We start from the raw sequence: 72,089 nt of genomic DNA, 5'->3' as shown, positions 1-72,089 counted from the left end.
AGGTGGAGTGTACTCCCTAGGTGAACTTATGAGTAGAGCTATGCCTCCCCGGCAACGGCGGCAGAAAATAGTCTTGATAACCCACAAGTATAGGGGATCGCAACAGTCTTCGAGGGAAGTAAAACCCAAATTTATTGATTCGACACAAGGGGAGGTAAAGAATACTTATAAGCCTTAACAACTGAGTTGTCAATTCAGCTGCACCTCGAAAAGCACTAGTAACAGGGGTGATGTGAAAGTAGCAGTAATATGGGAGCAGTAGTAACAGTAACACAGCATCAGTAGCAGTAATATGAGAGCAATGGCACCAGAAAATAGTTGATACTACTTCCAATGACATGTAGAACGAGTATATGATGATGAGAGATGGACCGGGGTTCCCAGCTATCTACACTAGTGGTAACTCTCCAATAACAAGTGTTGGGTGAATAAATTACAGTTGGGCAATTGATAGGATTGAAATAACATTAAGACAGAATATCAAGATTATTAATCATGTAGGCATGTTTCCCAAATATAGTCATACATGCTCGCAATGAGAAACGTGTACAACATATTTTGTCCTACCAGCCGGTGGCAGCCGGGCCTCTAGGGAATCTACTGGAAATTAAGGTACTCCTTTTAATAGAGCACCGGAGCAAAGCATTAACACTCCGTGAAAACATGTGATCCTCATATCTAAGCCTTCCCCTCCAGTTGTCCCAATTTTTGTCACTTTGGGGCCTTTGGTTCCGGACATAGACATGTGCATACAACTTGTAGATACAATCTAAGCAATAAGTATAGAGCTTAAATCTAAGATCATGCCACTCGGGCCCTAGTGACAAGCATTAAACACAACAAGATTGCAGCAACAATAACTTCACAAACTTATATTGATAGACTAATCATAATGTAACAATCCATCGGATCCCAACAAACACAACACCGATTACATCAGATGAATCTCAATCATGTAAGGCAGCTCATGAGATCATTGTATTGAAGTACATGGGGGAGAGAATACCAACTAGCTACAGCTAGAACCCGTAGTCCATGGGGGAACTACTCACGGAGCATGATGGAGGCGGTGGCGTCGATGGAGATGGCTTCCGGGGGCACTTCCCCGTCCCGGCAGGGTGCCGGAACAGAGACTTCTCTCCCCCGAATTGGAGTTTCGCGATGGTGGCGGCGCCCCTGGAGTCTTTCTGGAGTTTCGTCAATCGGTATCGAAGATTTAGGTCACCAGGGCTTAAATAGGCGAAGAGTCGGAGTCGGAGGGGCCACGGGGCCTCCTCACACTAGGGGGGCGCGCCCCCCTCCTGGGCCGCGCCGCCACCACGTGTGGGGCCCCCAGGGCACCCCTCTGGTCCCCCTCTGACTTTCTGGAAGGTTCCGGGAAAAATAAGGTTCTGGGCGTTGATTTCGTCGAATTCCGAGAATATTGCCCGAACAGCCTTTCTGGAACCAAAAACAACAGAAAACAGCAACTGGCCCTTCGGCATCTCGTTAATAGGTTTCGGCATCTCGTTAATAGGTTAGTTCCGGAATGCATAAAAACATTATAAAGTGCAAGCAAAACATGTAAGTATTGTCATAAAACAAGCATGGAACATCAGAAATTATAGGTACGTTGGAGACGTATCAATCCCGCTTGATCTTGATGATAACTCTTCAAGCTCTACACTAGCCGGAATGCCTTACTTGATCATCATTGTTTCGTGAAGACTCACAAATGCTCCCCCATACACCATGATGGGAAAGCTCCATTGATGCACATCTTCACATGTCCAATATCACCAAATGGACGACAAGCTTCAAGCATGTGATCCACTTGAGATGCTCATCTTGAACTTGCCCGACTCAACCTTGTATCTTTAAATCGATGATCTTGATGCCAATACACAAGGTGTATCTTTATCTTCATGGCATCCATGCTTGAATCCAACACATGGAATACAAGAAGTACCTATGGAATATTCCTTCATATAAACTCAATAAAAACATAAGTCCATAGGGGTTGTCATTAATTACCAAAACCACACATAGGGGCAATATACCCTTACACTAAAAAAACTCTTTTTTCCTTAATAATTTTTGAGAATCTAAAAATTCTCTAAACATCCGAAGGGTGTTGAAATTGGATGTAAATTTTTGCGTAGATAAATTTTCATATATATTTTTTTCATCGGAGGTCGTATGGAACCAGAAAAGCCGTTTTACCGAGACATGAACTCGTTTTGCACAATATATCAAAATTCATGTTTGTGAGTTTTCCTTAAAACTAGATGACATAACACATGGCCATCTCGAAAGATTTTATTTATTTGAATTTTCTAACATTTTCTATGATTTTTTTTTCAAAACTGAAAAGACGATATCGATGCACTGCGGGTGGGGGGTGTGCAAATCCTGGGATTAGTACTAGGGTGCCCAAAATAGGGCACGCTACTACTAAGTTGATAGTAGCAGTGTGATCAAAATGTGACACTCGACTAGTATTTTTCCTGATTCGTGTCCATCAGCCCAATATATTGAAATCTGGCGGGCAAAGGCACACGCGACTGGTATGGAGATAGCAGTCGCGTGCCCCGTGGGTGAGCGCTATAGGTACTTTCTAGACCCGAGTATAGTCGGGCCCCAGATACTAGTCGTGTGTGCTGCCCTCCGCAACATTGGGATTACGCGCGTACCAGTCGCGTGCGCGTTTTTGGCACGTGACTTCTAATATCGGTCGTGTGCGCTGCCAATGAGCGCCCCCTATAGTGTTTTCCCTACTACTGAATTATTCTTCTGAAATTATGGTAGATTTGAAACTGGGAAATCTTGTGATACGTCAAAATTGGTCTCATGCAGAACATATGATTTCCAGGTATTTGCACCGCAGAACCTTCATCACCCAATAGTATGGGAAATTCATGCATATTGAAGGGGTTGAATTCAAGATAGAACACTAAATGACCTAGCCCAGTATAAGCAATTTAAGCAAGACTCACATAGATACCAATAATACAACATGTAGGCACAAAAACCAGTAAACATTCAACTTAGAGAACATGCATTTGATGTGGCATTGCAATTAAAGATATGAGAGAGAATAGTAGTATCATAGGTGGATACCGTATCATAGCATATAGTATTAGAAAAAATAATATCAAATAAATCATGTACTCCCTCATAGGTAGTATCGAGACATATTTTAGTTTTAGGTACATCCATACTAGTGCAAGTAATTTGAATCAGAGAGAATACGTACATTTGCACTGAGATTCCACAAATCAATTAATATAAGGAGACTATGGTACTACTACATGATACCATGCATTGTGGAGATCGTAACATATAACTCATATAATAGTATCATAAACATGATACTTCTACATGATACTATGCGTTGTGACTAGTCTTATACTTAAGTGGTCCCAACTTTATCCTAGGGATTACTAGGTGAGCTGGATGCACATACGGGAAAATGTCCTCTCTAAGGCACCGACGAGGGCATTGGTACTATATTGTGCCTTGTTCGATGGAATATGAAGCCACGGTATCCGCCACACCCATGTAGATGATGTCTTCTGTCGGATGGAAGCCAAGAAACAAGAAGAGTGAGTTTGAATTGTTGCATGCCTCGATGGTTGATACAACAAATTTGTTAGCTCATTAAAGGAAATCTAACTGTTGCTAAAGGTAATATGGTTTCAGTTTTGTATGATGTTCACACTAAACTTTCTACTGCCTATGAAAATACGTTGCAGAACGAAGATGCTTGTGCTTTGTGGCACACGAGACTTGCACTACAACAAAACCTGTTTGTACATGCACTTTTCTAGATGCACTTTATGATTTTCCTCTATTAAATTGTCCAATAAACATGTAGAGACATTTCTTTGAGACGCCATCTAATGTATCTTAACGGTAGAGACACTAGTTGACATATTTTTTCATAAGTATCAAATGTGTGCTTAAAGGAATTCTATGAGACACTCAATAAATTGCCGCAAGAAATCATATAGGGGCATTTTAAAGGCACTTTCTAAAGTGGCCTTACATTATAGCTACAGACACGGTTTGAGACACTATTTACATTTTGTAGAGGCACTTTACATAATTTTGAGGTATCCAATATAGTACTAATAAGATTTTGTTTAATAATATTAGTAAGTTGTTGTATGTGACGCTACGTGGTTAGATGAGTGCAACCTTTGCATGAAGATTTTGGGTTCGAGGATTGCTTCCCACGTTTTATAATTTATTATTTTTCTCTATGCTATAGAATAATGATATTAATAAATGTATTCACTAATGTCTTATACAATGTATGGATAATATGTAGTGCCTATATGTAAGGTCTTACAATATGTAAAGACATTTTGGTAGTGTCCTTTAGTCCTAGACACTCGTCAGAAACCCACCGGCGGGCAGCGACGGGCAACACCGTAGAGCCGGGAACAACCTAGGGCTGCGGCTGGCCGAGGTCCCTCCGAGCGACGGCCCACAAAGCCTTCTGGTCACACGTCCGATGCTGATGCAAGGGCGTGCCACCTGACCTATACCTGGTCAGGAAGGTGATGGAGATGCCTCGCTTAGTTTCCTGCATGGCATACACGTAAACATTAAATACGAGCCTCGATCGGCTCTCAGGTTATCCTGTGAATCGGCTCAAGGAGCCGATCCACCCATGATTCGTACGGGGTGCACGAATATATGGCGGTCCTGCTTGATCAAGATAAAGCTAATTAGATCTACGACGATTTAGGGTTTTCACCGCATAATCGGATCATCCTACTCACGGTTGGGCCTCGCGGCCACGCACGGTGATCGTAAGCCGATCCTAAACAAGGCCTAAAAACCAACACGAGGTTGATCCCCGGAACATCCTGTTTAGGGCTAGCGAACGACACCCTACGTGCCGCTGGATCCTCCACCCCTTTGTAAGGCCTAACTATTGCAGATATTAAACTAATCCTTGTAGAACAAGGAGCAATCGTAACGGATCAGATCTACTAAATAATGATCAAGCGGGGTGCCGCCCCCACACCTAAGATAGGTGTGAGGGCGGCTAGACATGCAAGGGTTGCACTACGATAGCATGTTACGCGAAGAACTATGCTAACCCTAACACATCTATGATAACTACGTTGCTCGCCATCAACAAGGCTTCAGTACGAGCAACGCATGAACAACGTGGAGCTTGTGCTGCCTAGATCGCAAGATGCGATCTAGGCAGCATGTTGCTTACCGGTAGAAACCCTCGAGACGAAGGAGTTGGCGATGCGCCGAGATTGATTTGTTGGTTGAACGTTGGTTGTTGTTTTTCCATAAACCCTAGATACATATTTATAGTCCAGGGGACTTTCTAACTTAGACGTGCACCTAACCGTGCACGGGTAAAATTCTAACTACCCGACACGTATCCTAATATGTTACAGATACAAAGGCAAACTAGCCCAAACTCAGCATAACAGGCCGATTCACGTAATTCTTCCATGTATATTCTTCAATTTCATCTTGATCGCGGCCCACCTCTGGCTCGGTCAAATTCTGGTGATAACACATGCCCCCCTGGTTTTGGAATTGGTAATTCCAAAATCACTCTGCTTTTCCTTCGTCGGGTCATGTCGTGGCAGAACCGTTGCAGTATCCGTCATCATGATGCCTTGCCTTCTCAACTTCTCCGCGTGACCTGGCAGTTTTTTTTTCTTTTTAGGCACCACTTCCTCGGAAACTGCTGTGGCATTGAATTTTCACTATATCCCCTTTTATTTAACCGCTCCGCACAGTTTATTTCCGCATCTTCTTCGCATTAGCACTCCAAAAGCCCTCCTGTGCCACCATGTCTTCTTCCTCCTCTGCCTCATCGGATCTTTCCACCCAGTCCTCTTCCTCCCGCGAGCCGACGCCGGAACCGAATCCGGCGGAGGTCCACGCAGCCAACATCCGCCGCGCCATTGAGGCCGGGGAGGAGTCTAGCCATGACTTCTCCATCTGGTCAGAGGACGACAAGTCCCTGACCGACGGGGAGAGCGACCTCCGCTTCCTCGCCAGCGGGGAAACGGAGGAGGAGAGCGACGACGACCGCTTCTCCTGCGACTTCACCTCTCCCGAGGAGGTGGAGGAGGAAGAAGAGGAGGAGGAGGACGACACCTCCTCCGACGAGCCGCCGGCCAAGCGGTTCTGCCCCTGGCCGGGGAACCTCAGCGACTTCGACAGCGATGACGACGACGCTGACGACGAGGACGAGGACAATGAGGGCCCGGTCGGCGGCCATTGGAGCGACGACGAGCCCGCCGGGAGCAGCGCCGACAGCGGCGACGACGGTGACGACGAGGGCAGCGACGGCCCGTAGATAGGACCTCTAGTATAGGACCAGTAGTAGTAGATGGGGCAATGAATCCCCTAGTACTTCCTTTTGAGAGCAATCAGCTCTTTATGTAAGAAATCTATCAATGAAGAACTTTCCCCAATTTGATCTTGCCGATTTCCTTTGAGCTTAATTTAGCCGATTTCCTCTTCTACTGACCTTGCCGATTTGTCCCCTTTGCCAATGCGTAATGAGCCGATAGTAATGCATCGGTCCTTTAAAATTTACCCTTCCATCCTTCAACTGATGATTTTGAAATCTGGTGGATAATGTAGAATCTTCAGGGAAGCCTTTGAATTCTTCCAACCAAACCTAATGGTCTTCTTTAATACTCATCATTTGTGAAGAAGGTGGCGACGAAAGACCAGCCGATGGTACCCCAATCGGCTCTTAAACAGAGTATCCACCAGGCCTGCTGCCCCCCGAGCCTTACTCGAGGCGAGAATGTCAGAGAGGACGCACCAAAGCTGATCACCTTTCCTCCTTAGAAAGCCCGGATCGGCTCGAAGCAGCTGAAGAAATTCCCATTGTTTTACTCCCGCGAAGAAGCAGAAGGCACCACAATTGGCCTGGATTTGGTGGAGATTCGGTAAACCTCGCATAATTCCACTAGAGTCGATGGCTGCGCATCGGCTGCTTCTCAATTCTAAAGTCGATGCCCTTGCATCGGCTGTCTAAAAATTTTTTTACTGGCCGATTTTCTCCTATCGGCCCCAATATTTCACTGCACACATGTATCGGCCCCAATATTTCACTGCACACATGTATCGGCCCCAATATTTCACTGCACACATGTCCTCCTGCACCTGTTCCCATGTTCATCGTGTTTAGGTGCCCCCCGAGCCGAATCTGTCAGGGAATGGCAGATATCGGCTCTGTAATTCAAGTCGGCTCCTGATAGGATCAAGGACGAACACAAGCAGAACATGTGGTGAGGATAATTTTGGCCGATCGCTGGAATCGGCCTCCATATCTATTGAAGTGTTGACTGAAGGTTCTGTAATGCTCCTTCATAATTTTTGGGGCCGATCACAAGGATCAGCCTCGCCCCGTTTGCTCATTGCTTTGCCTCAGCTACATGGTCAGGCCAGTGGATAAAACCAGCTTAACCCTTCCCTTCGTCACGTCGATGCGCTCGCAGTCGTCCAAATTGATACCTGAGAGGGGTTCTTGGCCTGCTGCTTCCCATGCGTTCATGCCAGCCGTTGAAATTTCGGCTGAATCATCGGCCTGGACGACTTCTACCTCATCTCCATCCCACTGTATTATGCATTGGTGCATCGTGGAGGGAATGCAGCAGTTGGCGTGGATCCAATCTCTTCCTAGCAGAACAGCATAAGTGCTCGTGCTATCGACGATGAAGAACGTTGTAGGGATAGTTTTCCTTCCTACGGTCAGATCCACATTCAGAACACCTTGTGCGTCAGACGCTTGGCCGTTGAAATCGCTCAATGTCACGTTGGTCTTGATTAGATCTGAGCTAGAGCGTCCCAGCCGACGTAGCATAGAGTACGGCATGATGTTGACTGCCGCTCCGGTGTCCACCAGCATCTTATTTACAGGCCTCCCATCGATATAACCTCGCAAGTACAAGGCCTTCAGATGTCTGTAGCTTCTTTCTCGTGGCTTCTCAAAGATAACCGGCCTCGGGCCGCAGTCAAGTTGTGCAACAGGTGCCTCGTCTAATCCTGGAGCACTGAACTCCGAAGGGAGGACGAACACCATGTTTGTGCCAGCCGATGTTTCATCATCGGCTTTCCTTTGCTTGGGGCGCCACTCCATTTTCTGTGGACGACCCTCTTCATCCAGGGTTCGCTGAACTTTCGCAGCCAGATCAGGTCGTGCCTTCCTTAGTGTATGCAAGTATAACCTTTCGGCTTCCTCCAGGCCGCGCAATCGCTGAACCCTGCGCTTTTGTGAACGGCTGAGTCCATCAGGGCACCACCTTGGACGGTGGTACTTGTCTTCTTCCTCTTCTTGTCCCTCGTCTTCTGAATCCTCGAGATCTGCCCAGCGAGGGGACTCAGCGCGTTTGCTTTGGGGCGGGAGAGGCCCTAAGCGCCTGAACACAGACACGTTGGCTTCCTCCTTCTTTTTCTGGTTGCATTCTGGGCAATTGCCGATTGTGGGCAATCGGCTCATTCCTGAATCCCAGCAGTGTCTGAAGAAGGGGCAGTCCCAGTGCCTGTCGTTGTCATCTTGCTCCCTTGATTTTTCCGTGGCACGGCGCTCGTGCTCCTCCTCATCGCGATCGTGCCGATGATGTCTTCTGGCTTCTCTAGCCAGACGATCTCTCTCATCATCATTGCTGGATCGTCGGCGTTGGTCATACTGACTCACATACTTGTTGAGGAGGTGATCAGAGAGGGGTCTTTGATATCTCATGTTCTTCACTTCTCCCTCTGTGACGTAGCGCTTGCCATCATGACGGAGCCGATCGCGTGGAGCGGCCTCCTCTGTGTCTTTGCTACGAGAGCAGCTGCCCTCGTCTACATCTTTGCCAGAGTGGTGCCCAGGTCCTACCATGTTGATGCTGAACGAGGATCCTGGCTGGCAACCTCCGGGGTAAGTGCAGTCTACCATGTTAACGGCGGGAAAGGGCTGGGTGTCGACCTTCATGGCGTACTGGTTGAAAATTAGACGCCCTTTTTCTATCGCCGCTTGGATGTGCTGACGCCATACCCTGCAGTCGTTGGTGGCATGGGAGAGCGAGTTATGCCATTTGCAGTATGGCTTTCCGTTCAGCTCTTGCACCGTGGGGAATTTGAGACCTTCGGGAATCGTCAACTGCTTCTCCTTGAGCAGGAGGTCGAAGATTTGCTCAGTCTTGGTCACGTCAAAATCAAATCCCCTGGGCGGGCCTGGTGGCTTTACCCATTTGCAGGACACGGGGGTTCCTCCCCGAGTCCATTCAGCCACTGCTACCTCTTGATCTCCCGCAGGACCTTCGTCTTCCTCTGCATCGACCAGGACTACTGCACGCTTGAACTTGTCTTGGTACAGGTCCGGGTGGCGCTGTTCATATGCCGACAGTTTCTGAACCATGTGCGCCAGTGAGGGGTAGTCTGCTTGGGAGGCCATGTCCTTGAGCGGTGTTGCGAGGCCCGCTACTGCCAACTCGACTGCTTCCTTTTCAGTTATACGAACCGAATAACATCGGTTCCTAAGATTCCTGAAGCGCTGGATGTATTCTGTCACAGTTTCTCCACGCTTCTGACGTAATTGTGCTAGATCGGCAATGCCGGACTCGGAAGCCTCTGAATGGTACTGCATATGGAACTGCTCTTCCAACTGCTTCCAAGTCCGGATGGAGTCTGGTGGCAACGAGGTGTACCACCCGAAAGCCGATCCCGTGAGGGATTGTGAGAAGAGCCTCACACGTAGTTGATCCGACACTGAAGCCGGTCCTAGTTGCGCCAAATATCGGCCCACGTGCTCGATGGAGCTGGAACCATCTGATCCACTGAATTTGGAGAAATCAGGGAGCCGATATTTAGGTGGTAGCGGGATCATCTCGTAGTCGTCGGGGTACGGCTTGGAATAGCCGATGGCCCTTCTTTTCGGCACCATGCCGAACTGGTCTCTCGGTATGGTACCGATCGATCCGCCGTGCCGGCTGCAGGAGTTGAATTCTGAAGATTCGCCGGGGTGGCGTACTTAGCCAGCCATGTTTGCTTTTCCAGCTCGAGCCAACCGCAGGAGCTGAGCTCTGGAGGTTCGTCGGGGTGGCGTACTTAGTTAGCCACGTACGCTTCTCATGCTCTGTCGCCGACGTCCCTCCCGTTTTCCCGAAGTCCCCGATGTTGTGGCCTGGTTTGTGAGTGCCCAGTTGCCACAATCTGGCACATACGTGCACGTGTACCCGTGAGGGATCTCCTTAGGCGCCTCGGGCAAGAACTGGTAGTCACTAGGGTCACCACCGATCTTGTAGACGACGAATGCCGGTGTAGCCGGCACTTCTGGTGCTGCCAACGCATATGGCAGCGGTGGACGGGACTGGAGTGGCAACTCTCCTTGATGCGTCCCAAGAGCTGGTCCTGACGGCGAGTACTGGTGCCTCATGATCTCCTGGATCACGCGAAGAGCGACACGCTCCAACGTGTTGACCAGGTTCTCAGAGTGGCGGTGTAGCGAGTGAGCCACCAAGTAGTTGATCTCCTGCCGCAGGGACCTGGTGCGTTCTTCCGACGGGGCAGAGAGGTCTATCCCATCTAGTGCACCATTAGGCGAGAACCCCTTCCACCTGATGCCATGTGAACGGGTTCTGTGGAAAGAGCCGATGAGGTCGGCTTCGAGGATGACTTTGATCTCGTCATACTTCTTCTTGAGCTCGTCCGTCAGATCCTCGTACGTGACTGGCGTGCCGTCCGCCATCTCAGATGTAGATGGCGATGTGGTTGATGTAGAAGCTTGTCCCACCGGGCGTGCCAGAATGTGTTGTCGTCAGAAACCCACCGGCGGGCAGCGACGGGCAACACCGTAGAGCCGGGAACAACCTAGGGCTGCGGCTGGCCGAGGTCCCTCCGAGCGACGGCCCGCAAAGCCTTCTGGTCACACGTCCGATGCTGATGCAAGGGCGTGCCACCTGACCTATACCTGGTCAGGAAGGTGATGGAGATGCCTCGCTTAGTTTCCTGCATGGCATACACGTAAACATTAAATACGAGCCTCGATCGGCTCTCAGGTTATCCTGTGAATCGGCTCAAGGAGCCGATCCACCCATGATTCGTACGGGGTGCACGAATATATGGCGGTCCTGCTTGATCAAGATAAAGCTAATTAGATCTACGACGATTTAGGGTTTTCACCGCATAATCGGATCATCCTACTCACGGTTGGGCCTCGCGGCCACGCACGGTGATCGTAAGCCGATCCTAAACAAGGCCTAAAAACCAACACGAGGTTGATCCCCGGAACATCCTGTTTAGGGCTAGCGAACGACACCCTACGTGCCGCTGGATCCTCTACCCCTTTGTAAGGCCTAACTATTACAGATATTAAACTAATCCTTGTAGAACAAGGAGCAATCGTAACGGATCAGATCTACTAAATAATGGTCAAGCGGGGTGCCGCCCCCACACCTAAGATAGGTGTGAGGGCGGCTAGACATGCAAGGGTTGCACTACGATAGCATGTTACGCGAAGAACTATGCTAAACCTAACACATCTATGATAACTACGTTGCTCGCCATCAACAAGGCTTCAGTACGAGCAACGCATGAACAACGTGGAGCTTGTGCTGCCTAGATCGCAAGATGCGATCTAGGCAGCATGTTGCTTACCGGTAGAAACCCTCGAGACGAAGGAGTTGGCGATGCGCCGAGATTGATTTGTTGGTTGAACGTTGGTTGTTGTTTTTCCATAAACCCTAGATACATATTTATAGTCCAGGGGACTTTCTAACTTAGACGTGCACCTAACCGTGCACGGGTAAAATTCTAACTACCCGACACGTATCCTAATATGTTACAGATACAAAGGCAAACTAGCCCAAACTCAGCATAACAGGCCGATTCACGTAATTCTTCCATGTATATTCTTCAATTTCATCTTGATCGCGGCCCACCTCTGGCTCAGTCAAATTCTGGTGATAACAAGTGGCACTTGTGTGACACTTAACAAACATCTCTATTGTGATGTAGAGGTAGAGATAATGTCTCTACGAGGTCAAAATCATGTCTTTACGGCCTATTTCTGTCACAGTGTTGGCCACTTAATTGAGAAGGGGATGACAGTGCTAGTGACTAATTTTTTTGTTGAAAGGTGTGAAAGGTGTTCACATTAAGAAATGTTCAGATTTTCTAGCCGGGAAGTAACACAGAGTTGCATTCAAGAGTGAGCCTCCTGCCTCCTCACAAGAAGCCTGAGGCGTTGTACTTGGTACATTCTGATGTTTGCAAACTGTCGGTGAGGTCAATGGGTGGAGCAAAGTAATTTGTCACATTTATTCATGACTTTTCCATGAAGGTTTAGGTCTATGTATTGAAGACCGAAGATCAAGTACTAAGCAGGCAATTCCAATTCTCAGTTAAGAGAGAAACCGAGAAAAAGACTTTGCACTCATAATGGAGGAGAGTATACTGGACCAATTCATGCCTATTGCAAGGTGCAAGGAATTAGGCACCCATTTACTCCTCGGAAGACACCACAGCTGAATGGTCTGACTAGGAGGATTGAGTTAGATGATTGCTATCAACTGCGAAGCTTATTAAACATTATTGGGGTGAGACTTTGTCGACTGTAGTTTATCTTATCTATCTTCACCAAGTTATCCATTGCAAGGTGATGTTCCAAACAGGGTCGTTTACGGTAAGACGTATCATATGAGCACCTGAAGATTTTCGGATATAAGATCTTTGTTCATATTCCTCAAGATGAAAGGTCAAAACTTGATTCAAAGACATGACATTGCATATTTCTTGGCTATGGGGGCGATCAGTTCAGTTACAAGTTGTATGATCCAATAGCAAGAAAGATTGTGAGAAGTTGTGATGTTGTGTTTGTTGAAGACCAAACTATTGAGAATATTTTTTTTTGACCAACAACTATTGAGAATATTGTGAAGACAACGGATAAGATTCCGGAGTCAATTCCGTTGGGTGTTCCTCCTCAAAGACAACAACAAGACAGAAATCATTCTTCCCCAGGTTGTGCAGATTCAGCTCACTAAGAAGCTGAAGACGGTGATCTAGAAGATGTGCAAGATGATGCACATAGTGGTGTAGTGATGAAGATGCTCCCCAGCATCAAGATTATGAAAAAGTTGAAGAAAATGATCACCAACACCAGCTAGTCCACAAAAGATCCGCCCATACGGTCCAACAGAGGTCGTGTTACTTTCACTAGGTATGCATCAGATTAATATGTGGTGTTATTGTCTGATGGTTCAGAACCTGAGTGTTTTTCAGAGGCAGTGAAAAATGAGACAATAAAAAGATGAATAAGGCTACGAAAGTAGGTATGGATTCCTTGGATACGAATCATACTTATGAGCTAGTGAAATTTCCTAAGGGCAAGAAAGCTATGAAGGACAAGTGGGTCTATAGAACCAAGCAAGAATAGCAGACATCACATCCAAGGTACAAGGCCATGCTAGTTGTGATAGGATTCAACCAGAAAAAGGGTATTTACTTTGATGAAATATTTTCTCCGACCATGAAGATGATATCTATCAGAATGATCAATTTCTTGGTCAACTTGGAGTTTGAGCAAATGAATGTGAACACAAATTTTCAACATGGGGAGTTGGAGGAATACATGGAGCAGCCTGAGGGGCTTCTTGTTAAAGGCAAAGAAGACTATGTGTGCAAGCTGAACAAAAGTCTCTACGACTTGAACCAAGCAGCAAGACAATGGTACATGAAGTTTGAATATGTTATGGGGGACCAAGGCTGCAAGAGATACCTCAGACCATTGTGTTTTTATGCGGATGTTCCCAGGTGATAATTTTATCATGTTGTTGCTCTATGTTAATGATATCTTAATTGTTCGCAAGAATGTCTCAAGAATTGCTTGATTAAAGAAAGATTTGAGAAAAATAATTCTATGAAAGATTTGGGTCCAGCAAAGTGTATTCTCGACACGAGAATTGAGAGAGACAGAATACTTGTCTCAAGAGAAATATATTGAGAAAGTACTTCGCAAGTTCAAGATGAACAAGGCAAGGGAAGTAATTCGTTAATTAGTAGCTCACTTTAAGTTGAGAAAGTACTTAGCAAGTTCAAGATGCTCCACTGATAAGATGGAAAAGGAAATGCAAAATGTTTCGTACGCTTCCGTGTTTGTGAGTTTGATGTATGCTATGGTGTGCACAAGGCCAGACATTACTCAAGCAGTTAGTTCCGTGAGCAGATTTGTGTCCAATCCAAGAAGACCACATTAGGAAGCAATGAAGTGGATTTGGAGATATCTTTGGGGCACTACAAATATGAAGATTTGTTTTTATTCTAAGGAGACAGGGTTGATTGCTTATTCAGATTCAGAGTTGGTTGTAGATGTTGATGGCAGAAAGTCTACTTCGAGTTATTTGGTTACCCATTCAGGTGGGAGGAGTCTAGCAGGTTGCAAAAGTGTGTGACATTGAACACAACTGAACCCAGTTCATCACAGTAACAGAGGTGAGCAAGGGAACTATTGTGGCTGAAACGATTGGCTTCTGAGCATGGGTTTAAGCAAGACAATTATGTGATGTTCTGTGAGAATTAGAGTACCATCCACCTAAGCGAAAAATGTGAGTTTGCATTCGAGGTCGAAGCATATTGAGGTTCCTATCATTAGATTCGAGACGTGTGGAATTCCAAGCAAATGCAGATTGAGAAGATGCACCCATATGACAATGGGGCTGATATGTTGACCAAGGTGCTGAAAAGAAGAAAGACCAAGGCACGTTGTCGGCTCGCCGGCATGGCTGCTGGTAGGCAGTGAGACCCAACATGATGTCAGGAGGAGGAGTTTTTTGGGCCATGTCCCTCCACATGGAGGTGTTTTATCAGCCCAACATCAGCTCAGAAAGTCTAACACGTATCAACCGTTGATTAAAACTCGCATCCAACGGGTGTGCTGCCTCCTTAAGAGGTAGATAAGGAGAAGAGCCTAGCCACCCTTGGTTCCTGTGTGTGAGAGAGAAAGAGAGAGAGCAAGAAGCAAGCCAGAATGTGGTTGCTGTGACAGGGTGAGAGGACACACTAGAACACCACAACAAAGTGAGAAGAGAGGAGGAAGAAGTAGAGGTGAATTTTATCCAGATTCTAATATATTACCTCGTTGTCTTCAAGCAGGTGTTTGGAGGCTCAAATGTTCTTGGATCGGATCCAAACTTGGTGAACTTGTTCCTTACTTTGAGTACCCCGATCAGATTTGGGTTCGTAAAGAATCCATTTGAGATATGTTAAGTTAGTTCGGACTGTTGCAGTTTTATCATAGAGCAGTTTTGGGAGACGAACAGTTTGGACAGGTAAACGGTGTTCGACTGAGATTTTTTTTGTTCATTATGTTGAGAACTCATATGTCGGCTTGTTTACCGTATTTTGTGCTAATTGGATATGCTGTTTAAGAGCAATTTGTTGATTACCGAAGAGAAAAAAAAAACTAGGATATGCAGTTTAAGGAGAAGAGCAGTTTGCTGATTAAGGGCAGGCAATCATTTTTGTTGTTATTGTTGTTGTTGTCGGTGGGCAACAAGGAGAAGTGTGTTGTAATCTCTAGATATTTTAGAGAAGACTTTGCATCCAGGTTGCTCATAGTGAAGATTGCGTGGACCGGTTGGTCCACGCCCGTGGTTTTTCCCTCCTCGCGGCAAGGAGATTTTCCACGTAAATCCTTGTGTCACTTGTGCATGTTTGTTTTTCCGCTGCACATCTAGTAGTTGAAGCTATCCTCGAAGTTTACTATTTCACACAGGCATAGTGGAGCCGTGAGGTTGTCTGTCATCCTCTCCGTGTGTCGTGATCGTGCCCTAACACCATTAACACCTAAAAACGCTTTGTACGACTTAAATTGAACCAAATCGGGGATAAATTGTCTAGTAATAGGAAGGAAACAACCACCAAACTAGATGTACCTCCAAGTCACTAAGGACGCGCCAACCAATCATGCATCACTGATTAGCAGTGTAAATGGGTAGTATCAGATCATAGTTTGGTTGTACGTAGATTGTTTACAATATTGTTTTGAGTTTCGGAGCGCTGAATAATAACTGAATGTGGATAGATCTGGCCGTGGATTAGAATAGAAGCGAGGTATACTTGGTACATAAACTTAAATAATCAGATAAACGATTTTTATCTATGGATTTATACTTCCAGCAAAACTTCATAGGGTATAACCCTCCAACCTTGCAGAAATCACTGAGTCCAAACATAGAGACACAATTAAGACTAAACCCGAAGAATTCACAAGATAATATGAACATAGTTTTGTGTAGCTGGGCCACCAGTCCATTAGTTATAGAATTCAGTGGCAGGCATGAACTGGACATTTCACTAACTATTAGTTGGGCCAAATTACAATTGAATTATTAGTTGAGAATCAGATAATCCCATGCAATTGGAAACATCTCAATATTTTTTACTAGTTTTCGGATAATCCTCATGCTATCTATTTGTTATTCCACGTCTTATACCGTGTCGGGCGGCATTTCAGAATTGGGAATCATCTTTAAAACCTGATATGGATTTTTAGGTGCGAAAATTACAGTGTCAGTTCAAAACCCTATCTGCACTTCACGACCTGTAGGTGTGAGCACAACACCAAATAGGTGTTATATGTGTCACTACGGATCACTCCATTTTTGTTGATCCAACAGATAGTCAACAACTTGTGAACATTGACCGATCATTGCAAAACCAAGCTACACGTCCGTCCCAAAAAGCTTCATCATTAATAAACTGACACCGATGCAACTAGTTAATCCCCACCCCAGACGAACCTGAACCCTGCGCTGACTCGATCTGAACAATTACAGTTTACAATCAGTGTCTCAGCTGAAGAGGTTCAGCAGCGCCGGGGCCCCGGCCTCAGCGTCGCCGCTGGCTTCCTGCTCGCAGCACGTCGTGGTTGAGTACTCGTCCGACGCGCCTCCGCCGCCGCACCGCCTCTCGCCGCCTAGGGGCGACACGGGAGTCAGGCAGAGGTCCAGCTCGCACGACTGCAGCATCGGCGGCATGAGGTTTATCGGCTGCTGCTGTGCCACGCCCACGCCGCAGTTGTTCTTGCTCCGCTTCCTGGAGGGCGCGGACGAGGAGTTCTCCGGCGACGAGTGGAGCGAGGAGGAGCTGCCGGTGTTGGTGCCGACGTTACCGTAGAGTCCCGCCATGTCGCGGTCGGTGAAGGCGGTGGGCACGGCGGAGAGCGCACGCAGCGACTCGCCGCGTAGCACGGCGTCCGCGGCCGCCTGGCAGAGGTCCCAGTTGCTGGTCCACATGAGCCCGATGGCGCCGCTCACCGGGTTGATCGTCCGGCCGCACGCCTCGTACAGAAGCGACCGGAACAAGGCTGCAAATTCCATTAGAAACACGACACGTTAATCACTCAGTTCTATTTGTATTAACCTTTGAAACTAATAATTTAATTTGATTAATTTTAATCATGTTTAGAAGTTTCAACACAAATGCCTAAATGACACTTACTTACGCGAGTAAGTAGGAATGCATGGGCTATAATGGATGGAGATGGACTATTCAGCAACGAAGAAGGGGCAAAAAGATATTAATTGACCTCTCGACAAAGGTCGGGAGGCAATCGTCATGATTAATTAGCATATCTCTTACACTACATAACTTTAGTTAATTAAACGAAAGTGTGTGTTTGGCAAAGTGCAATTTGGCGTGGCCAGAAGATTCTCCTGTCCCATGGGTACGTCGGAAGGCCGCATACCGTCCAAAAGAATGATTAAAATAATCCCTAATGATATTTTATGTTCTTAACACTGTCGGCATAGATAGGTTTTGTCTAGCTAGCTAAGCGGCTAGTCAGCCAGTGTAATCCGGTAAGGTAACATTGTTCAGCTAGACAAAACCAAGGTGAGTGCTTAGTGTAGTTTTTAACTTTTCTTACAGGTGGCCTCACGCTAGCTTAATTACTGATCGGATAACCACAAAGTGTGTACAGCTAGCTAGGTTAGCTAGCACAGCTGCACAGGTAAGGTAAGATAAGATGTGTACTAAACTAGTCGTTACTGTGATGAACAACGACGGCCGGCCGGCGCCCCTCGGATAGCCTGAAGAGGTGCCTTCACATTCTTGACAGCCTATCTGCCGGCCGCTCCAAGTATCCGGATGGAGGGATCGCATGCTTAAACAAAAGCTAGCTAGCAAGGTGGCGTAGGTAGCGTATTATGCAGGTTTAATTATTGTATGTCTGTAAGGACAACGAACCTTGGCGGTGGTGCAGCGGGACGGCGGCGAGGGAGGCGACGAGGCCGGCGCGGCCGAAGAACTTGGCGACGAAGACGGTGGCGTTGGCCTGCGGCTGCGCACCGTCGATCCACTCGATGCTTGGCCGCAGCACGCAGGCGTCGCTGCAACCCTTGCGCAGCACGCGGCAACCGTTGCAGCTCATCCTCTTCCGATCAACTCAGTCCAACCCCTCAAATCGATCGGTGGATCCTATATGTATATATAGGTCGACGTTCGCCGGCGCGTGCGTGCGCGGGTGGTCGGAGCTGAGCTGAGCCTGCCGTGTGGGTCGAGCTGGTGGCTGAACTTTGCTGGACGTCGTCGGGCGATGTGCGGCAGAGATCGAGGTAGAGTAGCTAGCGGAGGAGAGCGGAGGCGGCCGGGGAGCTTATATATAGAGGTGGAGTAGACGAGGGGGTGAGCTAGTGCAAATATTATGTGCCGGCAAGTGGCTGGGGTCCAAGAAGAGAAATATTTGGTAGGTATTGGCCATTGGGGTTCCAATGACATTGGGCGGTTGGCGACTCCGGGTTGCCGCGATAGCCATGGTCCGCATTAGTCTTGCTTCTCCAGGATCTTCTACGCCCCATTCTCTTGTACCCTAGTTGAAATTCAAAAATGTTGAAGTATAAATGCATTGCCTAATCTCTTCCATCAGATCGGTCTTTTAGTTGCATTGGTTAGAGCATGCAGTTCTACATGGTATCAGCCGCAAGTTCCTGACCTAGCCCGCCGCACAGCTTTCGCGCCGCGCCGCCCCCGGGGAGGTCTCTCCATGGCCTACTCCGGGGGCAGCGCACCCCGTATGAGGGTTCGTCCGCCGATCCGTTGATCCACTGCCCTCGAGTCTTTTTTTTCCAATCCGTAGATTGGTTTTCTTTTTGCTCCGCCGGTCGCTCGACCGGCGTTTTCTTTTTTGGTTTACCGATCATAGATCGGATTGAGTCGCCCACCGCCGCCGTCACCGCGCGCCTCTACTCCGACAACGGCGTCGATCTATACCGGCCATCTTCATCAACCGCGCGGCACGGCCGCACGCGTCACACACGGGACGCCTACGTGCGACGCAGCAGGCTGTCTCGCCCGCGCTGTCTCCATCGCCGGTCCGTCTTCGTCGTCATCGCCCGGGACATCACCGACAACGTCGCCAACGACTCCAATCTGCGGCACGTCGTCCACGCCATGGCACGTACAGCGCCGCCGTCGGTCTGATCAACCGACCGCGCGCACGTCTCCGCCAAGCACGTCCCCGAGCACGCGCCTACCACCGATCGAGCTACGGGCTGCCGCTGCGTCGCCCCTTCGGGCCGCAGCGCCGCCGCCTTTGGTGCATGCTACCGGCCTCCGACGCGCCTTCCAAGGCGTGTACGTTGATGGTGGCCTCCCGCCGCTGCATCGACTCGCGCCCTGCAGCTACGCCGGCCCCTCGGGCCGAGACGTCGCCGCACGCAGTCTACTTCGCCGTCCCCGCGCACCGACGTTCCAGGCTACTACCGCGCCGCCCCATCGGCGCAGGTCGCCACCGTCAGCGCAAGGTCTACGTCAAGCCGCCGGGTTCTTCCTCGCCAACTTCGAGTACCGCCGCCGCACCACCACAGGTAACCTGCATGACCACTTCTGGTCGTTGCAGGCCTCGCCGACCACCTCTACAGTCTAGGCATCCAGCATGGTCACTCCTGGTCACCGCTGGTTTCGCCGCCTTCTATGTCTCCGTCCACCACGACCTCGCGGTTCATGATGGTCCCTTCCCTCGCACGCCCGGTATTGGCAACACCGACGCGTGCCTTCTTCCCCGACGCGTCCCCGAGCCTGGCAAGCTCGGGCCAGCGCCTCGTCTTCATCGGCTTCGACAACGTCTTCATCGGCATCGACTCTTCTACGACTGCCTCGACCGCGTCGCCGACTTCGTCTTTGTGTACTCGGTTCTGGCAAAACCGGAGTATGCCTTCGTCCCCGACGTGCGGCTAGTTCTGGCAAAACTAGGGCAGCACCTCGTCCTCGACGGCTCAGACTGCATCGACTTCGGCATCGACCATCTCCACGACTGCCTCGACGCGTCTCCGTCACTCTCCTCGCGCACTACGCGCTTGCGGCTTCATGTGCGGCTACCTCGACACCGGCTCCCGACCACGACATCGACCACGACATCTCCTCGCGCGGCTACCCCGACCAAGGTTGCAACACCCACGCTCTCGGCTCCCTCGACATCGGCACAAGGGCTACCACCTCGCCTGCGCCTCACCAGCTTCCTCTACAGTCCAAGCATCCGCGACGCGACATCGTCCACGACACTCCTGCTACGACTGCGGGGGGGGGGGGGGGGGGGGTGTCAGCCTTCTGGGGTCCACTTCGGTTTATCTCCAGTCTGACCGTCCACGTCGTTCATGTTGTTCACGACGCTCCCGCTACGACTGCGGGGAGTGTTAGAGATATATTCCGTGTACGTATAAACGGATAGTCTAGGATAGAGATAGGACTCTCGTGTCTTGCCTTGCACTCCAAGATGATCCCTGTACGCCTATATATACTCGCCCATGAGGCTCAATAATACATCCAACATATTACGCCAATCTCTCTCCCTCTCTATCGTTCTACATGGTATCAGAGCCAAGAGGTCTTGAGTTCAAGACCCGGTTGGCGCAATATAAAATAAAAATATTGCAGCCCACTTTCGGTCCACGTTTAGGCCTGAGGGAGCCACACGTGAGGGGGAGTGTTGAAATATAAATGCATTGCCTAATCTCTTCCATCAGATCGGTCTTTTGGTTGCATTGGTTAGAGCATGCAGTTCTACAAAGAACAAACTGTACACTATACTTAACACTATTTGTTAACGGTGTAAGGTCTATTTCGGGATTATTTCCTAGGGTTATAATTGGGTCACGTGAACTTTTATGTAGTACTAGCAACCGCTCTGGCATTGTATATTTCATGACCAAACACTCTTATTATAGCTTATGTTTTAAAAACCATATCTCTAAAGTTACCACCACAACCTTATAGGAAAAAAAGGGGGCTCTGGGCATGGATAAATGCAAGCAAAAAACCGATTGAGTGGTACTCTGCGGTGACCCAGCATACCACTGCATGTTGTAGTATACAAGTCGTTGATATGATCTTTGTGAAGGGGCTTCCTCACAAATTGCCATATCCCTCAGAGTGGTACAACAGAAACATTGCAGGTCATAACACTCCATACTTTATTACAAACATTGTCTTAACAAGTTGGTATTCTCACAGGTCCTATGAGAACACCCTAAGATACTACTAAAGTACAATTACAACTCATACTAAAGATGAAAGAGCTCAACAACTTATTTAGGTAAGTTCTACGTTGCTCGGCTCTATGATATTAGGGTATGTCACTACTCCTCCACCTCCGTGTCATCTGGTCCGTAGACTATCCCATAGTCTACGCCTTCCACTCCGCCGGTAAGATCAGGTTCTTCGTAGACCAGCTCGTAGCTTCCTTCTGGTGCTCCATCGTTGATAGCCTCCACTTCCGGATCACAGTCTAGCAAGGGTGTCGAAAGAAAGTGAGTACAGAGGTACTCAGCAAGTTCTAAAAGAATAAAAGGTGTTTGATGCACTAGCTACGACCATTGATCAGGAAATCGCAGGTCAATGCATGTTTTGAAAACATTTCTTCAAAAGGTTGCTTTTATTATGAAAACTATGCCCGTCAGTCTTCACGAGTTGACCAGTAACTTCGTGGAGTTCCTTTCTGCCCGCGTTCGCGATCCCTTCCGGAACAAGGAGTGACAGCCACAATTTGATACACTCTGCAGAGGTGCGTTACTTTTCCCACAAGAGATCTCACCCTTTTTGCCATCGCGAGAGACTTGCCCCCGTTCACACTTCCTTTGGTGTGAGGCCAGGTATAAAGATCCAAGCCCACACCGCCTTCTCCGCGACTGCAAACCCACCCTTTTGTCCGACCGTACACCTCCAGTAGACTTCCCCCGATAATACGGCTTTACTCATGGTGTACTCCGGACAATCCCTCATAGATCGTGGAGCTTATCATCACTAATGGATGGGGATTTAAAAGGATTTCCCAACCTATTGCGGCAGTGCCTCCAGCACCCCACCAGCTCTCCGATCCGTTGGCGTGCGAAGGGAAAAGATACAGCTGGCTTTTCCCGAGCCATTATAGATCTCATGGTCAACGCGGTTTGTACGGCGCTAGAATCAACTGACGGCATTGGTAATTAATCCTAGGGTGATATAACCCATTACAATGGAACCTCCACCATATCAACACATACCATGATTCCATTGCCATCCACATAGTCATATTCATAGTTGGAAAATAACATTTCATTTGCGATGCAGGAATGATAAGTATATAGCTTTGCATTAAAGTAGTAGAAAATAATCAAGTTGACATGAGCAAGGGTGAACTTGCACGTGGACCTGCGAGATAGTGCGGTTCAATGCGATTGATGGAACCTGGACCTCGGGTTACGCCAGAAGCATCATTGTCCGGTAAGGACAATGTTATAAAAATCCAAATAATGCAATCATGGATGTATTATTTTATGGTGTATCCCTTTACCCCATTGAGTTATTACAATTTAGGGTTGTATTTAAGAGTTATGTCTTTGACGGTAATTTACAATTGATTTAAAAGTATTAATCATTGTAATTCACACAAAGTACAACAATTCAAAGTAAAATGATTTTACTTGATAATTACCTTAGTTATTCCAAAATAATTTGAAATTATAGAGTTACCTCTATAGTTTTTGGAATAAAAAGAAATATAGTAGTTTTCTGGGAAAAATTCCCTTGTTCAAAAGAAATGACTTGGAATAATAGAATCTCATTTTGAAATGTTGGAAAATAAGTATTTGAACTTATTTGAGATTTTTTCCTTGAATTTTAAATACAAGGAAATAATAATTTAAAATTCCAAGTTATTATTTAAATTCTGAAAATTCATAATTTTGAATTTGTTCCATAAATTCCATTTCATATTTTATTCTGGTTAAGATTTATTTTTCATTTATAAATCCAATTTTTATTGGATTTTTAGAGTTGTTTATGATTTATAAAAAATTTGGTAAAGTTTTGGTCTTTTATTAAATGTAAAATGACCAAAATACCCCCTGGACCCCTATTGGGCCCAGCCCAATTAAACTAACCTAGGGACGGCCCAAATAGGCTGGCCCCCTTTTGGTTTCGGTGGCGCCGAAGCGGCCCACCTCACTCACTCTCACTCGGCCCTCTCCTCACTCGACCTAACCCTAGCCTCTGGCGATCCCGTGGCGATGGCGTCGCCGCCATGGCCGCCGCCCTGCTCCGGCCATCGCCGGCCTCCTCCGCCGTAGCCATCTATAGCTCCTGAACCGCCGCGAGCAGATCTATCGATCTGTCCGCGCCGTTTTTCCCCTCTCGTCCTCTCCTGGCGAATCGCCTCGATCTGGATCCACTGGAGAATCGCCTCGACGAACTCCGGCGAGATCTCGTCCTTGCCGACGACGTGCGCGCCTCCGAGATCGACCTGGCGCGGGTGCTGCTCGCAGCGCCTGTGCCGTCGTCTCCATGCTGTGCTGCTGTGGTGGTGTTCGTCGGCGTAACGCCGGCGACTTCCACGGCTTTGCGGCTGCTATGGCCGCGCGAACCTTTGCCTCGCCATGCCATAGCTTCTGCTCGAGCGCGGGTAAGGTCCTATGCTCCTCCTCCTTCTCTTACGTGCGCCTCCCCTTATTCTTGTGCTTCTTCCTCCTCATGCTATGTCACTCTCTGGTGATCTTGTGATCATCTAGAGTCATGCTCTTCTTGCGCAATCTTCTTGTGCTTCGGTTTCTGCAAGCTAATGGTCGATTACCGATTCTTGATCTTGGCACATGTCGATTTGCTTCTTGTTCATGCTATGCTTGTTTCTCTGCTACTTCTAGCTTGCTCTACACTTGCCCTGCTCTCTTGTGCTTGCTTTGGCTTGATATACCCTGCTGTTCATGCTTATGGGCTTGCTATGCTTCTTGGTTTATCATACTTGCTTGCCTAGGTGTACTGTGTTGCATCTGTGACACTTGTGTGTGTGCGAGAGGTGCTGTGATATGATTTAGTACTAATTCTGCAAGCCAATGATCCTTTGGATCATTTCTTGCTTGTTGGCTAATCTCTCTGTGTAGCTTGGCTTGCTATGATTGATCAACTTGATCAATTGACGGTCAGTGATGGCTTACTGGCTAATACTGTGGTTAAATGATTCACTTATCTGGTGATCTTTGATGCTCAAGCATCCCTGTCTTGTTGCTTACTTGTACTGTTGCTTATTTCTAGCTATCTAGACTTGCTCTAGTGGCTATGAATTAAGTTGTATTGCTTAACAGTATGCTGTTGTCATGCTTAGCATGGATCTGTGATAAATTCATGCTTAGATTACTTAATTATGATGAACGGCTTATGCAGTGATGATTTAAATGTCTTGCTTGTATATGAGTTTGCTTTGTTCATGATTCTTTTACAAGCAATTAAACTACTGAATCCATTTTACGGATAGTGATGTGATCTATTTGGCTTGCTCTTATTTGGTGCTAAGTGTGATGTGACCTCGGTAGCCTTGCTCTTGGTGGTTGCTCACCTAGTTGGTTGGATCTTGTTGGCTATTCAACTTTGCTTGCATATTAGGGGATCATAGTAAGTATGAATGCCAATATGCTTGCTGTGAAGAAATCTAGGGTTTTCGATGGTTGCTTGCTTAGGATCTTCTGTGTAGTCTTAGCTGCTAATCTATGCTATCTACTGGTGCTATCTGTGCATGTGATCTTGCTAGTGTGCATCTGTGCATGCTTTCTAGCTTCTGTGCACATGATTTGTATCTGGATGGTTTCTGTCTTAGTAGCTTTTGGTAGCGGTAATCCTTGGTGAAAACCAAGTGATGATCTACCCATGTGAGCATCTGCTCATCCCATGCTTATGCATATGATGGATTAGATCCATTGGATCTCTTCCAGGAACTAGGTATACCTTGTTCCAGCTCCTAGAAAGTAATGCTTTGTTGATGCAGACTTGGGTTTGTTCACAGCCCTTCACCTCCAGAGCTTGGATGATCTTCTAGGTCACCATGATCTCTGGTGGCTTGAGGAGTTGTGTGTGTTGGTTCTGTTCTTGCTCAAGAACAGATGAACTATGCTTGTTTTTGCTTCACCCTTACCTGGTGATCTTATCTGATCGGTCAGTCCTTTGGTTCTAGGGTTTGTGCTCCTTTTATATGATCCCTACTTCTCTCTCTGCATTGACACACAAGCCTGGCATGCTTGGTGACTATGCTTTTGCATGGCCTTCTTTGTTTGCTTGACACACTTGAGCTGTGTGCTCTCATATGCTGAAACTTGAGCCCTGGTGTGTGCTCAGGTTTGGTCTGCTGCTGCCCTTATTTTGTGCTGTCCCTGGTTTTGGACAAACTGAATATTGTGCCATTTGCTAACTCTAACATTTTGAATAGTTTGATTCTTTGTTTTGCAGGTTTATGAAGTTGGACATGGCCAGAAGATATTCCCCAAGTCATATAGTCTAGGTTTTAGGTTAGGAATAAAATTGTAATCTTCATTTTCATTTCTATTTCTTATTTATCAATTCTTGTATCAAGAATATTGTAAAGACTTTGTAATCTGTGTTGATATCAATAAAGCCCAAGGTTTTTGTTTATGAGCTTTTGATTATGTGACATTTATATTCTGAAATAAACATTGTATTTATGATTTACTTTGAAATTCAAAGTTGTCTGAATTCTGAATTCCATTTATATTGTTCAATGTTTATTGTTTAATGTATTAACACTTGTCAAATGAAATCAATTCCCCAAATCAACAAGATACAAAAGAGATCATGTCGAAATTTCCCTAACTCACATTGCCTAAACCTAAGTGCAAAATGAGAGAGAACCTCGATCCCTCTTAGGTTTAGTTGCAATAAGGCGCGAAAATTTCCCCCGTTTTGCGATGAAATGCACATCCCATTTCTAAATCTACCCTTCGTTGTTCCTATGTTCTGGGTTATTACATACTCCCTCTGTTCGGGGTTATAAGGCCACTCCCTCTGTTCGGGGTTAGACTGCTCATAGTGGGAGTAACTTAGCTAGTAACATCACACAACCCAAGGCATTTTGGTGACATGGCATGGCAATGAATGAAGAAAGAGAGTGAGATGGTAACTAGCTATGTTACCATAACATCACACTTCTCAAGACAAGATGAGTCTACAATCTAATAAATATAGCATGCATGATACCACATATAAGTAACTATCCACTATGGAGGTAGTAACATAGAGTAGTAACATGGCATGTTACTACTCTATGTTACTCCCCACTATGACTAGTCTTATAAGGCCTGAGTGTCAATTTGATAAGATCAAGAAAATTCATAACTCACCTCATTAATTATTGCATGCATAAATAGTTTTATACACATGAGAGAAGAGAGAGAAAATAGGACATGCATTGGGCGAAAGAGAACACTAAATGAGATAGATCTTATAATTCCTAACAGTTTTAAGAAGATCTGGGGCTTCGTAATCCCAAACAGAGGGAGTAACTAGTTTGGGTTGATTAGTAAAATAGTTATGCTAGAAGCATGCAATTATAAGGATCAAATTAAATGGGGACCGTAGATGAAATTTGCAGATGTCTTGGATAAATAGTAGCACACCCAACTAGTGTTTTTTGAACATTGGAATTTTGTAGAGCTCTTTACGTGTTCCTGCAACTATTAAGATCCGTTTGTACGAAAATTCGACAACCAACACTTGAATTTGGACCGTGAAAGATATGCTCTATATAATCTGACAGAGAAAGTACATTATTAACTGAATCAAAAAACGAGCTCGTAAGTTGTGTGACGATCAATGGTAGACTTTTTTGTCGTCCTCTTCAAAATGCAAGTCTATATGAAAAAACATAGAAACTTGAAAGTATACCGAATAGAAATGTTAGTGTGTGTGTAATCGTACTAAAAGATAAAGAAAACACGGGAAAGAAGAACCCTTTGGATTCCGCACCGAAGAAACGTACTAAACTCAAAGGGAGAAGGGAGGAGAGAAAGACACATGATGCATGAGAACTTTTGGAGCATGGATATACATTTGATGAAAAATCGAACGAAATGAAAGGAAAACATTGTGCTCCCTTCGGTTCATAATAAGTGCCGTTGATTTTGTGAGTAATTACTTTTTTGCATCTTGTGGAGGTGAAGTTGAGTGAATGGGCTGCTTTCATCAACAATTTCCTCTTGCTCTTGCCATTAATTCCCGGATGCCGTGTGCTCATTCTCAGTTTTGGCGGAACATCAGTTTGGACCGGTTACGATGTGAGACCACATTTTGTCCACATAAACCGCATTGTATACGTTTCTTCCTGCACCAAAACGCATGGCTGGGTGGAGGCAGAGAATCCTACCACCAGTGGAGTTGAACGCTGGTGTGTGATTAATTTAAGCCATGGAAGGGAGCTTATGGATAGGAACAAAGGTAGCTAGCGGAGGCAAAGCGGGAAGAAAGAAAGAAAGCTGGAGTAATGAAAGCAACGTCCGGGGGCCCCGGGGCCGGCGGGTGGCCGTCGTGAACTGCCTCGGCTGGCTCCGGCCTTTCGCAGCCGCCAAGGGCCGAGGTCGCCGCTACGCTCCGACCACCACCTCTTGCTAGCTAGCTCCTCCAACATCTCCGGCTCCAGCTGCATGCCTGGCCTGGCCCTTCGAACTGATTCACCCGTACATTCTCTCCTCCCTCCCGGATCGTTGGCTCCTCTCGCGTATCTGGCGCAGGTGCAACTAGCTGCTAGTTTATGATAATATATAGCATAGGCTTTTCCTTTCGGCTGCCCATTTTCTTGTGTGATAGTACAAGTGGTGGGGGCATATCTTAATTCGAATGCCTTTAGTTTGGAGTAGTGGCAGCGAGCCAGCGACGTGCCTTGTTTTTTCTCGTCAAGGTAATTGCACAAACCACTAACAATTTATGCTTATAGTTGCGCTCTAACTACATATTTTACATGTTTTCTTATGGATCACCAAGTATTGTGTGTAATAGGTTGTACACAAGTCCAAATCTCAGATTAAGTTGATTAGCAGCAGGGGCCATGAGTCAGTGATTACCTATCATTGGTCGGTTGAAGAAGTAACAAATTTTCATCAAATCTTGGTTAAATCTGTAAACACCGTCAAACGGTCGATCCAAATTATTCTACACTTTGATAGATTAGTGGAATGTTTTATAATTTGCCACTCTTTTCTCCGATCCTCTATTATTTACCACATGACCACCACATGTGAGTGGCAAATAATAGAGGTGTAAAACATAGTATGGCAAATTATAAAATACATGTATATTTTCAGCCGGTGATATGTGGACCTGCAATGGAAAATCACTTGCTGGTGGGTCCTAGGTTGTAGATACCTTGCTAGTCAACTAAATTTTAAATTCATAGCTTTGTTCATTTTGTTAGACAAATAGTTCTCAGTATGCAAAGAACATATAAAGTTAGATATGGTGTTTGGACTCATAGGTCAAGATGCACCTATGATTAAAAAAATGTCTTTACTAATTTCAAACAATTTTGAAAGATAATCTCGTGCTTACATCCAGACATTTTATGTTTGTACAAAAAGTTATATCAACTTGCAATGGAAAATACCACTTACTGGTGGTGCTAGTAAAGTAAATTTACAAATTTTGACCTATATGCAATCCGTCATGTAAATAGTTTCTAGTATGTAAAAAACAGATAAAGTGAGGATATGGTGTTTGGGCTAGTAGCTAGGTCTAGATGCATCCATTGTAAAAAAAATGTATTTAAAATGTTAGATTATTTTTCATGAAAATTGTGTGTTAACATAGAATGACTGAATTTACACCCGAATTTTAATCAAGAATTTTTAAACATTTTAAGATATTCAGGGGTATGTTTTTACGCAGTAACTGCATTCTATACATATGATGTCATGATAAAGTGTGTACAGTCATCTCCAATGGACCGACCCAAAATGGACGTCAAAAGTAACCACGCGCGTCCGTTTGCGTCGGCCCAAATCGTTTGTACAGGGCCTCCGCGTCATTTGCCTTGAGAGTATGACCAGCGGGCCGACGCATTTTTTCCCTGACAGCATCAATAATGTCGGTAATGGCAGTTTAATGTCTCGTCGAGGCATGCCGCCGATTACCGGTTCTCGAGCGGGGTCCGGTGGTTCCCGCGCGTGGCCAATAGATTGGCGCGTTTTTGTCGCCCCAGGAAGCGGCTTGCGCGCGATCGGCGTTTCCCGTCCCGCCGTGCTTATATATGGTCGACGCCAGCGGGAGAGAGGGGCACACCTCAATACCATAGAAATCATCGATGATCAAGCATGACCACACTTGTGCTCGCCTTGTTGAGATGGCCCACCGTGCCTACCCGGATGATCCGGACCTCACCGCCATCCACACGGTGGAGGTGTTTGCGGAGGAGCAAGCGGTTGCGTACGGCGACCAAGCCGACCAACTGGAGGCGGAGGCTGACACAGCGGTAGCGGAGGCCAGGGCTAAGGCGGCGGCGACCATGTCCCACCTTCAGGCGGAGCTCGCGGATGTCTGGGTGGAACTCGCGGCGGCTAGGGTGGTTTCTGCTATTCCCTTTCGCACGCGTACGTATGGTATGTGCTGACTGTGCGTCGTGTGGTTCCTGTTGCTGCTGGTCGACAGGAGTGCGGCGTGACATGTGCCATCGGGCGGGCCAAGGCCGTCATGTCGAACGGTCGATCAATCACGTCCAGATATGGCGCACGGTTTTCTTGCTATATGTGGATGGAGTGGAGTGGAGTGGAGGGCCGTGGCAACTGGACCACGCGAGCGAGATGGGGGCCGCGAACTAGGAACAGGGTTCGCTTTGACTCTGGCTAGCATGCTGTTTTTTCTTCTACGGAGTAGTATTTATTTTTAGAAACTGAGTTGAGCAGCTTTTTTTGTTTTTTTTTTGAAGCGTGAAAATATATTTCACTAAACCTGGTGCGTAGCAAGAATGCTAGCAACCAAAACAGACACAAACGCTGGAGCATCCTCCAGCCAGATCAAGTTCTGCACGCCTAGGATTTTACCATGCTGAGCTATTGCATGGGCAGCCTTATTACAAGATCTACGGCAGAACTTAAACTCAAAAGCATCGAAAGCTAACATACATAGACTCCTAGCTTCCCGAAATAAAGCACCGATGTCAGATAGATCGGCATCTCCAGATTTCAGGGCATTCACCAAGTTGAGGGAGTCGGATTCGAAGATCACCCAGTAGAAGCCAATGTTGCTCATTCGCTCGATTGCTGCCACAAAGGCCGAGGCCTCCGCATGGAGAGCATTGGCCAGATGGTCCATGACGCCCGTTCCAGCAGCTAAGAAGCTGCCATCGCCCGCCCGTGCGATGAAGCCCCACGCGCCCCTGTTTGTCTCCTTGCAGAAAGCAACATCAACATTCACCTTGATGAAGTCTGTGTCTGGTAGTTCCCATCTATCATGCACAACTCGCATGGCTAGCACCGACGCTTCCTGTGGGCAGAACTCCATGAGATGCTTGCGTATTCTAAAGCAGACATCGTCTGTCGAGGCCATCCTTTCCCCCGCATTTGTCTTGTTTCTCGTTGTCCACCAATCCCAGAGTAGGATGATAGCAAGTAACCTCTTCTCCTTCGGCAGCGAGAGTATCTTGTCAGTCACCTGTTTCGCACTAGTGCATTCACACAACGATACCCGGAGGTCCTCGCAATCAAGAGCCCGCCAGACCTGCTTGACCGCTTTGCATCGCAAAAAGATATGCCCTCCGTCTTCATCAAGCCGCCAACATACAGGGCACCTAGTGTCGAGATCAACCTTTTTGCGCTTGATGATGAGCTTTGTGGGAAGGCTATTATGTGTAAACCTCCAGAGGAAGATGAGGACCCTCCCTGGTAGTTCCTGGTTCCAGATACTTCTCCACGTTTGATGTTGTACAAGAGGGCCCGCCGAAGAGCTAGCATCACGGCTGAGGGTTTCATCACGCAATTTCTCCCCTAACTGATATGCCGATTTCACTGTAATGATCCCCTTAGCGTCATAGTGCCACGCAATCGTGTCTTCCATCTCTGGGTGAATCGGGATCAGCAATATCTCCTTCACATCGTCCAGATTGAAAAGGTCCTTAAGCAATTCCTCATCCCATTGGTCTGTTACGGGGTTTATGAGATCACTAACCCGCGTAATTATGGACTGACCGCGGTAGGAGCTAGGACGCCGAGTTGTTCCTCTCGGCAGCCCGGGATCTTCCCACGTTGCAATTGACTCTCCATTCCCCACACGCCAGATGATGCCCTCCTTCATCAGCTCACATCCTTTAAGGATACTCCTCCAGGTGTACGACATTCCTTGTTTGGGCCTAGCCTCCAGGATGGAGCACTGAGGGAAATATTTCGCTTTCAGGATGGTTGCACACAAAGACTCCGGGAATTTCAGTAGACGCCAACTCTGCCGTGCCAGCATGGCGAGGTTGAAAATGTGCAGGTCTCTAAAGCCCAGGCCCCCAGCCCTCTTATTGCGAGACAACTTTTCCCAGCTCAGCCAATGGCATTTGTTCTTCCCCTCTTGCTGATCCCACCAGTAGCGACAAATCATAGCACTGATCTCCTCACATAGAGCTTTCGTCAAATCAGAGCATGACATTGCATAAGTTGGGATGGCCTGTGCAATCGCCTTTATAAGAATTTCTTTGCCCGCTTTAGAGAGGAGCTTCTCCTTCCATCCTTGTATACGTCTCCAGATCTTCTCCTTAATATATTCGAACTCCTTCTTTGATGCCCCCAAGTGTACAGGTAGACCGAGATATCGTTGATTCATTGACTCTCTTGGTATCCCTAAGGCACCCAAGACTGCCCTCTTGGTTCTGTGTACCTTTGCTGAAAAAAGCCGAGCTCTTCTCCTTATTTATCATCTGACCCGATTGTGCTTCATACAATGCCAGGATCTCTTGCAGCTTCTGGGCACTTTGTACCGTAGCTTTCATGACAATGAGTGAGTCGTCCTCGAAGAAGATATGATTGACCCTCGGCGCCGTGGGGCAGAGTTAGATTCCTTCCAGTGTACCATTCACCTCCGCATGTTGGAGCATGGCGGAGAAAGCCTCGGCACAAAGGATAAAGAGGTACGACGACAGAGGGTCTCCTTGGCGGAGATCTCTCTCAGGTTTGAAACATCAGACAATCTCCCATTGACCTTCACCCGGTAAGAGACCAATTGCACACAATTCATGATCAGTTTTACCCACTGTGAATTAAATCCCATCTTCTGCATCATTTTTTCCAAGAACAGCCACTCAACCCTGTCGTAGGCCTTGCTCATATCGAGCTTAATAGCTACCAGCCCATCCTTTCCACCTTTCCTTCTATGCATATGATGGGTTATCTCATAAGCCAACAGCACATTATCTGTGATCATACGTCCATGCACGAAGGCCGACTGTGTTGGTGAGATTATATCTGGTAGCAGTACCTTCAGGCGATTGGACAAGACCTTTGAGATAAGCTTGTATATGACATTACATAGGTTGATTGGCCTGTACTCAGTAATTCTCTCTGGATTCTTTACTTTAGGTATCAACACGATTGTCATCTCATTCCAGCCTTGCGGCATCTCCCCTCCATTCAGGACCGCCAGGACCTCAGCCTGGACTCTATCCCCCAAGATGTGCAAGAATTTTTTTATAGAAAAGGGCCAGCATTCCATCCGGTCCTGGCGCTTTGAGGTCTCCAATTGAGTCCAGAGCCTTCCTGACCTCCTCCACTGTATACGGTGAATTCAAATGATCATTCATCGCCGATGTTACTGACTTGGGAACGAACTGAAGGAGGTCCTCATTTACTTGCCCTGCAGAAGACAAGAACAAACTTTTGTAGAAATTAGTGATAAAAGGTCCTATCTCTTCCTCCCTCTCCACTACTCCGCCTCCCTCCCTTCTTAGCTTCTTAATTCTGTTCACCTTTCTTCTCTCCGAGGCATGAGCATGAAAGAAGCTCGTGTTCCGGTCCCCATTCTTGAGCCAGTTTGCTCGTGCTCTCTGCTGCCAGAAAATATTGTATTGATCCTCCAAGTGGCTCAATTTATATTTCAGGAGGCGCTCCTTATTGATGTTATGTTGATTTATCTCCTTCCTTCTGTAAGCCTCCAGCTCCTTCTTTGCTCTTTTAATTCTATGTTTGAGCTCCCCCAACACTTCCCTATCCCACGTCGCCAAGCTTCCACTAATCTTCTTCAAACCCTCATACGCTCCTTCCGCTCCTTCCTCAAATGCCCGGTTCCAAGCCTCCTCCACCACACCCTCACAGCCTTCCTCCTGCAGCCAACTTGCTTCGAAGCGGAAGCATTTCTCCCCTCCTCCACGGCCTTCCAAAGGGCTAGATTGTTCATTTAGCTCTACAATGATTGGTCGATGGTCCGAGTGGCGAGGATCCCCATTTATCACTCTATAAAGCGGGAAGAGACATCTCCACGCTGCATTCGCTACCGCCCTATCCAGCCTCTCCCTTATGTATCCGTCGGCCAAGTGCCAATTGTTCCTCCACATGAAGGGGTCGCCGACAAAGCCTAGGTCCGCCAGCTCACATTGCTCCAGCGTCCTTCTAAAAGCCTCCATAGCCCCTTGGGCCTGAGCCGGCCCTCCCTCCTTCTCCCCAGCGAACAAAATCTCATTGAAGTCTCCCAGGACCATCCATGGTAATTCAGATTGTGCATGTAAATTCCGAAGGAGCTTCCAAGTGTTTTCTTTCTCCCCAGCCTTAGACTCGCCATAAATTCCTGTTAGTCTCCATTTTGTGCCATTTTCCTCCTGCACATCGACGTCGATGTGGTACCTCCCCTTCCATCGTAAGCTCACATTCACCCCTCTCTTCCAGAACATGGCTAGCCCACCATTCCTTTTATTACTGTCTACCACCACCATGTTTGGCATATTAAGCTTCCACCTCAACGGGTCCATCTCCCTCTCTATCAATTTAGTTTCCGATAGAAAGAGGATGTCGGGATCTTCCGTCTTCTGCAGCTCTAGAAGACCATTGACTGCCGGCTAGTTCCCAAGCCCCCGGCAGTTCTGAGCCACGACCTTCATTGCTCCTTGCAAGGCTGATCCGGCAGCCCCACCATCGCGTCGTTGTTAAGGACAACAGCAACCTTTGCCTTTTTAGTTTGCATCTCCTCCTCTACAATGTCCATATCCTCCATCTCCCTCTTCTTCCCCACCCTAACATTCAGATTCTCCTTTATTCCCGCTCCCTTCCTCTGTTTCCTTTTGAACGAGCCCCGGTGTTGCTCCTTATTATTTTCGCCTCCCAGGGTACCGACTTGATCAACGTGAGCAGCATTACCCTGCATGGCTACATCTGCCACTGCACGTGTCCCCATGCCTATGGCCAGCCCTTCAGCTTCCCCGACATCCTTGTTCTCCAGCGCCAAACTATCCTCCACCCGATCCTCCCCCTTATCAACTTGTTCATTACTAAGCTCCTCTCCATTCTTCTCCGGGAACTCCAGCTTCTTCTGCGCAACACTCGTCTGTTTCTTTTCCCCTAGTTTGAGTGGACTCGTTGCTTCCTCGCTGCACGACGGTGACTTATTTCGGCTCGCATTTGCATGCTTCTCCAACTCCTCCTTCCTCCAGGATAAGCTATCACTTCCTCTCCCCGAGCCACGCCCCGACGGACTGGAGCCTCTCCCATACCCCCAGGTCCTCCCTTCATTCCACTTCTGCTGCTCAACATGATTGCTTCTCTTTGTAATGAAAGCGCGCAGCCAACCGCCATACTGTCTCCTCTCTCCCTTAGCCAGAGTAATCGAGCAGCCATCGTAATCATGTCCAATGATGCCACAAATGTAACAGAACTCTGGAAGGAATTCATACTCAAATGGACACCAAATCTGTGAGTCGCTCTCTTTTCCCGGTCTCATGAATCCCCTCATCAGAGGCTTGGTGATGTTGATCCGAGTTTTGACTCGAAGGTATTCGCCGACTGCGGTACCATCATCCCCCACATCCACATCCACCCCTTCTCCCACCATATCTCCAATCTCCATGCCCATATCTCTGTTCATCCATCCCAAAGGCAGCTTGAACACACGGATCTAGATCGGGATTGTGTCAAAGGTATGCTCGTCCATCGCCTTGCCCGGATCAAAATCTATCATCACGATCAGATCGTTGTTCGCCTTCCATGGGCCATCAAACAGGGCTTTCTTCTTCCCGGACTCCTGCGAGAAAGTAAATAGGAACACGTTCCCTCCCATCGCCTTGCACCTTACCCCTTTCAGTGGACACCATGCTTTTCCCAGCGATGCCGCCATGCCCTCCGCATGCACCGGCTTATCGGAGAGGACTTTGCCCAACGCCTGCATCTCCCTCCTCTCCCCATCACCGCTACCAAGAATCAGACATTTTTTGAAACCTCCTTGTTCCGCTGCTGAGAGCTTCAGATTCTTCATCAAACCCTCCACCCGTTCCATCTCCACGCCGCCCTGCCTACTCCGAACGCCCGGCCACGATCTGGCTGGTTGAAACTAGGGCGAGAGGTGTATTACGATCACGAGCCCTAGATCTCGCGAAAGGCTTTTGGTGGTGGGACGTTGCTAACTGGTGAAAACGATGAGTAAAGGATGACGGGAAGGACAGGGATCAGAACCTAGGACGGAGTGTTGTGGTCGAGAGATCCGGGCGGCTGCGGACGCCGACGAGATCTGACGAGAGATTCACCCACGGCGAGGGAGAGCAAACCGTGCAATCGCCGCGTGATCGCCTAGACCACAAAACCCGGAAACCGTCACTCCTGGGACGGACCTTCAGAAATTGAGCTTTTTGTTGAGGGAAGTGAGTTGAGCAGCTTGGATCCCGCGTTAGCTTCCCGGGCTGGCACTTGATCTGGCGGGTCTCCAGTCCGGGCCGTGCTCATAGAAGGGTGGCCTGGCCGGCCCTTCATTGCCTCTCCATGATGCTAAAACCTCTTGCCGCGTTTCAGTCAGAGTACCGGCGAGCTTCGGCGGTTGTTTTCGAGCTGCCTATGCCATAGCCATATCACGCAAGTTTGGCCCTGGCAGATGACCTGCATGCCGGAGTAACCCATGTAGAAATCATGCAAATTGACGAAATTTTCATTTGAACCTGGACAATTTTAAATTCTAGCAAATTAAAATGAAGGCGAACTAGGATGAATCCTTCATTACTTGGTTTCTGGCCCGTTGGCATCACCCTTATCCAGCATTGAGGGCCTAGGTTCGAATGTAAGCAATAAAACAACAACTACGACTACCACAAAAAAAAGTTAGGAAAATGCTTCGGATCACCCAGGGGATCACGCGTCTCGTGTCCCCCGGCTCCTATGAGCGCCACACGTCCTCGTGGACGAAAGAAAATGACGGTAGCACATAGGTGGGGCCATCGCATCTTTTCGTTTCTTCTCATCAATTGGTGTACCTTTTCCCCGCGCACATACACGAACAAATCCTTGGGGGTGCCATGGAGGTCGCCGCCCCAACCAACCGTGCCGCTGCCTTTCTCCATGGGCTCATAGCTGGCCTGAGCGCTCCACCCTTCTATGTGCGCTCAGGCCCGGTCTGCACGCCGCGGCCCGACTCAGTGGGCTTATGGCCAGCCTCCACGCTGCCGCCATCGAGGCGCTCCAAGCCGCACCGGCCGCCGGTATTGGCATGTTCCCCGCCGGCGTCACCACCGAGGACGGCGCTGCAGAGTAACGTGGGGCCATCGTTGCGAGCCATTTTCCCGACGACGGTGCATATGGGCATCTGAATACTGACGGGATTGCCAGCCAAGTCCGCTTCATTTGGCATCGACCTTCGCGGTCGACGGCGGCGTGGGAGATGTAGCCCTGTCCTGCGTGTACGTCGGGCCGCTCCCTTGGTCATCTCCGGCACCATCCACTCCGACCTCCATTTTATTCTTCATAGGAGACTTTGTTTTGCTAGAAACTTTTTTTTTTTGCTATGATGTCTTCGGAGAGGTCTCCAACAATCTCCGGTGAGTCCCCGACGAGATCTATGTTTTTTTGTGGGTGAACCCTTTTTGCTACACAGATGCTTTTATGGAAGCAAAAATGAGATTTTTGGTGGATTTTGCTACAAATGAAACATTTTTTTATTATATTAGTATATTATGGAAGCAAAAAGTTGGGGACACGTGTCACGCTCTAGACCTGGGGATCAAAATTTTGATTCCCCAAGAGACGGCCAGCACTTTCCAAAAAATACGACGGATGAAAACATACATGCAAACCATACCGTGACAAATCTTGTTTATTCGCGTGCATTTCAATGGATTTTACCTTGTAATTTGAAATCTAAGGAAATAGTTGGAATGAAACCCAAATATTTTAGCTGGTCCACAAAATATAGAAAATTTCTGGAAATTTCGATGAAATTTTGAATATTGGGTCCTACATGTCTTTTTTTTTTCGAAATGGGGAGAAATCGCTCCAGCTTCTGCATCCAAAGGATGCACACAATTTTTTTATTAGATTATTCGCAATATCTTACAAGAGAAATACAAAAGATCAAACTCGAAGCCACCTCGCTAAACCTACAGAGGGATGAACGGGGTGACAATACACAAACTCACATCATCCAAACAACCAAATGCCTTCCCAAGCCGCCAATAGCAGGTGAGAAGCACATCCAGTCAAGCAGACTCTCAGCGCACGCCAACACACACGCCACAGAAATCGCTACCGCCGTCTTCCTTGCACCCATCTTCAAGAGGGATCACCGCATTGACCTTGGCAGACCTGTCGTCGATGTCACCATGACGCCAGACAGCTCCACCATCCTGCACGTGTCCTTCGGTCCGCGCCCGTCTTCGATACCCTGCAGCTCCACGCTGCCGAGAATCATCAACGTCAACATGGTAGATGAACACCACTCCACCAAAGATCCACCTCCATCCAGCCGCTGCTCCAAAAATGATGCCCCAAGAGGTAGAACGACGCAGGAAGCGCCGTCATCATCCGATCCGGGAGACCCAGATCTAGGGTTTCCCCCGGAGGAGCACGAGTGAGTAGCCGCAGACTGCGACGACGATGCCTTCACGAAGGAAGCGACGCTTAACGTCGCCATCGCCCGCCAATCGTGGCACGGTTTTCACCGAAAGCCGTTAGTCCCCAACTCGGCAAGAGCCAGCGTAGATGCCAGCAAACATGATGCCTTCGCAAGGGAACGACGCCAATAGCCGCCGCCATCATCCGCCAAGAACGATGTCAAGGCCCGGTTTTCACCGGTGGCCCCTTCACCGTTAACTCGTCGTCGACTAGATCTTCATCGCCGGAGTAGACGGATCTCGTGATCCGCCACCCCAGCAACCAACCGACCACCTCAGGCGAAGGAGGAGGCCGCCACCACCATGCCAAGGACAGTCGCCCATGGCGTCCTCGTGCCTCGAAACGAACCCAGAAACCTGCACGAAGCCGGCATCGTTGTGACCGCAGCAGTAAGATCGTAGCCCACCCGAGCCCGCCAGGACCCAGATCAGACCCGAACCACCGCCGCCGCCCACCAAATGATGGAGATCCTCTCCCTCCTCTGGTCGCCGCCGCTCCATGGCACCACTATCGACAGCCGATGCGGATCGCCGCCACCGGAGACGCGAACCCATGCCTCCACGGATGCCGTGGCCGAGGAAGTCCGCTGCCGCCGCCATGCCTCTAGGGCTTTGCCCGGAGGCGGTGGCGGGAGGAGGGGAGAGGCTGGGGAGGAGGAGGGGAGTAGCTGGGGGGCGCCCAGCGTGGTGCCGCCGCGCGGGTGCGGGATGAGATGGGGTGCTCGGTCCTACATGTCTGACCCTCTTGATGTTTTGAGGTCTCAAAAAATGGAAATTGAAAGTAAATGTAGCCCCAGATCTTTGCGCACCTTAACCGATGGGGAAGTAGTCCATGGGAAGAGAGTTAAGGATTGTGATCCCGCCAGCAAACCGTCAAGCAGGCGGACACCATCTGTCATTATTATCTTAGTGTGAGGAGTGTAGAAAAGAAATTGCCTGTCGTCGGATTTAAAGAACTTAAGGGGAACACTTGTCCTTCTATTTGCTAGCTCATCCTCTCTTTAACGAAATTGTTTTTTTTTTTTGAAACGGAGGCAAAAGCTTGGCCTCATCCATTAATTAAAAAGAGGGTGCTATGTTTTTAGGAAAAAACCGAGCGAAAACCTACAACAACCGGGCCAAGCCCACACAAACAATACACCCACATAGATCACAAAGCGACACCAACAAACACTCAACACGACACTCCAACGCCGCGCCAAAAAGGACAAGCCACGACATTGTGAGGCACTCGTCAACCAACTACGGATCCAGGGAAGGCAACAACTAAGGTGGCGAGAAAGTTGCAAACCTCTCTAGCGACGATAGCTCCGGACACCGTTGGCACCAACCCAGTGATACGCGTACAGCACGCGTCCGTTGGGAACCCCAAGAGGAAGGTGTGATGCGTACAGCTGCAAGTTTTCCCTTAGTAAGAAACCAAGGTTTATCGAACCAGTAGGAGCCAAGAAGCACGTTGAAGGTTGATGGCGGCGGAGTGTAGTGCGGCGCAACACCAGGGATTCCGGCGCCAACGTGGAACCTGCACAACACAACCAAGATACTTTGTCCCAACGTAACAGTGAGGTTGTCAATCTCACCGGCTTGATGTAACAAAGGATTACATGTATAGTGTGGATGATGAAGTTTGCAGAGAACAGTATAACGAATATTGCAGTTGATTGTATTCGATGTAAAAGAATGGACCGGGGTCCACAGTTCACTAGAGGTGTCTCTCCCATAAGAATAAGCATGTTGGGTGAACAAATTACAGTTGGGCAATTGACAAATAAAGAGGGCATGACCATGCACATACATGTTATGATGAGTATTGTGAAATTCAATTGGGCATTACGACAAAGTACATAGACCGCTATCCAGCATGCATCTATGCCTAAAAAGTCCACCTTCAGGTTATCATCCGAACCCCCTCCAGTATTAAGTTGCAAACAACAGACAATTGCATTAAGTATGGTGCGTAATGTAATCAACAAATACATCCTTAGACATAGCATTGATGTTTTATCCCTAGTGGCAACAACACATCCACAACCTTAGAACTTTCTTTCACTGTCCCAGATTTAATGGAGGCATGAACCCACTATCGAGCATAAATACTCCCTCTTGGAGTTACAACCAAAAACTTGGCCAGAGTCTCTACTAGTAACGGAGAGCATGCAAGATCATAAACAACACATAGATAATAGATTGATAATCAACATAGCATAGTATTCCATATTCATCAGATCCCAACAAACACAACATGTAGCATTACAGATAGATGATCTTTATCATGTTAGGCAGCTCACAAGATCCAACAATGATAGCACAATTAGGAGAAGACGACCATCTAGCTACTGCTATGGACCCATAGTCCAGGGGTGAACTACTCACTCATCACTCCGGAGGCGACCATGGCGGTGAAGAGTCCTCCGGGAGATGATTCCCCTCTCCGGCAGGGTGCCGGAGGCGATCTCCTGAATCCCCCGAGATGGGATTGGCGGCAGTGGCGTCTCTGGAAGGTTTTCTGTATCGTGGCTCTCGGTACTGGAGTTATTCTCGACGAAGGCTTAAGTAGGCAAAAGGGTAGGTCAGGGGGCGCCACGAGGGGCCCACACCACAGGCCGGCGCGGCCAGGGCCTGGGCCGCGCCACCCTGGTGTGGCGTCGCCTCGTCGCCCCACTTCGTATCTCCCCCGGTGTTCTGGAAGCTTCGTGGAAAAATAAGATCCTGGGCGTTGATTTCGTCCAATTCCGAGAATATTTCCTTACTAGGATTTCTAAAACCAAAAACAGCAGAAAACAGCAACTGGCTCTTCGGCATCTTGTTAATAGGTTAGTGCCGGAAAATGCATAAATATGACATAAAGTATGCATAAAACATGTAGGTATCATCAATAAAGTAGCATGGAACATAAGAAATTATCGATATGTTGGAGACGTATCAGCATCCCCAAGCTTAGTCCCTACTCGTCCCGAGTAGGTAAACGATAACAAAGATAATTTCTGAAGTGACATGCCATCATAATCTTGATCATACTATTGTAAGCACATGTAATGAACGCAGCGATTCGAAGCAATGGTAAATACAATGAGTAAACAACTGAATCATATAGCAAAGACTTTTCATGAATAGTACTTTCAAGACAAGCATCAATAAGTCTTGCATAAGAGTTAACTCATAAAGCAATAAATTCATAGTTGAGGCATTGAAGCAACACAAAGGAAGATTAAGTTTCAGCGGTTGCTTTCAACTTGTAACATATATATCTCATGGATATTGTCAACATAAAGTAATATAACAAGTGCAATATGAAAGTATGTACGAATCAATGCACAGTTCACACAAGTGTTTGCTTCTTGAGATGGGAGAGAAATAGGTGAACTGACTCAACATAAAAGTAGAAGAAAGGCCCTTCGCAGAGGGAAGCATTGATTGCTATGTTTGTGCTAGAGCTTTGATTTTGAAAACAAGAAACAATTTTGTCAACGGTAGTAATAAAGCATATGTATCATGTAAATTATATCCTACAAGTTGCAAGTCTCATGCATAGTATACTAATAGTGCCCGCACCTTGTCCTAATTAACTCGGATTACCTGGATTATCATTGCAATACATATGTTTTAACCAAGTGTCACAAAGGGGTACCTCTATGCCGCCTGTACAAAGGTCTAAGGAGAAAGCTCGCATTGGATTTCTCGCTTTTGATTATTCTCAACTTAGAGATCCATACCGGCACAACATAGACAACAAATAATGGACTCCTCTTTAACGCATAAGCATTTAGCAACAATTAATATTCTCATATGAGGTTGAGGATATTTGTCCAAAACTGAAACTTCCACCATGAATCATGGCTTTAGTTAGTGGCCCAATGTTCTTCTCTAACAATATGCATGCTCTAATCATTCAACTCATGGTAAATCGCTCTTACTTCAGACAAGACGGACATGCATAGCAACTCACATGATATTCAACAAAGTGTTGATGGCGTCCCCAGGAACATGGTTATCGCTCAACAAGCAACTTATAAGAGATAAAGTGCATAAGTACATATTCAATACCACAATAGTTTTTAGGCTATTTGTCCCATGAGCTATATATTGCAAAGGTAAAGGATAGAAATTTTAAAGGTAGCACTCAAGAAATTTACTTTGGAATGGCGGAGAAATACCATGTAGTAGGTAGGTATGGTGGACACAAGTGGCATGGTGTTTGGCTCAAGGATTTTGGATGCATGAGAAGTATTCCCTCTCGATACAAGGCTTAGGCTAGCAAGGTTGTGTAAAGCAAACACAAGTATGAACCGGTGCAGCAAAACTCACATTAAAGACATATTGTAAGCATTATAAGACTCTACACCGTCTTCCTTGTTGTTCGACCCTTACTAGAAATTATCTAGACCTTAGAGAGACCAATTATGCAAACCAAATTTTAGCAAGCTCTATGTATTTCTTCATTAATAGGTGCAAAGTATATGATGCAAGAGCTTAAACATGAGCACAACAATTGCCAAGTATCACATTATTCAAGACATTATACCAATTACTACATGTAGCATTTCCCGTTTCCAACCATATAACAATTTAACGAAGCAGATTCAACCTTCGCCATGAATATTATCAGTAAAGCCTAAGGACATATTTGTCCATATGCAATAGCGGAGCGTGTCTCTCTCCCACACAATGAATGCTAGGATCCAACTTTATTCAAACAAAACAAAAACAAAAACAAACAGACGCTCCAAGCAAAGTACATAAGATGTGATGGAATAAAAATATAGTTTCACTAGAGGAACCTGATAATGTTGTCGATGAAGAAGGGGATGCCTTGGGCATCCCCAAGCTTAGACGCTTGAGTCTTCTTGAAATATGCAGGGGTGAACCACCGGGGCATCCCCAAGCTTAGAGCTTTCACTCTCCTTGATCATATTGTATCATCCTCCTCTCTTGATCCTTGAAAACTTCCTCCGCACCAAACTTAAAACAACTCATTAGAGGGTTAGTGCATAATCAAAATTCACATGTTCAGAGGTGACATAATCATTCTTAACACTTCTGGACATTGCACAAAGCTACTGAAAGTTAATGGAATAGAAAAATCCATCAAGCATAGCAAAACAGGCAATGCGAAATAAAAGGCAGAATCTGTCAAAACAGAACAGTCCGTAAATATGAATTTCTAAGAGGCACCAGACTTGCTCAAATGAAAATTCTCAAATTGAATGAAAGTTGCGTACATATCTGAGGATCACTCACGTAAATTTTCAGGATTTTCTGAGTTACCTACAGAGAATTCTTCCCAGATTCGTGACAGCAAAGAAATCTGTTTCTGCGCAGTAATCCAAATCTAGTATGAACCCTACTATCAAAGACTTTACTTGGCACAACAATGCAACAAAATAGGATAAGGAGAGGTTGCTACAGTAGTAACAACTTCCAAGACTCAAATATAAAACAAAAGTGCTTTAGTAAAATCATGGGTTGTGTCCCATAAGCGCTTTTCTTTAACGCCTTTCAGCTAGGCGCAGAAAGTGTGTGTCAAGTATTATCAAGAGACGAAGCATCAACATCATAATTTGTTCTAATGATAGAATCAAAAGGTAACTTCATTCTCTTTCTAGGGAAGTGTTCCATACCTTTCTTGAGAGGAAATTGATATTTAATATTGCCTTCCTTCATATCAATGATAGCACCAACAGTTCGAAGAAAAGGTCTTCCCAATATAATGGGACAAGATGCATTGCATTCAATATCCAAGACAACAAAATCAATGGGGACAAGGTTATTGCTAATGGTAATGTGAACATTATCAACTCTCCCCAGAGGTTTCTTTGTAGAATTATCAGCAAGATTAACATCCAAATAACAATTTTTCAATGATGGCAAGTCAAGCATATTATAAATTTTTCTAGGCATAACGGAAATACTTGCACCAAGATCACATAAAGCATTACAATCAAAGTCATTGACCTTCATCTTAATGATGGGATCCCAACCATCCTCTAACTTCCTAGGAATAGAAGCTTCCCGTTCTAATTTCTCTTCTCTAGCTTTTATGAGAGCATTTGTAATATGTTTTGTAAAGGCCAAATTTATAGCACTAGCATTAGGACTCTTAGCAAGTTTTTGTAAGAACTTTATAACTTCAGAGATGTGGCAATCATAAAAATCTAAACCATTATAATCTAAAGCAATGGGATCATTGTCCCCAATGTTGGAAAAAATTTCAGCAGTTTTATCACAGGCAGTTTCAGCAGTTTTAGCAGTTTCAGGCAGTTTTTCAGGCTTTGCATTAGAAGTGGAAACATTGCCAACACCAATTATTTTACCATTAATAGTAGGAGGTTCAGCAACATGTGGAGCATTAGAATTACTAGTGGTGGTAATAGTCCAAACTTTAGCTATATTATCTTCTTTAGCATTTTCTTCTTTCTCCCACCTAGCACGCAATTCGGCCATCAATCTTATATTCTCATTAATTCTAACTTTGATGGAGTTTGCTGTAGCAAATGACTTAATATCATTATTTTCATTAGGAATAACTTTCGATTTCAAAAGATCAACATCAGCAGCAAGACTACCGACTTTAGAAGCAAGTATATCAATTTTCCCAAGCTTTTCTTCAACAGATTTGTTAAAAGCAGTTTGTGTACTAATAAATTCTTTAAGCATGGCTTCAAGTCCAGGGAGTGTATTCCTATTATTGTTGTAAGAATTCCCATAAGAATTACCATAACCGTTACTATTATTATAAGGATATGGCCTATAGTTGTTACTAGAATTGTTCCGATAAGCATTGTTGTTGAAATTATTATTTTTGATGAAGTTCACATCAACATGTTCTTCTTGAGCAACCAATGAAGCTAAAGGAACATTATTTGGATCAACATTAGTCCTGCCATTCACAAGCATAGACATAATAGCATCAATCTTATCACTCAAGGAAGAGGTTTCTTCGACAGAATTTACCTTCTTACCTTGTGGAGCTCTTTCCGTGTGCCATTCAGAGTAATTAATCATCATATTATCAAGAAGCTTTGTTGCGTCGCCTAGAGTGATGGACATAAAGGTACCTCCAGCAGCTGAATCCAATAAGTTCCGCGAAAAAAAATTCAGTCCTGCATAAAAGGTTTGGATGATCATCCAAGTAGTCAGTCCATGTGTTGGATAGTTTTTATCCAAAGATTTCATTCTTTCCCATGCTTGGGCAACATGCTCATTATCCTACTGTTTAAAATTCATTATGCTACTTCTCAAAGATATAATTTTAGCAGGAGGATAATATCTACCAATAAAAGCATCCTTGCATTTAGTCCATGAATCAATACTATTCTTAGGCAGAGATAGCAACCAATCTTTAGCTCTTCCTCTTAATGAGAAAGGAAACAATTTTAATTTTATAATGTCACCATCTACATCCTTATACTTTTGCATTTCACATAATTCAACAAAATTATTAAGATGGGCAGCAGCATCATCAGAACTAACACCAGAAAATTGCTCTCTCATAACAAGATTCAGTAAAGCAGGTTTAATTTCATAGAATTCTGCTGTAGTAGCAGGTGGAGCAATAGGTGTGCATAAGAAATCATTATTATTTGTGGTTGTGAAGTCACACAACTTAGTATTTTCAGGAGTACCCATTTTAGCAATAGTAAATAAAGCAAACTAGATAAAGTAAATGCAAGTAACTAATTTTTTTTGTGTTTTTGATATGAAGAGCAAGATAGTAAATAAAGTAAAACTAGCAACTAATTTTTTTGTGTTTTGATATAATGCAGCAAACAAAGTAGTAAATAAAATAAAGCAAGACAAAAACAAAGTAAAGAGATTGAAGGTGGAGACTCCCCTTGCAGCGTGTCTTGATCTCCCCAGCAACGGCGCCAGAAAACAGTCTTGATACGCGTACAACACGCGTCCGTTGGGAACCCCAAGAGGAAGGTGTGATGCGTACAGCGGCAAGTTTTCCCTCAGTAAGAAACCAAGGTTTATCGAACCAGTAGGAGCCAAGAAGCACGTTGAAGGTTGATGGCGGCGGAGTGTAGTGCGGCGCAACACCAGGGATTCCGGCGCCAACGTGGAACCTGCACAACACAACCAAGATACTTTGTCCCAACGTAACAGTGAGGTTGTCAATCTCACCGGCTTGCTGTAACAAAGGATTAGATGTATAGTGTGGATGATGATTGTTTGCAGAAAACAGTAGAGCAAGTATTGCAGTAGATTGTATTCGATGTAAAAGTATGGACCGGGGTCCACAGTTCACTAGAGGTGTCTCTCCCATAAGATAAATAGCATGTTGGGTGAACAAATTACAGTTGGGCAATTGACAAATAAAGAGGGCATGACCATGCACATACATGTTATGATGAGTATTGTGAGATTTAATTGGGCATTACGACAAAGTACATAGACCGCTATCCAGCATGCATCTATGCCTAAAAAGTCCACCTTCAGGTTATCATCCGAACCCCCTCCAGTATTAAGTTGCAAACAACAGACAATTGCATTAAGTATGGTGCGTAATGTAATCAACAAATACATCCTTAGACATAGCATTGATCTTTTATCCCTAGTGGCAACAGCACATCCACAACCTTAGAACTTTCTGTCACTGTCCCAGATTTAATGGAGGCATGAACCCACTATCGAGCATAAATTCTCCCTCTTGGAGTTACAAGCAACGACTTGGCCAGATCCTCTACTAGTAACGGAGAGCATGCAAGATCATAAACAACACATAGATAATAGATTGATAATCAACATAGCATAGTATTCCATATTCATCGGATCCCAACAAACGCAACATGTAGCATTACAAATAGATGATCTTGATCATGTTAGGCAGCTCACAAGATCTAACAGTGATAGCACAATTAGGAGAAGACGACCATCTAGCTACTGCTATGGACCCATAGTCCAGGGGTGAACTACTCACTCATCACTCTGGAGGCGACCATGGCGGTGAAGAGTCCTCCGGGAGATGATTCCCCTCTCCGGCAGGGTGCCGGAGGCGATCTCCTAAATCCCTCGAGATGGGATTGGCGGCGGCGGCGTCTCTGGAAGGTTTTCCGTATCATGGCTCTCGGTACTGGAGTTATTCTCGACGAAGGCTTAAGTAGGCGAAAGGGTAGGTCAGGGGGCGCCACGAGGGGCTGATGGCGTGTAACTCACACGTTCATTGGGAACCCCAAGAGGAAGGTATGATGCGCACAGCAGCAAGTTTTCCCTCAGAAAGAAACCAAGGTTTATCGAACCAGGAGGAGCCAAGAAGCACGTTGAAGGTTGATGGCGGCGGGATGTAGTGCGGCGCAACACCAGGGATTCCGGCGCCAACGTGGAACCTGCACAACACAACCAAAGTACTTTGCCCCAACGAAACAGTGAGGTTGTCAATCTCACCGGCTTGCTGTAACAAAGGATTAACCGTATTGTGTGGAAGATGATTGTTTGCGAAAACGATGAGAACGATATTGCAGTAGATTGTATTTCAGTATAGAGAATTGGACCGGGGTCCACAGTTCACTAGAGGTGTCTCTCCCATAAGATAAACAGCATGTTGGGTGAACAAATTACAGTTGGGCAATTGACAAATAAAGAGGGCATGACCATGCACATACATATTATGATGTGTATTGTGAGATTTAATTGGGCATTACGACAAATTACATAGACCGCTATCCAGCATGCATCTATGCCTAAAAAGTCCACCTTCAGGCTATCATCCGAACCCCCTCCAGTATTAAGTTGCTAACAACAGACAATTGCATTAAGTATTGCGCGTAATGTAATCAGTAACTACATCCTTGAACATAGCACCAATGTTTTATCCCTAGTGGCAACAACACATCCACAACCTTAGAACTTTCTGTCACTGTCCCAGATATCAATGGAGGCATGAACCCACTATCGAGCATAAATACTCCCTCTTGGAGTTACAAGCATCTACTTGGCCAGAGCATCTACTAGTAACGGAGAGCATGCAAGATCATAAACAACACATAGACATAACTTTGATAATCAACATAACAAGTATTCTCTATTCATCGGATCCCAACAAACGCAACATATAGAATTACAGATAGATGATCTTGATCATGTTAGGCAGCTCACAAGATCCGACAATGAAGCACAATGGGGAGAAGACAACCATCTAGCTACTGCTATGGACCCATAGTCCAGGGGTAGACTACTCACACATCACTCCGGAGGCGACCATGGCGGCGTAGAGTCCTCCGGGAGATGATTCCCCTCTCCGGCAGGGTGCCGGAGGCGATCTCTGAATCCCCGAGATGGGATCGGCGGCGGCGGCGTCTCTGGAAGGTTTTCCGTATCGTGGCTCTCGGTGCTTGGGGGTTTCGCGACGGAGGCTTTAAGTAGGCGGAAGGGCAGGTCAGAGGCGGCACAAGGGGCCCACACCACAGGCCGCGCGGCCAAGGGGTGGGCCGCGCCGCCTAGGGTGTGGCCACCTCGTGGCCCCACTTCGTCTCCTCTTCGGTCTTCCGAAGCTTCGTGGCAAAATAGGACCCTGGGCGTTGATTTCGTCCAATTCCGAGAATATTTCGTTACTAGGATTTCTGAAACCAAAAACAGCAGAAAACAGCAACTGGCACTTCGGCATCTTGTTAATAGGTTAGTTCCAGAAAATGCACGAATATGACATAAAGTGTGCATAAAACATGTAGATAACATCAATAATGTGGCATGGAACATAAGAAATTATCGATACGTCGGAGATGTATCAGCATCCCCAAGCTTAGTTCTGCTCGTCCCGAGCAGGTAAAACGATAACAAAGATAATTTCTGGAGTGACATGACATCATAACCTTGATCATACTATTTGTAAAGCATATGTAGTGAATGCAGCGATCAAAACAATGTATATGACATGAGTAAACAAGTGAATCATAAAGCAAAGACTTTTCATGAATAGCACTTCAAGACAAGCATCAATAAGTCTTGCATAAGAGTTAACTCATAAAGCAATAATTCATAGTAAAAGCATTGAAGCAACACAAAGGAAGATTAAGTTTCAGCGGTTGCTTTCAACTTGTAACATGTATATCTCATGGATAATTGTCAACATAGAGTAATATAATAAGTGCAATATGCAAGTATGTAGGAATCAATGCACAGTTCACACAAGTGTTTGCTTCTTGAGGTGGAGAGAAATAGGTGAACTGACTCAACAATGAAAGTAAAAGAATGGTCCTTCATAGAGGAAAAGCATCGATTGCTATATTTGTGCTAGAGCTTTGATTTTGAAAACATGAAACAATTTTGTCAACGGTAGTAATAAAGCATATGTATCATGTAAATTATATCTTACAAGTTGCAAGCCTCATGCATAGTATACTAATAGTGCCCGCACCTTGTCCTAATTAGCTTGGACTACCGGATCATCACAATGCACATGTTTTAACCAAGTGTCACAAAGGGGTACCTCTATGCCGCCTGTACAAAGGTCTAAGGAGAAAGCTCGCATTGGATTTCTCGCTATTGATTATTCTCAACTTAGACATCCATACCGGGACAACATAGACAACAGATAATGGACTCCTCTTTTATGCATAAGCATGTAATAACAATTAATAATTTTCTCATATGAGATTGAGGATACATGTCCAAAACTGAAACTTCCACCATGGATCATGGCTTTAGTTAGCGGCCCAATGTTCTTCTCTAACAATATGCATGCTTAACCATAAGGTGGTAGATCGCTCTTACTTCAGACAAGACGAACATGCATAGCAACTCACATGAAATTCAACAAAGAGTAGTTGATGGCGTCCCCAGTGAACATGGTTATCGCACAACAAGCAACTTAATAAGAGATAAAGTGCATAAGTACATATTCAATACCACAATAGTTTTTAAGCTATTTGTCCCATGAGCTATATATTGCAAAGGTGAATGATGGAATTTTAAAGGTAGCACTCAAGCAATTTACTTTGGAATGGCGGAAAATACCATGTAGTAGGTAGGTATGGTGGACACAAATGGCATAGTGGTTGGCTCAAGTATTTTGGATGCATGAGAAGTATTCCCTCTCGATACAAGGTTTAGGCTAGCAAAGCTATTTGAAACAAACACAAGGATGAACCGGTGCAGCAAAACTCACATAAAAGACATATTGAAAACATTATAAGACTCTACACCGTCTTCCTTGTTGTTCAAACTCAATACTAGATATTATCTAGACCTTAGAGAAACCAAATATGCAAACCAAATTTTAGCATGCTCTATGTATTTCTTCATTAATGGGTGCAAAGTATATGATGCAAGAGCTTAAACATGAGCACAACAATTGCCAAGTATCACATTACCCAAGACATTTATAGCAATTACTACATGTATCATTTTCCAATTCCAACCATATAACAATTTAACGAAGAAGAAACTTCGCCATGAATACTATGAGTAGAAACTAAGGACATACTTGTCCATATGCTATAGCGGAGCGTGTCTCTCTCCCATAAAGTGAATGCTAGGATCCATTTTATTCAAACAAAACAAAAAACAAAAACAAACCGACGCTCCAAGCAAAGCACATAAGATGTGATGGAATAAAAATATAGTTTCAGGGGAGGAACCTGATAATGTTGTCGATGAAGAAGGGGATGCCTTGGGCATCCCCAAGCTTAGACGCTTGAGTCTTCTTAGAATATGCAGGGGTGAACCACCGGGGCATCCCCAAGCTTAGAGCTTTCACTCTCCTTGATCATGTTGCATCATACTCCTCTCTTGATCCTTGAAAACTTCCTCCACACCAAACTTAGAACAACTCATTAGAGGGTTAGCGACAATAAAAATTAACATGTTCAGAGGTGACACAATCATTCTTAACACTTCTGGACATTGCATAAAGCTACTGGACATTAATGGATCAAAGAAATTCATCCAACATAGCAAAAGAGGCAATGCGAAATAAAAGGCAGAATCTGTCAAAAACAGAACAGTTCGTGTTGACGAATTTTATCGAGGCACCAGACTTGCTCAAATGAAAATGCTCAAATTGAATGAAAGTTGCGTACATATCTGAGGATCACTCACGTAAATTGGCATAATTTTCTGAGTTACCTACAGAGAAAACAGCCCAGATTCGTGACAGCAAAGAAATCTGTTTCTGCGCAGTAATCCAAATCTAGTATGAACTTTTCTATCAACGACTTTACTTGGCACAACAAAACACTAAACTAAGATAAGGAGAGGTTGCTACAGTAGTAAACAACTTCCAAGACACAAAATAAAAACAAAGTACTGTAGGTAAAAACCATGGGTTGTCTCCCATAAGCGCTTTTCTTTAACGCCTTTCAGCTAGGCGCAGAAAGTGTGTATCAAGTATTATCAAGAAACGAAGTGTCAACATCATAATTTGTTCTAATAATAGAATCAAAAGGTAACTTCATTCTCTTTCTAGGGAAGTGTTCCATACCTTTCTTGAGAGGAAATTGATATTTTATATTACCTTCCTTCATATCAATGATAGCACCAACAGTTCGAAGAAAAGGTCTTCCCAATATAATGGGACAAGATGCATTGCATTCAATATCCAAGACAACAAAATCAACGGGGGCAAGGTTATTGTTAATGGTAATGCGAACATTATCAACTTTCCCCAAAGGTTTCTTTGTAGAATGATCAGCAAGATTAACATCCAAATAACAATTTTTCAGCGGTGGCAAGTCAAGCATATTATAAATTTTCTTAGGCATAACAGAAATACTTGCACCAAGATCACATAAAGCATTACAATCAAAATCTTTAACCTTCATCTTAATGATGGGCTCCCAACCATCCTCTAGCTTTTTAGGAATAGAGGCTTTGCGCTCTAGTTTCTCTTCTCTAGCTTTTATGAGAGCATTTGTAATATGTTGCGTGAAAGCCAAATTTATAGCACTAGCATTAGGACTTTTAGCAAGTTTTTGCAAGAACTTTATAACTTCAGAGATGTGGCAATCATCAAAATTCAAACCATTATAATCTAAAGCAATGGGATCATCATCCCCAATGTTGGAAAAAATTTCAGCAGTTTTATCGCGAGCGGTTTAATGATTTTAGCAGTTTCAGGCAGTTTCTCGCGCTTTGCATTAGAAGTGGAAACATTGCTAACACCAATTCTTTTATTATTAATAGTAGGAGGTGCAGCAACTTGTGTAGCATTAGCATTACTAGTGGTGGTAATAGTCCAAACTTTAGCTACATTCTTCTCTTTAGCTAGTTTTTCATTTTCTTCTCTATCCCACCTAGCACGCAGTTCAGCCATTAATCTTATATTCTCATTAATTCTAACTTGAATGGCATTTGCTGTAGTAGTAATTTTGTTATGATGATTTTCATTAGGCATAACTTTCGATTTCAAAAGATCAACATCAGCAGCAAGACTATCGACTTTAGAAGCAAGTATATCAATTTTCCCAAGCTTTTCTTCAACAGATTTGTTAAAAGCAGTTTGTGTACTAATAAATTCTTTAAGCATGGCTTCAAGTCCAGGGGGTGTGTTCCTATTATTGTTGTAAGAATTCCCATAAGAATTACCATAGCCGTTGCCATTATTATAAGGATATGGCCTATAGTTGTTACTAGAATTGTTCTGGTAAGCATTGTTGCTGAAATTATTATTTTTAATGAAGTTCACATCAACATGTTCTTCTTGTGCAACCAATGAAGCTAACGGAACATTATTAGGATCAACATTTGTCCTATCATTCACAAGCATAGACATAATAGCATCAATCTTATCACTCAAGGAAGAGGTTTCTTCGACAGAATTTACCTTCTTACCTTGTGGAGCTCTTTCCGTGTGCCATTCAGAGTAGTTGATCATCATATTATCAAGAAGCTTTGTTGCTTCACCAAGAGTGATGGACATAAAGGTACCTCCAGCAGCTGAATCCAATAAATTCCGTGAAGAAAAATTTAGTCCTGCATAGAAGGTTTGGATGATCATCCAAGTAGTCAGTCCATGGGTTGGGCAATTTTTAACCAGAGATTTCATTCTTTCCAATGCTTGTGCAACATGTTCAGTATCTAATTGTTTAAAATTCATTATGCTACTCCTCAAAGATATAATTTTAGCAGGGGGATAATATCTACCAATAAAAGCATCCTTGCATTTAGTCCATGAATCAATACTATTCTTAGGCAGAGATAGCAACCAATCTTTAGCTCTTCCTCTTAATGAGAAAGGGAACAATTTTAGTTTAATAATATCACCATCTACATCTTTATATTTTTGCATTTCACATAGTTCAACAAAATTATTAAGATGGGCAGCAGCATCATCAGAACTAACACCAGAAAATTGCTCTCGCATAACAAGATTCAGTAAAGCAGGTTTAATTTCAAAGAATTCTGCTGTAGTAGCAGGTGGAGCAATAGGTGTGCATAAGAAATCATTATTATTTGTGGTTGTGAAGTCACACAACTTAGTATTTTCAGGGGTAGCCATTTTAGCAGTAATAAATAAAGCAAACTAGATAAAGTAAATGCAAGTAACTAATTTTTTTGTGTTTTTGATATAGCAAACAAGATAGCAAATAAAGTAAAACTAGCAACTAATTTTTTGTATTTTGATTTAGTGCAGCAAACAAAGTAGTAAATAAAACTAAGCAAGACAAAAACAAAGTAAAGAGATTGGGATGTGGAGACTCCCCTTGCAGCGTGTCTTGATCTCCCCGGCAACGGCGCCAGAAAAAGAGCTTGATGGCGTGTAACTCACACGTTCGTTGGGAACCCCAAGAGGAAGGTATGATGCGCACAGCAGCAAGTTTTCCCTCAGAAAGAAACCAAGGTTTATCGAACCAGGAGGAGCCAAGAAGCACGTTGAAGGTTGATGGCGGCGGGATGTAGTGCGGCGCAACACCAGGGATTCCGGCGCCAACGTGGAACCTGCACAACACAACCAAAGTACTTTGCCCCAACGAAACAGTGAGGTTGTCAATCTCACCGGCTTGCTGTAACAAAGGATTAACCGTATTGTGTGGAAGATGATTGTTTGCAGAAAACAGTAGAACAGTATTGCAGTAGATTGTATTTCAATATAGAGAATTGGACCGGGGTCCACAGTTCACTAGAGGTGTCTCTCCCATAAGATAAACAGCATGTTGGGTGAACAAATTACAGTTGGGCAATTGACAAATAAAGAGGGCATGACCATGCACATACATATTATGATGAGTATTGTGAGATTTAATTGGGCATTACGACAAATTACATAGACCGCTATCCAGCATGCATCTATGCCTAAAAAGTCCACCTTCAGGTTATCATCCGAACCCCCTCCAGTATTAAGTTGCTAACAACAGACAATTGCATTAAGTATTGCGCGTAATGTAATCAGTAACTACATCCTTGAACATAGCACCAATGTTTTATCCCTAGTGGCAACAGCACATCCACAACCTTAGAACTTTCTGTCACTGTCCCAGATATCAATGGAGGCATGAACCCACTATCGAGCATAAATACTCCCTCTTGGAGTTACAAGCATCTACTTGGCCAGAGCATCTACTAGTAACGGAGAGCATGCAAGATCATAAACAACACATAGACATAACTTTGATAATCAACATAACAAGTATTCTCTATTCATCGGATCCCAACAAACGTAACATATAGAATTACAGATAGATGATCTTGATCATGTTAGGCAGCTCACAAGATCCGACAATGAAGCACAATGGGGAGAAGACAACCATCTAGCTACTGCTATGGACCCATAGTCCAGGGGTAGACTACTCACACATAACTCCGGAGGCGACCATGGCGGCGTAGAGTCCTCCGGGAGATGATTCCCCTCTCCGGCAGGGTGCCGGAGGCGATCTCCTGAATCCCCCGAGATGGGATCGGCGGCGGCGGCGTCTCTGGAAGGTTTTCCGTATCGTGGCTCTCGGTACTGGGGGTTTCGCGACAGAGGCTTTAAGTAGGCGGAAGGGCAGGTCAGGAGGCGGCACGAGGGGCCCACACCACAGGGCCGCGCGGCCAAGGGGTGGGCCGCGCCGCCCTAGGGTGTGGCCACCTCGTGGCCCCACTTCGTCTCCTCTTCGGTCTTCTGGAAGCTTCGTGGCAAAATAGGACCCTGGCCGTTGATTTCGTCCAATTCCGAGAATATTTCGTTACTAGGATTTCTGAAACCAAAAACAGCAGAAAACAGCAACTGGCACTTCGGCATCTTGTTAATAGGTTAGTTCCAGAAAATGCACGAATATGACATAAAGTGTGCATAAAACATGTAGATAACATCAATAATGTGGCATAGAACATAAGAAATTATCGATACGTCGGAGACGTATCAGGGGCCCACACCACAGGCCGGCGCGGCCAGGGCCTGGGCCGCGCCGCCCTGGTGTGGCGTCGCCTCGTCGCCCCACTTCGTATCTCCCCCGGTGTTCTGGAAGCTTCTTGGAAAAATAAGATCCTGGGCGTTGATTTCGTCCAATTCCAAGAATATTTCCTTACTAGGATTTCTGAAACCAAAAACAGCAGAAAACAAAGAATCGGCTCTTCGGCATCTTGTTAATAGGTTAGTGCCGGAAAATGCATAAATATGACATAAAGTATGCATAAAACATGTAGGTATCATCAATAAAGTAGCATGGAACATAAGAAATTATCGATACGTTGGAGACGTATCACCCAGCCTTAGCAACCCCATCACCAATAGGAACCACCTGACTGCCGGACTCAGCTGAGGGAGAGACTGCAACGTCAACATCACCACACTTCTCCAAGGCAAGTGGCTGACACGATGGAGAAGCCACATCCGAGAACTCATGTGAACTAGGCCTCACTTCCTCGACGGGAGGAGGTGTAAGCACACCACCACACAACTCCAGGAGCTCAGGCATGATCTGCATGACCGGCGACGAGCACACCCTAGAACGAGGAGAGAAACACCCATGAAGACCCGCTTCGCTCGCACCCACTTTGCCAATGTTGTCTACTGTTGGCTTCCTTTCCTGTAGACAGTGTTGGGCCTCCAAGAGCAGAGGTTTGTAGAACATCAGCAAGTTTTCCCTTAAGTGGATCACCCAAGGTTTATCGAACTCAGGGAGGAAGAGGTCAAAGATATCCCTCTCAAGCAACCCTGCAATCACGATACAAGAAGTATCTTGTGTCCTCAACACACCTAATACACTTGTCAGATGTATAGGTGCACTAGTTCGGCGAAGAGATAGTAAAATGCAAGTGATATGGATGAATATAAGTGGTAATATCAATCTGAATAAAATATGGCAGCGAGTAAACATGCAGTGGAACAGTAAACAAACGGAGATTCGATGTTCGGAAACAAGGCCTAGGGATCATACTTTCACTAGTGGACACTCTAAACATTGCAATCATAATTGAATATAAATAAGCACTTCACTATGCTATTCTGAATTACTCTCTGGCAAGATAACGAACTCTAATTCATCATGTAGGCAAACCTTAAAGATGTATTCCCAAGTACTAATAAACACCCCACGCTGTCACTGTGAGCATTCATAGGAGGTACTAACACACCACAATTGCATAGAGACATCCAACTCAAATCATAACTCAGTGAACAAGTATTCTGTGAAATATAGCCTAAGAGACCCACACGGTGCACACACTGTCACCTTTACACACGTGGGACAAGGAGTCTCCGGAGATCACATAAGTAAAATCCACTTGAATAGCATAACGACATCTAGATTACAAAGCTCATCATATGGATCTCAATCATGTAAGGCAGCTCATGAGATCATTGTATTGAAGTACATGGGAGAGAGATTAACCACATAGCTACCGGTACAGCCCTTAGCCTCGATGGAGAACTACTCCCTCCTCATGGGAGACAGCAGCAGTGATGAAGATGGCGGTGGTGTCGATGGAGATGCCTTCCGGGGGCACTTCCCCGCCCCGGTGGCGTGCCGGAATAGAGACTTCTGTCCCCCGAATCTTGGCTTCGCGATGGTGGCGGCTCTGGAAGGTTTCTCGTACCGTGGCTTATTCGTCTAGGGTTTTCGCGACGGAGTCCTTAAGTAGGCGGAAGGGCAGCCTCGGAGGGCCCTCGTGGGGCCAAACAATAGGCGGGTGCCCCCCCTGGGCCGCGCCGCCACCACGTGTGGGGCCCCCAGGGCTCCCCTCTGGTCCCTCTCTGGCTCTCTGGAAGCTTCCGGGAAAAATAAGGTTCTGGGCGTTGATTTCGTCCAATTCCGAGAATATTTCCTTACTAGGATTTCTGAAACCAAAAACAGCAGAAAACAGGAACTGGCACTTTGGCATCTCGTCAATAGGTTAGTTCCAGAAAACGGATAAAATCATCATAAAGTGTGAACAAAACATGTATGTATTGTTATAAAACAAGCATGGAACATCAGAAATTATAGATACGTTGGAGACGTATCAGCCAACCTTAGGCAGAACCAAAGACTCGGCTGAAGTCCGGGAGAGCCTACCCAACACAGCTTCTGCCCGCTCTAGGAAGCCACCAATAGCTAGCATCCAGTTGTGCAAAGAAGCCACCGCCTCGTGAAGAGGACAGACAACCTCCTCAGAGAACTCATCTTGTTTCTCCATAGCGGATTGCATATCAGTCGGGGCTAAAGAGCCAATAGGAGCAGAAACAACTGACGCCCAGGACCGATGACGAGGCACATCGGACGGGAGTGAGACTTCAACCTGAGGCCGACGCGAAGCCTTCACTTGGTGGAGTGACGATGCAACTAGGCGTGCCAACAAGCTGAGAGGACGCCAAGCGTTACGACAGTCACGTGCCCGATGACCGTTCTCAAGGCATCGAGAGCACCTGAAGTGGTCACAGCAAACCGCATCGCGGTGACCAGGTGCTAGGCATCTGCAACATCTACCCTTGAGCCAAGCAGGGACAGGACGGCGAGCAAATGTCGAGGATGGCAAAGCCGGGCGACGCAGGCCGCGCTGCGGCATCACCTCATGCCATCCATCACCCGTACCCGCCCCACACTCCACCTCCCTGCGAGCAACCTTGTCAACATGAGCATCAACATTGAAGAAATTGGTGGCCGGCGGCATCTGGGGAACCAGCTGACGTGGGCACTACCCTTCGGGTAACCGATGTTGCCCTATCCTGTACCATCTAGTTGGAGGCCCATGAAGACACTCGGAAGCAAGGCGGGCCACTAGGACGGTGCACCAGAAGGTTCCTTGACGGGCAAGACAAGGAAGCAGTTGAACAAGGAAAGATCAGATCTAAAACTACTGTAAACCTAGTCGTATTCGGTTAGACCTCTTGAGACCTGGCCTCCTATATAAAGGCCAGGAGAGGGGCTGCCAAGGGACACGATCAATCTTAGCAATCTTAGCCAGCAAAAGCTTAGAGCTAGGTCACCTTAGCGATTAGCCATCTCGACGAGATCTCAGCCGAACTATTCGGCACCCCATTGTAACCCATTATCATCATAATCAAGAACAGACAGGCAGGACGTAAGGGTTTTACCTCATCGAGGGCCCCGAACCTGCGCAAATTGCTCTCCCTGCTTGTATGTGAACCGATGTCTCGTGTCAGCTTGCAGGATTCCATCAACCCTAAGCCCCTATCGGAGGGCATTGCCGAGGAGCACCCTCAACAATTGGCGCCGTCTGTGGGAAACCTGTCGGCACAAGATCGGACATCGGCTGAACCCGTCATGTCATCGGCAGCTTCATCAACACCGTCATCGCCTCGTCTAGGAAGCCCGATTCGTTTCGGCTCCTACGAGTTCACCCCACATAGCGATTCGTCTCGCTCGACTTTCTCCGGTCTACAAGGCAACATGGAGATGACCTTCGGGAGCGTCCACTACAACGTCAACTCAGAAGGAATTCTTCGGCTGCTGGAATCCCCCATCTCCAGGTCGACGAGTCCAAGCGCATCGTCGTCACTCGACCTTTCGGCTGGCCTGGCAAGCGCGTCGAGTTCGCCCGCGCCTTCGACTCCCTGTTCAGCATCCTCCATGTCGGTCGGATCCGATGATCCCGCGTCCTCGGAGCTAACCTCGTACTACTGCATGAACTGCGACACCAGGCACGGGCTAGGGTCGAGCGACACGCCGTTCATCTTCAATGCCCACTATTCATCGGGAGAGGACAGCATCGACAGTATCACCCAACGAGACACCCGAAGAGTGGCGCCCCTCCAAGTTTATGTTGCTAACAGGGGAGATGGAGATCGCACCCCCTGTTCCAGCAGGCGAGCTAGTTTTGAGAACAGCGCCAGCAACAACAACAGCGACCACACCATCGCAGAGGAGGAGTGGGCAGCAGCCAGGGCAGCCGTGCTTAACAACACACCACTTCCGGCAGGAACCACGGTTGGCACTCTCAATGCTTACTGCTCCATATTGGAGAAAAATCGGGAGCGCCTATCTAAGGAGCAAGCTGAAGGAGATATGCCCTAGAGGCAATAATAAAGTAGTTATTATTTATATCTTTATGTTTATGATAAATGTTTATATATCATGCTATAATTGTATTAACTGAAACATTAGTACATGTGTGATATGTAGACAACAAGAAGTCCCTAGTATGCCTCTTAAACTAGCTTGTTGATTAATGGATGATTAGTTTCATAATCATGAACATTGGATGTTATTAATAACAAGGTTATGTCATTGTATGAATGATGTAATGGATACACCTAATTAAGCGTAGCATAAGATCTCGTCATTAAGTTACTTGCTATAAGCTTTCGATACATAGTTACCTAGTCCTTATGACCATGAGATCATGTAAATCACTTATACCGGAAAGGTACTTTGATTACACCAAACACCACTGCGTAAATGGGTGGCTATAAAGGTGGGATTAAGTATCCGAAAAGTATGAGTTGAGGCATATGGATCAACAGTGGGATTTGTCCATCCCGATGACGGATAGATATACTCTGGGCCCTCTCGGTGGAATGTCGTCTAATGTCTTGCAAGCATATGAATGAGTTCATAAGAGACCACATACCACGGTACGAGTAAAGAGTACTTGTCAGGAGACGAGGTTGAACAAGGTATAGAGTGATACCGATGATCAAACCTCGGACAAGTAAAATATCGCGTGACAAAGGGAATTGGTATCATATGTGAATGGTTCATTCGATCACTGAAGTCATCATTGAATATGTGGGAGCCATTATGGATCTCCAGATCCCGCTATTGGTTATTGGTCGGAGTGAGTACTCAACCATGTCCACATAGTTCGCGAACCGTAGGGTGACACACTTAAGGTTTGATGTTGAAATGGTAGAACTTGAATATGGAATGGAGTTCGAATATTTGTTCGGAGTCCTAGATGAGATCCCGGACATCACGAGGAGTTCCGGAATGGTCCGGAGAATAAGATTCATATATAGGAAGTCATATTCCAAGTTTGGAAATGATCCGGTGCATTTATGGCAGGTTCTAGAAGGTTCTAGAAAAGTCCGGAAGAAATCACCATGGAAAGTAGAGTCCCGGATGGACTCCACCTTGCATGGCCAGCCAACCCTAAAGGGGAGGAGTCCAAGGTGGACTCCCCTAGGGTGGCCGGCCAACCCACCTCAAGGAAAGGTGGGAGTCCCACCTTGGGTAGGACTCCCTCCTTGAGTAGGTTTCCCACATATGGGAGGTTTTAGTGTTGGGGTCTTATTCGAAGACTTGGACTAGAACTCTTGGGGCTTCCACCTATATAATGAGGAGGAGAGGGAGGGGGGCAAGAACTCTTTCGCTCAGCCTTGGCCGCACCCCTTAGAGGGCCGGCGCCCAACCCCCCTCTCTCCCCAAACCCTAGCGGTCTCTCTCCTCCACCACATCCCGCACGCTTAAGCGAAGCTCCGCCGGATTTCTCCACCACCACCGACACCACGCCGTCGTGCTGTCAGATTCAAGAGGAGCTACTACTTCCGCTGCCCGCTGGAACGGGGAGGTGGACGTCGTCTTCATCAACAACCGAACGTGTGACCGAGTACGGAGGTGCTGCCCGTTCGTGGCGCCGGAACCGATCGTGATCAAGATCTTCTACGCGCTTTTGCAAGCGGCAAGTGAACGTCTACCGCAGCAACAAGAGCATCCTCTTGTAGGCTTTGGAATCTCTTCAAGGGTGAGACTCGATAAACCCCTCGTTGCTACCGTCTTCTAGATTGCATCTTGGCTTGGATTGCGTGTTCGCGGTAGGAAATTATTTTTGTTTTCTATGCAACGTATCCCTACACAAGCCACCCTCGAGAGACGCCTATCTGCGGCAGACCGATCCAGCGAGCGTCGAAGGGGCTCGCAGGGAAGTGCCTCTCGAAGTACCCACGGAGGAGGCAAACATCGATCAAGAATGTCCAGGCTCTCGGAAGACGATGCTAGAGAAATAACATCAAATTTGACCAAGTCCTTCATGACCACAGACACCGCGGGCATGCCACGACCAAAGACCGTCGCGGGAGCGACCGCCAACCTCGCTGCATATCTCATCAATCAGCGCCCTGAAGGTTCCATGGCTCAAGCCCACCGAGGTGCCCTAGAAAGTCTCGCGATATTGGGAGACAATCTGGTCCCAAGAAAGGACAAGACTACGTTGCAAGCAAGTGGCTCAAAACACCACGCGAGAGACGCTCGGGATGAAATTACTCAGAGTAGGATCGACAAAGCAAGGTGGCGACGCGCCGCCAGAGAGGAACTCGACAGCGATTCTTCGGATGAGACCCAGGAGAACGACGACGAGCTTAGGGGAGCCGATTGTTTAAGCTACAAAATTTGGGAGGCGATGCCACCCAAGAAGTTCAAACCCACCCCTACCGACGCCGCCAAATACGATGGGCAGCAGGAGCCGAGATCCTGGATAGAGGATTATCTGCAGACAGTGATTCTGCAAAAAGGGAACCAGATAGCAGCAATGCAGTGCCTGCAGCTTTACCTAAAGGACTCAGCGCGAGCCTGGCTAAGAGGTCTGCCGAAGGGTTCCATCAAGTCATGGGACGACCTAGTAGAAGCCTTCGTCGCCAACTTCCAAGCAACCTACAAAAGGCCCGTCGGGATTGAAGAGTTACGGCATTGTCAGCAAAAGCAGAAGGAGTCGATGCGCGCATACATCGGGAGATTCACCAAGCTCCTGAACGCTGCGGAAGACGTATCTGTCGACAGAGCAATCGACGCCTTCAGTGATGGCATCCGACGTGAAAGCTATATAGAAGAACTTGGACGCAAGAAGCCGAAAACCATAACCAAGTTAATGGAAATCGCCAACAGCTGGTCCGATGGCGAAGACAACGTTCGAAAGGCACGACAGCTCACGACATGGCCTCGGGACAACGGAAACCGAAAGGTTGAACACGAGTCATATGGATGATATGATCAACATGTTGATGTTCACCATTGAAGCTACATCATCTCACGTGATGATCGGTTTTGGTGTAGTGGATTTGGATCGTGTACCACTTAACAACTATGAGGGATGTTGTATTAAGTGGGAGTTCATTAGTAATTAGATTAAAACATGAACTAATTATCATAAACATAGTCTGAGTAGTATTTTGAATTAATTTTGTAGTATTGGCATCCGTTTTCTACCATGCGCTAGTCTTGTTATTGAGATAGAAATACTGTTAAAATCTGATAAGAAACTTTACGGATTGGAACCGTATTGTTAAAGAATCAAGAATTGATTAAGTCCTATTGCAAATTTTTAGTAAACCTCACATTGTTGATTCAAAGAGCTATGGTTTCAATTAGTACCTAAAGTTATCTTGTCTCCGTGAAACTTGAAGTTCAAATCTGTTTGAAAAGTAAGGAGCTGAAAATTTAGTTTTCAGAAATAATCAAGGTATGAGATATATGAGATATCTAAGACCTTATTGCAAGATGATAGAATATAAATTTGGTGAGACTACATAAACTCATAAGTTTTATGGGAATGTATGAAGGTTGAAGACACCAGGCGTCACAATCCTCCAACTATTGGGGCACTAATAATATTCGCATATCCATGAAGTTATCATCCTTAGTATGCACCGTTGCTAACACTCGTCGTATCGAAGCATCACGTGATGATCGGGTGTGATAGATTCTACGTGTGCATACAACGGGTGCAAGCCAGATTTGCACATGCGAATACTAAGGTTAAACTTTATGAGCCTAGCATGTACAGACATGGTCTCAGAAAGTTGTCATGAATTGATGGATAAAATTATGAGTGAAATTGTTCATCATATTACAAAGTTACTAATAGTGAAATCTAGAACACTTGTCATATGATGATCAACTTCAAAATAAGAACCTCAAGGTTATTGGTATTAGACCAACAAACCTAGAAGTTATTGATGTTGAAGTGTTTTTTGAATAATGAGGAAAACTAAAAGAGAAACTGCAAAAGATATTTTGGCAGAAAGAAAGAAAAGACTAGAAAGTCTAGCTCAGGTGTATATAAATGATATACATGTTATGGTTGTATTCCTAGTTAAGTCACACAATGAAATTCTTGGGTATTAGTACCATATTGGTTGGTATGAAGTGTCATACAAAACAACGCAATACAAGAATACAATGGCCTAAGTGACTGACAAGGAATATGATAGGAATGCACGTCTAGAACAAAATAAAGTGTTATTATGTTCGTCGTTGGCATTCTATCTAGCCCTTAGAATTTATAATAAAGAACTTAATAATTGTTATTTTGCTCTGGTCAAATGAAAACAATGAGTTGTTCAAATTATGACATTACTCCATGTATGATATTATAAATCTTAATGGTGAAACACACATACATAACACTGACGCTAAAATGCCATAAGGCAAATGATTTGAATTCCACTTATTTGTGGAACCGCCATTTAGGTCATGTTAGAAAGGAACGCATGAAGGAACTCCATGCAAATGGATTTTGGAGTCATTTGATTTTTGAATCATTTGGCGCTTGCAAATCTTTTCTAAAGAGAATGACTAAAATACCGTTTATAGGCCAAGAGTTGAACGGGCAACAAACTTAGTGGAAAAATACATAATGATGTATGTGGTTCACTGAGCATAGTTGTGTGCGGGAGATTCTTCTACTTCATGAAAACTTTCAACAATGAATTGAGTATATATGTGGATATATTCAATAAGGAAGAAGTTTGAAACATTTGAATGGATTCAAATAAATTTCAGCATGAAGTGGAAATCATCGTAATAGAAAAATCAAATATCTATGATTGGATCATGGTGAAAATATTTGAATTACGAGTTTTAGCAAACATCTAAGAGAGTCATGAAATTGTTCTACAACTCACATTTCTTGGAGCATCATAATGATGATATAGTATCCAAGAGATGTATCCAAGCCTTGTTGGATTAATGATGAGATAAAATACTATGACGCCATTATATTTTTTGTGGATTATGCTTTAGTGACTACCGCTTTTACACTGAATAGAGCATCATCATGATCCGTAGAAATGACACCATACGAGTTATGGCATGGGTATAAATCCTAATAGTCCTTTCTTTAAATTTTGGTCTAAAAGTTAAACAACCAAAATCGGATAAATGTCTTTGTTGGTTATCCCAAAGAATTGATTGGGAATTCGTTCCACTATGAAGTAAAAGACAAAAGTGTTTGTTAATGTTACTTGCTTATTTCCAAGAAATTGTTTTCTAGCGAAGTATTTGAGTGGGAGGACAATAGAACTTGATAAGGTTTATGAACCTGAGCATAATGATCAGAGTAGCGCAGCATCGGAAATTGGTTCCGGAAGCGGCCACAACGATCATGGCTCTCATGACTACAAAGTGTTTTAGCCATGAAGATCGAAGTACATATTGAACCTTGTAGGTATGGTTTACTTTGTGATCAAATAAATGATTTGTGGACAAAGGATTGATTTTGAACAATGATAAACCAACTACAAACAAAGAAGTTATGATGGGCCCTGACTCCGTTAAAATGGCTATACGCCATGAAATCCAAGATAGATGAATACTTTTTGAAAGTAAATGGATCTATAAAAATTGTTGAAAGCTTGACTTGTTGAAAAGTTGTTTATGACAAAGTTCAAAGAGTTGACTACGATAAGATTAGATCTTCCGTAGCAATGCTTATAGTTTATGTGGATTATTCTAGTAATCACTACATATTTTTTTTATGAGATATGCTAGTAGGATGGCAAAATACATTGCTTATAAGAAGTATGTATTAAAGGTGTATACAAGATACAACCAAAAGTTTTGCTAGTCCGTAGAATACTAGAAAGGTATACAAACTTCAATCGGATGAAGTAAGTATCACGGAGTTGGAATCTTCACCAGATGAAATAGTCAAAGAGTTTTTGATTTCATCAGAAACGATGAAGAGGCTTGCATTTGCAAGAAATTAAGTGGGAGCGCTAAGACATATTTATAATACTTTATGTAGATGACATATAGTTGATTATAAATGATGTAATTATATACATGATTAAAAAGGTTTCATTGAGAAATTAACTTCAATGAAAAGATATGGACTGAAACAAATTTAGTGTCAAGATCTATGAAGATAGATTGAAACACAAAATAAGTTTAAATCAAAGTACATAGAATGGATATTGAAATAGTTCAATATAGAAATATTAAGAAGATGTTCTTGTCATGTGAAGTTTTAACAAGACTTGAGTGTATCTGACACTTAATGAGTAAAAACACATGAGTGATTATAGATCACGAATAATATGTACACAATCAGATGTCCTATGCTCTAAAAGTGTTATGAGCATGTACCAGAATGATTCATGTGATGATCACTGAAAAACAGTAAGAATATTCTTGAGTACTTAAGAAGAACCAAGTATATATATAATTTTATATGGAGAAATGATAAAACAAATCGCTGTAAGGTGTTGCACCGATATTAGTTTTGTCGCATATAAAAATAAAATTTCAAATCTCAAATTAGACTAAGTGTTGTTTAAAAGGTAGCACAATGAGCTAGAAGTTGTCTATGCTAGATTTAGAAGAGTTGTAATATTGTGACGGATTCTACAAAAGAAGGCAGAGTATGTCATTGTTTTGACAATGACAAAGGATGTTAAGTCAAGAGGTTCTTTGAGAACTTGGTGTAGTTCCGACAGAGTCAGAACTTTGAAGCTATATTGTGTGTGACAATATTAGTGACATATTTCAGACCGCGGAATTAAGGTTCCACCAGAAGACAAAACATATTTAATGCCGACTCATTTGGAAATGAATGATGCGTTGAGACGCAAATAAATTACAAAATACATACGTTTCTGAGTGTGTCAGATCCGTTGACTAAAACCTCTCCCGTGAGCAAAACATGATAAAGCACCAGAAGGCCAAGGTGTTATATCTTTACAAATGTAAACTAGATTATTGACTCTAGTGCAAGTGGGAGACTGAAGGAGATATGCCCTTATTTATATCTTTATGTTTATGATAAATGTTTATATATCATGCTATAATTGTATTAACTGAAACATTAGTACATGTGTGATATGTAGACAACAAGAAGTCCCTAGTATGCCTCTTAAACTAGCTTGTTGATTAATGGATGATTAGTTTCTTAATCATGAACATTGGATGTTATTAATAACAAGGTTATGTCATTGTATGAATGATGTAATGGATACACCCAATTAAGCGTAGCATAAGATCTCGTCATTAAGTTACTTGCTATAAGCTTTCGATACATAGTTACCTAGACCTTATGACCATGAGATCATGTAAATCACTTATACTGGAAAGGTACTTTGATTACACCAAACACCACTGCGTAAATGGGTGGCTATAAAGGTGGGATTAAGTATCCGAAAAGTATGAGTTGAGGCATATGGATCAACCGTGGGATTTGTCCATCCCGATGACGGATAGATATACTCTGGGCCCTCTCGGTGGAATGTCGTCTAATGTCTTGCAAGCATATGAATAAGTTCATAAGAGACCACATACCACGGTACGAGTAAAGAGTACTTGTCAGGAGACGAGGTTGAACAAGGTATAGAGTGATACCGATGATCAAACCTCGGACAAGTAAAATATCGCGTGACAAAGGAAATTGGTATCATATGTGAATGGTTCATTCGATCACTGAAGTCATCGTTGAATATGTGGGAGCCATTATGGATCTCCAGATCCCGCTATTGGTTATTGGTCGGAGTGAGTACTCAACCATGTCCGCATAGTTCGCGAACCGTAGGGTGACACACTTAAGGTTTGATGTTGAAATGGTAGAACTTGAATATGGAATGGAGTTCGAATATTTGTTCGGAGTCCCGGATGAGATCCCGGACATCACGAGGAGTTCCGGAATGGTCCGGAGAATAAGATTCATATATAGGAAGTCATATTCCAAGTTTGGAAATGATCCGGTGCATTTATGGCAGGTTCTAGAAGGTTCTAGAAAAGTCCGGAAGAAATCACCATGGAAAGTAGAGTCCCGGAGGGACTCCACCTTGCATGGCCAGCCAACCCTAAAGGGGAGGAGTCCAAGGTGGACTCCCCTAGGGTGGCCGGCCAACCCACCTCAAGGAAAGGTGCGAGTCCCACCTTGGGTAGGACTCCCTCCTTGAGTAGGTTTCCCACATATGGGAGGTTTTAGTGTTGGGGTCTTATTCGAAGACTTGGACTAGAACTCTTGGGGCTTCCACATATATAATGAGGAGGAGAGGGAGGGGGGAAAGAACTCTTTGGCTCAGCCTTGGCCGCACCCCTTAGAGGGCCGGCGCCCAACCCCCCTCTCTCCCCAAACCCTAGCGGTCTCTCTCCTCCACCACATCCCGCACGCTTAAGCGAAGCTCCGCCGGATTTCTCCACCACCACCGATACCACGCCGTCGTGCTGTCGGATTCAAGAGGAGCTACTACTTCCGCTGCCCGCTGGAACGGGGAGGTGGACGTCGTCTTCATCAACAACCGAACGTGTGACCGAGTACGGAGGTGCTGCCCGTTCGTGGCGCCGGAACCGATCGTGATCAAGATCTTCTACGCGCTTTTGCAAGCGGCAAGTGAACGTCTACCGCAGCAACAAGAGCCTCCTCTTGTAGGCTTTGGAATCTCTTCAAGGGTGAGACTCGATAAACCCCTCGTTGCTACCGTCTTCTAGATTGCATCTTGGCTTGGATTGCGTGTTCGCGGTAGGAAATTATTTTTGTTTTCTATGCAACGTATCCCTACACAAGCCACCCTCGAGAGACGCCTATCTGCGGCAGACCGATCCGGCAAGCGTCGAAGGGGCTCGCAGGGAAGTGCCTCTCGAATTACCCACGGAGGAGGCAAACATCGATCAAGAATGTCCAGGCTCTCGGAAGACGATGCTAGAGAAATAACATCAAATTTGACCAAGTCCTTCATGACCACAGACACCGCGGGCATGCCACGACCAAAGACCGTTGCGGGAGTGACCGCCAACCTCGCTGCATATCTCATCAATCAGCGCCCTGAAGGTTCCATGGCTCAAGCCCACCGAGGTGCCCTAGAAAGTCTCGCGATATTGGGAGACAATCTGGTCCCAAGAAAGGACAAGACTACGTTGCAAGCAAGTGGCTCAAAACACCACGCGAGAGACGCTCGGGATGAAATTACTCAGAGTAGGATCGACAAAGCAAGGCGGCGACGCGCCGCCAGAGAGGAACTCGGCAGCGATTCTTCGGATGAGACCCAGGAGAACGACGACGAGCTTAGGGGAGCCGATTGTTTAAGCTACAAAATTTGGGAGGCGATGCCACCCAAGAAGTTCAAACCCACCCCTACCGACGCTGCCAAATACGATGGGCAGCAGGAGCCGAGATCCTGGATAGAGGATTATCTGCAGACAGTGATTCTGCAAAAAGGGAACCAGATAGCAGCAATGCAGTGCCTGCAGCTTTACCTAAAGGACTCAGCGCGAGCCTGGCTAAGAGGTCTGCCGAAGGGTTCCATCAAGTCATGGGACGACCTAGTAGAAGCCTTCGTCGCCAACTTCCAAGCAACCTACAAAAGGCCCGTCGGGATTGAAGAGTTACGGCATTGTCAGCAAAAGCAGAAGGAGTCGATGCGCGCATACATCGGGAGATTCACCAAGCTCCTGAACGCTGCGGAAGACGTATCTGTCGACAGAGCAATCGACGCCTTCAGTGATGGCATCCGACGTGAAAGCTATATAGAAGAACTTGGATGCAAGAAGCCGAAAACCATAACCAAGTTAATGGAAATCGCCAACAGCTGGTCCGATGGTGAAGACAACGTTCGAAAGGCACGACAGCGCAGCGACGACGAAGAAGATGACCAGCCGAAGCATGATTCGGGTGGTCGAAGGGATCGCAACAAGAGAAGGAATAACCGCAGCTACGATGACAATAGCTTGGTGGCCGCAGGCTACTCTGATCAGCAGGATGATCGGTACGATGACAGGCGAGATGATCGACAGGACGGTAATCGGAACAACTCTGGGAACCGCGGCAACTATAAACCATGACAACAGAGAACCCCCGAACTACCCTACGCTGAGCAGATCAACGCCCCCTGCTACCTGCATTCATATACCGATTCCAAGGATGGTAAAATAAAGTCTAGCCACCTGCTCAGGGACTGTCGGCAGTTCATCGATATGCATAAACTCGTCCAGCAGGCAGGCCAGCAACAGCTACCACCACCACCACCACCCCCACCGCAACACCAGGTCCAGCAAGCTCAACCTCATCAACCCAACAAGGCATTTCCACCACCACGTGGGCAAATGAGTACGATCCACAGGACAGGCGTTTCAAGGAGAGAAATGAAGAAGCTCACCCGAGAAATCAACCTGGCAGAAAGCATCATGGCGAACATCCCTGAGTATGTCGAGTGGTCGTCTCAGAACATCACGTTCAGCCGAGCGGATCACCCGATGACTATACCAAAACCAGGGCACGCTGCCCTAGTGGTCGAAGCACAGATAGGAGGGTTCAAGATGAGCAAAGTCTTCATGGACGGAGGAAGTGGACTCAACCTGATATTCCTTGACACAATCCAAAGTTTGGGGATCACCATGAGAATGCTAGAAGAATCAGACACCCGCTTCCATGGGATCCTCCCTACTTCACCAGCGTACTCTCTCGGCAAAGCGTACCTGAACATCGTCTTCGGCAAAACTGACAATTTCAGGAAGGAGAAAATCGAGTTTGAGGTAGTGAACTGGGAATCACAGTATCACGCCATACTCGGGAGACCAGCTTATGCCAAGTTCATGGCTATGCCGCACTATGCATACCTCAAGCTGAAAATGCCTGGGAACAACGGGACGAACATCACAGTCTATGGAAATTTCTCACACTCGGACAATTGTGATCGCGACTTTCAAAGGATTGCTGCAAAGTTTGGGCCACAACGAGAAATTGTCGACCCTCCGCCCAAACTGACGATACGAGAAATCAAGGAGGAAAAACATGACAGGGAAACCAAAAAGAAGCCAGCCAACCTTGCTCCTGAAGCCTCGGCAGCAGAAGCTTCGGAAACAAAAGCTTTGGCAGAGGACGGCATAGAAGGCACAGGAAATAGCAAGACGCTGGCAATCACTGCCCAGACCCCCGGCGAAATCAACAACGCTGCAGCGACCACTAGCATGGCGAAGAAGTCAGAAGATGCTGTCGAAGATGAGAAGAACCCCTTCCTTGATTAAGCACTTCCTTAGCCTTTACTTTACACAGGGCCTCCCTTTTTCGCCCTCTAGTTTCGTATTTACCCTATTAATGAGAACTTAAGTTTCGATTCCTTGTTGAGCATTGCAGTAATCTAAAGCATCTATGACCGCGCCACCGTGAACCTTGCTTGCAAGCAACGGTACAACGTAACGCGCGGCAGAAGATCGCGCCCCAAGGGAAAAGCCTCTACGAGTGCTGCAAAGAAAAACAAGGACATTAATCCTTCCCTCTGCTTCAGATGCCTCTACGAGTGCCGTACAAAGCAAGAGTTTGGAAAATATAAACGCAACCCATGTTAGATATTTTACTTATGGAAATATCAAAGAACAACGGGCTTATCGGCAGAATCATTGCACCCGAAATATTCGGGAGTGACTGTCGAAACTTACAATCGGTTGAAAGCAAAGTTGCGCATACAACAGGTTTAGCAAAACCTGCAACACGAGCTGATCACTCATAATGATTTGCTGACCAACTAGTATACATACATCTAACGGGCAATTAAGATTTGCTCCTTCAAAAATTTGCCAACGGCATCAACATGGTAAAAGTGCATATTCATGTATTTACCAAATAAAAAGTTTCGGCTTAACAATCCTAACACTTGGATGGACTAGCCAAAGCAATTCATTTTACAAAAACAACTTTAAACCCTGATATCACTCTTGCGGAGTTTCCCTTTCTTCAGGTACCTTTGACTCCTCCTCAAGCCTGTCGACAATTATATTGGCGGGCAATAATAACTTCAGATACAATTCTTCCAAATCACCAGTTGCGTTGGCAATAGACATCAAACTTGCTGAGGGATAACGAGCAAGCACAAGGGCAAGCGTACACCTGGCCCCTGCAAAAACTTGAGCTCGCACTAAGTCCCGAATCTTCTTGGCGTTTCCAAACTCGGACATCAAAGTCAAAAGCGTATGGGAAATTGCGTTTAAAGGGAACATCGTCTTCCAAACCACCCTCATAGCTTTGTAGCACTTGTCAAAGAATCGGTGGACTTGTTGGACCCGATCCTAAAATTTCGCGACAGCCGAAGCCTTCGAGTGTTCCCGCCAGAAAATCTCTTCGGATGAGGATAGCTGGGTTAAAGCATGCAGTCGCTCGTGTATCCGCTTGTTCTCTTCCGCACGGTTCAAAGCTATGACTGGCAAAAGAATCAATAAAGAATCAGACAAGGCATTGTTGACAAAAGGGCAAAGGAATCAGGAAACTTACAGTTCAAACT

At 45.6% G+C, this 72,089-nt stretch overlaps 2 protein-coding genes across 2 annotated transcripts; both read right to left on the bottom strand.

Annotated features, from left to right (window-relative positions):
- Positions 1-16,644: 16,644 nt before the first annotated feature.
- LOC127293847 (uncharacterized) lies at positions 16,645-18,663 on the bottom strand. Its single transcript, XM_051323535.2, has 2 exons — positions 18,214-18,663; positions 16,645-17,332 (listed from the first exon to the last, which is right to left on the bottom strand). Exons 1-2 carry the CDS (start codon positions 18,395-18,397, stop codon positions 16,818-16,820), a joined length of 699 nt encoding a protein of 232 aa, XP_051179495.1. The 5' UTR covers positions 18,398-18,663; the 3' UTR covers positions 16,645-16,817.
- A 14,236-nt stretch (positions 18,664-32,899) lies between these two features.
- Positions 32,900-34,165, bottom strand: LOC139839097 (uncharacterized). The gene has a single exon (XM_071829150.1). The coding sequence runs from the start codon at positions 34,163-34,165 to the stop codon at positions 32,900-32,902; it is 1,266 nt and encodes a 421-aa protein (XP_071685251.1).
- Between the last annotated feature and the right edge of the window lie 37,924 nt (positions 34,166-72,089).

The sequence above is a fragment of the Lolium perenne genome, chromosome 4 (genome assembly GCF_019359855.2).
Source record: "Lolium perenne isolate Kyuss_39 chromosome 4, Kyuss_2.0, whole genome shotgun sequence".
Classification (NCBI taxonomy): domain Eukaryota; kingdom Viridiplantae; phylum Streptophyta; class Magnoliopsida; order Poales; family Poaceae; genus Lolium; species Lolium perenne.
This window is presented reverse-complemented; position numbering and strand designations above follow the sequence as displayed.

What these genes read in the sequence shown, in the direction of transcription:
- LOC139839097 (XM_071829150.1), bottom strand. Translation starts at nt 34,165, where the DNA reads ATGGTGGTGGTAGACAGTAATAAAAGGAATGGTGGGCTAGCCATGTTC.
- LOC127293847 (XM_051323535.2), bottom strand. Translation starts at nt 18,397, where the DNA reads ATGAGCTGCAACGGTTGCCGCGTGCTGCGCAAGGGTTGCAGCGACGCC. An exon ending in CCCGCTGCACCACCGCCAAG is followed by an intron (nt 17,333 to 18,213) that starts GTTCGTTGTCCT and finishes TGGAATTTGCAG; the next exon opens with CCTTGTTCCGGTCGCTTCTG.